General features: G+C 42.0%; 1 pseudogene; it reads left to right on the top strand.

Annotated features, from left to right (window-relative positions):
• The first annotated feature begins 23,148 nt into the window (after positions 1-23,148).
• Positions 23,149-58,074, top strand: LOC117366437 (annotated as a pseudogene).
• The last annotated feature ends 14,015 nt before the right edge of the window (positions 58,075-72,089 follow it).

The raw sequence follows: 72,089 nt of genomic DNA, 5'->3' as shown, positions 1-72,089 counted from the left end.
TTTTTCCTAGAAGTCTACTTAGGGATGGATTGCCCTAAAGGATATTCAGGCTTGCCTAATGGGCAGGCCATTGGTGATGCCATGGAGAGAAAGAAGCTCCCTTCTTTGACACAGTGACTTCCTTGATTCCAATCCATTCACTGATTGGCTGTTGAGGTACACAACATTAACAGATCACTTGCTACTATTTAGGATGTATCAGGTACTTGTGTCCTGGATTGGTTACTGTTAGAAATAGGATACTGGGTTAGATGGATCAATGATCTAACTCAGTATGGCAGTTCTCATGTTCTTATCTGTGCTGATCTCTGCCTCTTCCAAGTCTTTGACAATCAATTTGCTGCTGCCAGCTGAAACTGCATGCAAGTCCATATGTGCTGACATGGAGCACACTCTATGGCAGCAGGACTTAGCACACTTTATTTGAAACAGATACCTTTTTGAAATATTGCTTAAATGGAAAAAGTTCCAGCAGGCTTCCACAAACATAGTGCAATAGAACATTAAACTTCCTAGATACAAAGTCCTGCATCACTTGACTTGGTTACATAGCTTAAAACACATAAACATTTGCTATGTATTATCTTATTTAATTTTCCATTCTAGTCATATGTTCAGTTACTGTACATGTATATTTGATAAGGGTATGCCTTTAAATAAATTTTCAGTCCAGAGGAATTTTGTTGCACATTGGCAGATAATGTATTGTGCTCATATAGTTTTATCATATTAAATTATACTAACATATTCTTTTATATTACTATTAGTTTTACTTTTATTTCTATAGTTAGCCCTGAATAAGGCTGTTTTGTCCTGTCTACTGCTTTCAATATTTGATTGGTCAGCCTTTGCTCTTGCGGACAAGTCGACACCTTTCGGGTATAGAGTGGACAAGCTTCACCAGATGCTCGTGGGTGATAGTCCTATTCCAAGCTTCAATCAATGATACAATCAGCTCTTGCTTCATTGTTGGCTGATTTCTTAAAATATTTCCAGTGACAGCTTGCGCCACAAGATTCTCAATTGGATTGAGATCTGGTGACTGAGCAGGCCAATCAGTTAGAAAATTGGAACGCTCTTCCGGAGTCTGTCATAGGGGAAAACACCCTCTAGGGATTCAAGACAAAGTTAGACAAGTTCCTGCTGAACTGGAATGTACACAGGTTGGGCTAGTCTCAGTTAGGATGCTGGTGTTTGACCACAGAGCCACTGTGTGAGCGGACTGCTGGGCACGATGAACCACTGGTCTGACCCAGCAGCGGCAATTCTTATGTTCTTATTTTCCTTCTTTCTCATCCATTTGAGTGCAGTTTTTGCTCAATGACATGTTGCATTATAATCTTGAAAGAAGTAATTACCAGGAAACAAGTTCTCTGATGAAGGCAACATGCATTTCTGCAGGATTTCAATGTACTTCACTGCATTCACCATGCCCTCACTAATGTGAAGCTGACCAAAACCACTTTGCCGCCACAGAATAATATACAAACTTAGCTTACTCACATTTAAATCTCTTCTTTTCAAAACTCCGGCTTTTATTCATAAATTATTAATCCCTTACTCTTCTAATAGAACTTTAAGATCAGATGAACAGCATTTATTAACGATCCCCTCGCTAAAAATAATAAATACGCGCCGGCAGTATATCTTTTCAGTCACAGCGCCCCAAACCTGGAATTCTCTCCCCAGTTATCTACGAGAAGAAATCAACTTAGAAAAATTCAAAAGTAAACTGAAAACTTTCCTTTTTAACGATGCCTTCGCAATTTAACACTATTGATTTCTTTTAATAATATTTTATAAGTCTTGGAAATAACCTTTTCTTTTCTCCACAACCTTTATTCAATCATCTTTATTTTTATCCCTTCCATATGTGTTTTCCATTTTTGTCTCCCACTCTGCTATAATATATTGTCATTTCTTCCCCCACCTATCCCTTCGTTTCCAGTTCGTGTTGTAATTGTTGGTGTCCCGTTAGCCCTTATCTATTTTAAAATTTCTTTTATATTGTAATTTTAATTACATGTAAATCGCTTTGAATAATGACAAAGCGATTAATCAAATACATATTAAACTTGAAACTTGATACATCCCCATACCATGACCTTTGTAGGATGCTTAGCTGACAGGTTAAGGCACTCAGGCTTGAATTTTCCTGGATATCTGCGTACATACATTCTGCACTGATCTAGAAAGATGTGGAAAGTGCTCTCATCACTAAATAATACCTCCTACATTTCTTTTGTCCACTTGCCATATTGCACAGCCCATGCCATTCTTCATTTTCTTTGCTGCACAGTAGTGGTTTTATTCCTAGCTTTATACCCCCTCTAACCAAATTCCAGGCCTTACGCCTCACTGTGTTTGTACTAACCACGGCTGAGCACTTGTCCTGCCACACTCTCAGCAATGGAGGTGATGCCTGCTTCCTATTGCCAAGAGATATGTGTCTCAACACTCGATCTTGTCTGTAACTTGTCTTTTTTGATCGACCTGAACACTGTCTATCCTGTGTTCCTCCTGTCTCATTCTTCTGAAGCACCCTGATCACTGTACTTTGATTGCATCCCACCCTCTGTGCAATCTACCTGCTGGAATATCCCTCTTCACCAAGAACTACAATTCAACCCCAGTTTTCTGCCAAGAACTGAAATTTGGACTTCATTGTTATTGATGTCACTGGTTAATCAGTTTGAATGATATCAGTTGCAGGAATCCCGGAAATTTATACTTCCCGCCATGTAGTGAAGCTTAATGCTGATTGGCTGCAAAAATATTTCTTCTGATTTGCTGCAAATGCTACACTGATGATTGGTGAATTTCAATTCAGTTTTCACACAAACGCTTTTGTCTGTTATCAAAATCATTCTGATCAATCTGATGTAACTGAATAGTCACAGTTATCAAGGAATTACCAGAAAGTTAATGAAATTACATGAAATTATATTTTTTCAGACAAAAATTATGTTCAGTTATTAGTGTAAGGTTTGAAGGTCAGGTCCCCCACAAGGTGAGATTGGAGGGGATATGTGAGAGGCGCCCTTACACATGCCAGGTACCAGGTTCAGTTCCCTCACAGAAGATTCACCAGGAGTAGAATCAAATAAGAAACACAGCCAGAGGTGATTGCATAAAGAATATATTATAGAAATAGGCTTACAGAAAAGCAATATTCATAAGCATTACAATTAAGCATTAAAATTAATGAGAGAGCAAAGCAGTTTCCCTGCCTTACAGAGTTCAGAGGAAAAGAGAGACAGAGAGGCCTGAAGTTCCAGGGAGATCCAGAGAGAGATTGAGAAAGGGGGATGGGGTGATGTTCTAAGCTTCGGGTTGAGAGCAAGACGAACAAGAAGAAGAAGAGGAATAAGAGAGCCAAGAGAGAGAGGGGGATGTTGCGAGGGGGCTTTTATAGTTTGGAAACTTATTCTAAATATAGAATCAATAGAAGTTAAACATCCCCATCCTTAGTAAACTTGTGCTAGACAGAATAAAGAATAGGCTGCAGTCATATGTGATTTCCAGTATGTCTCTGACAATAGTTTCTGATTAACTTTAGTTATCTGTGCACCTGGACCCATTGATCTAAGCACCCTCTTAATCAGACATTAACACCTTTTAGCTAATCATGATTTAATCAGGGCTATTTAAAACTGTCTTTTAGGGCTATATGAAACCGTCTGCCTGCACTCAGGGTCTATCTGCATTCACATGCCAGAGTCAGATTGATATAATTTCCCATAGGCCTTTGTTGACATTAGTTATGCCAACTGAAAATGCTGATTGCTAGCAATAGCTATGCTGACAATTAGCTTACATTATGTTAACCGAGTCTCAAATGATTAAATACTCTAATTTCATCATAAGATGCAGGACTTTTGCGCACCACTGTACATATACTTTAATTTTGGTCCTGATATTCTGTGCTGCTTGAGCAGGTTGGAGAGGATCCTTCCTGATAAAGAAGTGTTAGCTCGGTCATAGTTTCCCAGATCGTCAACAGAACATAACTGAATAGCCTGCCATGGTGCTATCTGGTTAGTGCCGATATAGCCTGAGGGAAAGTCTGGGTAGAGCCCCACTAATATTTAGTGGTAGTCCTCAGATGATTATCCTTGTGCCAAATATTCAGTGCCAGTACCTGGAGAGGGCCGTGCACTCAATAGGAATGTGTTGAAGTTTCAAATGACATTGGAAAGATCAATACAACATATCCCATGTCATTGCATATTGTTAAATGAAAACAAGCAGAAAAAAACATATTTTTCCCTAACAATTCTATAAATGGTGCCTAAAGTTAGGCACTAAGGGGAAAAATCTATAAGAGGCATCTATAGATAAGTGCATAAATTAGCCCCACCCCATTTTCACTAAGCTGCGGTAGAGGTTTCTACTTTAGCCCGAGGCGCTAAATGCTCCAATGCTGCTCAAATGCTCATGTAATTTCTATGAGCGTCGGAGCAGCTTCAGAGCATTCAAGGGCAAATTCTTTAAGAGGCGCTCAAATGTTAGGCACCTATATAGGCACTGTTCAGCACGATTCAAGTAAAATTGGATGCTGCTTAGTGAATCATGCTGATCTGCACCTATTTTGGAGGCGCCCATTAGAAAGGCCAGCTCTAGGCACAACTAAAAGGTAGGCGCCCATGCAAGTGCTTAAGCACACTTAAGCACAGTGATTCTGTAAAAAGGTGCCTAACACCTAAAAGAGGGACCTAATTAGGAAATTAGCTTCAATTAGCTTTAACAAGCTCATAATCCCCCCCCAAAAAAAAAATTGGGTGATAGGTGCCTATATTCTTTAGAACCCTGGCCTACATTATAGACACCTAAGTTTTGTTAGGTGTGATTCTATAGTAGGCACCTATTTTTTTAGACCCCATTTACAGAATTTCCCCCTCAATGACTTTGCTCCTATGATGACAAACTGACCAAATGAAAATGATTAAAACAAAAATTCCCATGGTAAATGATGTTTGGTTTGGTGTATTTATAATCCGCCTTACACACCAACACATTCATAAACAGACATAGATAACATTTCAATTATTTTACAAAAATAAAAATTAACAACACCAAATTACATAATGTTGATATATCAACATTAATATCATCAAACAACCCTGCCATCCCAAAAGGATCAATTCAATAAGCAAACATGTAGTAGTCATAACAAAGTTGATGAAGTCGTGGAGGGGCATAATCAAAAAAACCCGTCTAAGTCCCTTTTTGGCCTGAGGCCTTAAATGTTGAAAGCAGAAGCAGGGAAAGTGTCCATAACCAAAACAAACGTCCTTGTTTTGATAATGGCCTGCCTCTACATTCAGCTGTTTAAACACCCAGACCACCACTATGTCTACACTTGTACCCAAACGATGTCTACACTTGTACCCCATAATGAACCCAAAAAACGCCTAAGCCCAAAATGTCCAACACAAGGGCTTTTAGGCTAAGGAGGAGCCAGTCCTTCGCCTAAAAGCTGGAGTCTATAACTGGTGTCTGTCAAAAACAACACCGGTTACAGAATCTACCCCAACACTCCCCCCATGACATCGGGGCATGAGGGAACCCAAGCCCTCATGCCCCGTGATCCCTAATCCCCCCCACGATTATGGTCAGGCAGGAAGGAGCCCAAGCCCTCCTGCCCCAGGCACTCGCGGCACCCTGCGACAACATTGGGACAAGAGGGAGCCCAAGCCCTCTTGCCCCGCGGCACTCCCGACCTCCCCGACGACATCGGGGCAGGAGGGAGCCCAAGCCCTCCTGCCCCACGGGCCCCCCCAATTAAAATCAGGCCAGGAGGGATCCCAGGCCCTCCTGCCCTTGACACAACCCCCTCCCCCAAAGTCCACCCCCCGAACCCCTGATCGGCCCTCCGCCGACCTGTGACCCCCTGCTGACCCCACGACTCCCCCACCCCCACCCTCTTCCCCATACCTGAAATCGTTGGCCAGACAGATGGGTGCCAAGCCCATCCGGCAGGCCAGCTGGCTCCAGAATGGGGCCGGATTGGCCCTGGTGGCTGAAACCCTGCCCACAGGTGGGGCCTGAGGCTCCTGGGCCAATCAGAATAGGCCTGGGAGCCTTAGGCTCCTCCTGTAGGTGGGGCCTTAAGCACATGGCCTTTAATCGTGTGACAGCCATGAGATGAGAAACATGGATGCTCCGTTGCAAGATTGCACCATCGAAGAACAACAGGCAGTAGAGTACTTTCTTTGGGCAGAGGGAGTGAAACCTGTGGAAATTCACCATTGGATATTGACTCAGTATGGACATAGCACTATGAATCAACAAAAGATTTATGAGTGGATAAAAAGGTTTAAAGTGGGAAGAATAGTTGTAACGGACGAAGGTCATTATGATCGCCCATCAACATCGTGCACACAAGAGAACATTGACAAGGCTTTGATTAGAGAAGACCGCCGGATAACAGTGTCTCAATTGGCTGCAAATTGGAATATCAGCTATGGATCTGCATTTGCCATAATGCATGATGACTTGGGATACAGGAAAGTCTGTGCACGATGGGTTCCCAAACAGCATACTGATCTGTACATGCAACAATGTGTGGAGCCTGCAACCCAATTCCTGAGACAGTATGAAGAAGACCTGAGCATTCTGGAGAGAATTGTTACTGGTGACAGGTGCATCACTGAGACCTGGAGAGCAGAAGACAAAGCATGATAAAGTAATGGAAGTGGTGCTCACCTGGCTTTGGGAGCAGCCCAAAAACTCTTTTGCAGGAATGCAGAAGCTTGTTGAATGATACAACAAATGTGCCGTCTTGTGCATGTGGACTGTGTGGAAAAGTGATATGTTCAATTGTTCACAGTTACTTCAATTAAAGCCGTTAAATGTATTTTGCCTTTACTTTTTGATTTACCCTCGTATTTGATTTTAGTTTGTAGATATTTATCCCATGTTTGGTTTGTGTGAAAGAGGCCAGTTATTCTGATAGCATTGAATGTCTATGTTGAGTCAATCTGTATTAATCCAGATTATTTAGCAGCTTGGAAACAAGAGTATTTCTAAAACTTAAGGGCAAATTCTATAAGAAGCTCCCAAAAGTTAGGCGCCTAATTAGCTCGATTCAAGTAAAATTGGGTGCTGTTTAATGAATCACACTGAGCGGAACCTATGTTGGAGGTGTCCAAGAAATAAGCCAGCTCTAGGCACAACTAAATGTTAGGCGCCTAGCTGAGCGCATAAGTACGCTTAAGAGCAATGATTCTGCAACAAGGTGCCTAACATGCATAGCGCCTATTTTTTTGAAGGCTGCCTAAATTTTTAGAGGCGCCTTGTTACAGAATCACACTTTCTTGATAGGCGCCTATGTTTCAATCAGTGCTTGAGCTTTGTTATTCAAAAAGCTTGAGCTTTGTTATTCAATTTAGATAGGTGTCTATCTAGTTAGGCACCTCCAAAATAGGTGCCTAACTTTAGGCGCTGGTTACAGAATTTGGGCCTTAATGCTAAACTTGAACAGTTATAGTGGTGTAGAGTATGTCATTAGAAGATGTGATGTATATCATTCAATGGAAAAAGTACAAAGAAGGATACTACATTGGTGAAAGAAGCCAGTTGCTAAAGACTAGGATCAAATTACACAGCTATCATATTAACAGATTACAACAGATTCCGAATAATTGGAAAAATTGGGATAGGCTGAATTATAGCTTTTGGTGGAACTCTGTGTCACATATTCAAAATCAAAAGGATAATTGCAATGCAGCAGGGAAATTTTAAGAAATTTCAGGTTATTTGAGAGCCATTAACAAGACTATGCCCCAGTGCATCATATGATGCACAGGATGGGGCCTAAGGCCGTGATTGGCTCTGGCGTCTCAGGCTCCTCTCTTGCATACAATAAAAATAGTGAATCAATCGCTGTTTTAAAATCGACCAGGAAAAGGGCCAACAGTGATTGACTCACTATCTTTAGTGAAACTGGGCCCATATCTTTCTGTCTCCTACCCCCCAGCCCCCTCTTTGTTTCTCACCCCTCCCTCTTCCTGTGAGACTATCACTGGAATGCTTTCATGTTTCATTTACATTTGTTGACAGGTAAACAGAAGAACACCTCACCTTGGGATAAGAACAGACAAGCAAGAAAGGCAAAGGAGGCATCTTTTCAACAAATGATCGGGTCTTTATTCAAAACAAATAATCCCACTGCTCACTTATATTTCTTAACATTTGCTTATTTCTGTTCTGAAGCTAAACATAAAATGCTAAACATAAAATGCATTAAGTTAGTCAAATAAAAAATATCACCTTATTTCCTTTATGTTTTTGTTTTATTTCAATATATTACTTATAAGATGTGAAACATTGACTTGCATGTGTAATTTAAGCATAGAAATTGGTGGTTCACAACTTACATATGTAAGTTTCACATGCATGCCTGACATTTAGCAAATCTACAATGCCTGCTTGCTTAAGTAACTTCTACATGTAAGTTGCAAAGAGCTTCTGTTTACTTTTTCAACTTGCAACTTTGTAAAATGGCTGTGTATCCTGCATGTTCAGACGAATACACATGCTCTCCTACACTGGCAGACCATTTTCTAAAATATTACCAGAATTATGCACATCCCGCCCAAGACATGTCAATACTGATTTCTAGGTTACACCTTTATATATAGAACAAAAAACAAAGCAAAAAAGTTAATACCTTTTTTTATTGGACTAACTCAATGAATTTTATAATGAGCTTTCAAAGGTAACCCTTCTTCAAATCAGAAATAAGCAAACGTTGACAAATATCAGTATATATCAGAACATAAGAATAGCCTTACAGGGTCAGACCACTGGTCCATCAAGCTCAGTAGTCCATTCTCACGGTGGCCAATCCAGGTCACTACCCAAAGAGTAGCAACATTCCATGCTACCGATCCAGAGCACGCAATGGCTTCCCCCATGACTTTCTCAATAACAGACTTTATGAACTTTTCCCTTCAGGAAATTGTCCAAACCTTTCTTAAAAACCAGCTATGCTATCCGCTCTTATCACAGCTTCGAATAGCGTAGCTGGTCTTAAGAAAGGTTTGGACAATTTCCTGGAGGAAAAGTCCATAGTCTGTTATTGAGAAAGCCATGAGGGAAGCCACTACTTGCCCTGGATTGGTAGCATGAAATATTGCTACTCCTTGGGTTTTGGCCAGGTACTAGTGATTGGCCACCATGAGAATGGGCTACTGGGCTTGATGGACTATTGGTCTGACCCAGTAAGGCCATTCTTATGTTCTTAATGTGTTCCAGACCTTAACTATTCTCTGAGTGAAAAAATATTTCCTCTTATTGGTTTTAAAAGTATTTCCATGTAATTTCATCGAGTGTCCCCTAGTCTTTGTAATTTTTGATGGAGTTAAAAATTGATCCACTTGTAGCCCACTCAGGATTTTGTAGACTTCAATCAAATCTCCCCTCAGCCGTCTCTCTTTTCCAAGATGAAGAGACCTAACCTTTTTAGTTTTTCCTCGTATGAGAGGAGTTCCATCCCCTTTATCATCTTGGTCTCTGTTCTCTGAACCTTTTCTAGAGATAGCTTTATAAGAAGAGGGTGGGGTGAGTGGGTGGGCAGGAGACAGAGAGATGACAAAGCAGTTTTAAATGTCTTTGCAAAGGGAAAGGAAGTCCTGTCTGGTAGGTGCCAAACTATTTTAATTTCAAAAGTTTTACATTCTTGGATTGTCTTAAAGTTCCCTTTTTCTTATTTAATTTTATAACCCGTCCCCCCAGGAACCCAGAATAGGTTACAAGGATACATACACAGAGTCATCAGGATCAATGACACATAAGCTACAGGATCATTTACAGGATCAATAACATACAACTTGAGATGTTTTGATGACACACATGCTATGGGGAACTGAAAAGAATGTTAGGAAAAACTAAGAACCCCCATGCTTTACTGAATCTAAGAGAATACAAGTAAATAGAGTCTCTTAATGGTATCTACATGGCTGCAGTGGATAGGAGAACCAAATTAGTATTCTTACCATAAAATCATTGGTACAGTGGACAGGTTTTCTAAAGTATTGTCTGACAGAGGTGACATCCTGGTTGGTAAAAGGAGCCCTAAATCTGATCGGTAAATTATTAATCTTTAAGGTGATTAACACATGTGTCTAATGGACTCCAGATTTCTTTAAAATTTTTGATTGTTCCTGATTGCTCTGCTAACATTCTTTCGTATCGGTAGTATAAATATAGCATTTCCCACCAAAATGTAAAATTTAGACGATCCCAGTTTTTCTAATTTCTAGTAATTAATTGTATGGCCACATCTGTCATAATAATAATAAGTCTGTCTTTATTGCTATCTATTGGACTTTTAGGTATCAACAAAGTCCCAAATAGAATCACCCCATAAGACAACAGAATAGAGACTCCTAGGACAAAATTTATTTTGCCTCAAATTGAGTTCCAGAAATTAAGCATCAGTGGACATTGAAACATTGGAGGAATGTTTTAAGAATGTGGATTGCTGGCAGGCAATGTTTATTGGACATTCCCCTTATGAAAACACCAGATGGCAATGTTGTATTGGAAATATGCTATCATTTTCCCTATTCACAAAGAAATGGACATTTCCTGCAAGAAGTACAGCTCTAAACAAATTTATTATGTTTTACTGTGTAGATCATATTAACTTAGACTGTACTGAAACACAAGTTATCTACAGCTAACTCCTCCCCCCTTTTTACAAAACCGTAGTGCGTTTTTTAGTGCCGGCTGCGGTGGTAACAGCTCCGATGCTCATAGGAATTCCATGAACGTCAGAGCTGTTGCCGCCATGGCCGGCGCTAAAAACCACGCTACAGTTTTGTGTAAGGGGGTTAGTAGCTATTTCAAATGAAATATTCCAGAAACAATAAACTACCCCCCCCCCCCCCGCTCCCCCATGAGCATAGAAACTTTTACTGCTATGGCCAGTGATAAAAAATGCTAACAGGGCTTCATAAAGTGTGGGGGAGGGGGTAAAATTAGAGATGTATGACTTGTTCTTTGTCAATAACATCATTTTAAATATTTAGTTCTGGAAGAGATAGGCTCATTTTAAAAACCACTGATATACACATGTCTCTTAACCCCAAAGAGACTTTATTTCATCATTGCTATCCCTTCTAGCTATATTCATTTATACAAAACCATCACCACAAACATTCTCTTATTTTTTTAAAGTATACTTAACTCATCAATGGAGCTCCACAAGTCAGAAATAAAATATGAAAAATGAATAAAACAAAAATTCCTATAAATGATAGAAAGGGCCTGATTCCATATGGAGAGTCCAAAAAATCAGTGCTAACAAGAACGACACTTAGCACAATTCTGAAGGTGTGCATACATTTTATAGAATCAGGCTTAGTCACTGATTCTATAAAAGACACTTATAGTTAGTGCCTAGATTGGCACACCTAGACCAGGGCTGCCCAAGTCCAGTCCTCGAGATTTACTGGCAGGTTTTCAGGATATCCACAATGAATATGCATGAGAGAGAAGAAGACAGTGCAAGCAAACCTCTCTCATGCATATTCATTGTGGATGTCTTGATGTCTTTTTTCAACATCAAGTGTATAGACCAAAGGACTCAGGCATTGCACACTGCAAATAAAATCAATATAAAAAGCTTATCCTTTCGGCTTCCTGATGTAGCGTAGCGAAACACAGACTATGTTGGAGCCGTGAACTGACCTTTTCAGATAAGTGGTCTACTGTTAAACAGCTTTTGTAGAGCCATAACATTTGCCACTCCAGTAGAAGCTAGAATTCTTGCTCCATGCAATGTGTTATGATTAAAATTCAAGCACCTTTCCAGCAACATTGTACCTCTGCTGTGGCGGCTTGCTGAAGAGCTTATGAGCACATTTAAATATTTAAAAGCCTTTAAATGTTATATGATGATATTATTTGAGAAACTTGCCCAGTATTGATGAGGTGGAGGGGATCTTTTGTGTTTTGTTCTATTTTGAAAGTATTGCCCTCTCAAGTGGACTGTAATTTAAAATCCCCGGTCTGTTTGAAAGATGGATGTATGGCAGAAAGTAAAGGAGAGAAAAACAGCAAATGGATAAGGTGGCCCTGGATATACATTTAAGAGCACAGACAGAAGGAAGTGCAGCTAGAGACTGGTAAAAAAAGGTTTGGAAACCAAAATCACAAGACAACAAAGGTAGGGGGGAATGCTTTTATTTTCAATTTAGTGATTGAATTGTCAATTTTGAGAATTTACATCTGCTGTCTATATTTTGCAATGTTTAGGAAGAAATGCATTTGTTTCTTTTTCTCTGGGGTTGTACAGCATGCAGAGTCTTGAATCTTAGGGTTTCATTTGTATATATTAGTACTTTTAGTTTTTGGTCCTGTATTTGCATAGGGGTTATCTGTGTTCCGGTGGGAATGAATATTGAGAAGCATATGGTGTGCTTTGTGTAGTTTAATTTTGTGATTAACCATTATGTGTTGTTAATAAGATTATATTGTGTGTATACAGTATATGTAAAATGAATGGAAAAAAGGATATTACAATTAGTACTATTATGGGGCGGGGTCTGGGGCGGAGATTGAACAGGGTCTGGCCCGCAACTTAGCCTGTGTTTTAGATTTCAGCCCCTTAATGTGATTGAGTTTGACACCCCTGGCCTAAAAGTTAGAGAGGTTATCTAATACTAGAGAATAGAACCGTTTGACTTATGTGGTAAGGTGCATATTGGGGAGAAGGTACATGCAGCCTTACCCCCTACCTAAACACTACCATGCTATACCATTCCATTTTGAGCCAATCAGGACCTTAGGCTCCTCCCACTGCATCCCAAGATGCATTGTTTGTTTATTTCTCACCTGCCCTTATCCAGGGCCCATCATTCTCAGCACACATCCCTGTAGGCAGGAGGGTGTGGGCTTCCTTCCTGCTTATTTTGCAGCAGAAGGTATGGGGGTGTCAGGTGATGTGTATGAGGGGTGGTTCAATGATATTGGGTGGTGTTGGGTGAAGGGTGGTGATGGGTGGTGTCGGATGATGGGGGGTCCAGGAATGTTAGGAGATATGGGTTGATGTGGGGGGTCTGAGGATGTCAGGGGGAGAGGTATAGGGCTCCAGCTGATATTGGCAGGTGGAATCTTCATCAACTGAGCCAGCAGGAATCCCCAAAACCAGCTCAGCTGATGGGGATTCCCCTGCTGCAATCAGACAAGGTAGTTGGGTAGTCTACAAAACTTGCTTTTGTGTGTTTTTCATGTGGCTGTTTTTATTTTTAAAAATGGCCAAAAAAGGTAGATGTCCTAAGAATCAAAACTTATACCTAGGTTATTTTCAAAAATAAAAGATAGACTTCAGGCAGCTTTGAAAATGGACACTTTTTCTACTGGATTGGTGGACATCCTGCCCAAAGGCCCTGATTCTGTATAGGACGCCCGGGAGAGGTGTCCTATTCAGAATCGGGCCTACACTAAACCCCGATTCTGTAACCGGCGTCCATGATACAGACGCTGGTTAGAGAATCGGGTTAGATTAGACACGGCCCGCTACACTTATCGCAGCAAGGGATCTCTCTGCCGCTATAAGTATAGTGGGCCGCGGCCCCCTGTCCGATTGCAGGCAGGAGGGTGCCCAAAACCTCATGCCGAAAGATGCTCCCCCCCGACACTACTGACCGCCCCCTCCCGACATTACCGATCTCCCTCCCACCCCGACACTACCGATCTGGCAGGAGGGTGCCCAAACCCTCCTGCCAGAAGATGCCCCCCCCCGACACTACTGATCGCTGGCAGGAGAGTGCCCAATCCCTCCTGCCTGAAGACGCACCCTCCTCCCTCCCCCACGCTAACAGCCCCCAAACCTCCACCCCACCAAACTAACCTTTTCTTTTGGCCAGACGGGTCTTGCCTGTCCAGCCGGCAGGCCCGCCTCGTCGAAATGAGGCAGGACCGCACCTTCCCGGCCCATCCCGTCAAAACCTAAGGCCTGATTGGCCCAGGCTCTAGAAGCCTGGACCAATCAGGCCTTAGGCATAGCGGGTCCGCCCATCCCCACTTAATCTAAGGCCTGATTGGCCCAGGCTCTAGGCACCTGGGCCAATCAGGCCTTAGACTTAGTGGGGATGGGCAGACCCGCTATGCCTAAGGCCTGATTGGTCCAGGCTTCTAGAGCCTGGGCCAATCAGGCCTTAGGCTTTGGTGGGATGGACCGGGAAGGGGCAGGCCCGCCTCATTTCGACGAGGCGGGCCTGCCGGCTGGACGGGCAAGACCCGTCTGGCCAAAAGAAAAGGTTAGTTTGGTGGGGTGGAGGTTTGGGGGCTGTTAGCGCCAGGGGGGGAAGGGTGCATCTTCGGGCAGGAGGGATTGGGCAACCTCCTGCCAGCGATCGATATTGTCGGGGGGGCATCTTTTGGCAGGAGGGTTTGGGCATCCTCCTGCCAGCGATCGGACAGGCGGTCGCGGCCCGCTATACTTATAGCGGCAGAGAGATCCCTTGCCGCAATAAGTATAGCGGCCGCGTCTACTTACAATGTAGACCAGCATTTTGTTGGCCTACATTGTAAGCGTCTCTTCCTCTACTAGGGAGACGCGTAGGGCCGCCTAGGTTCACCTAAGGCCCGCCTAAGGCCCTTAGGCGAGCTTAAGTGTCTTGCGGGCCTCCCTAGGCTCCCGGAGGCGCCTTCCTGGGGAGCATTTTTTTAAAAAACGTGCATCCCGATTGGCTGATTAGACAGCTGTAGGATTCCTAAAGCTGCCTAAAATCGGGACGCACTTTGTAGAATCAGGGCCAAAACGTCCAACCTCAGCCTTATACACCCTATCAAAAATGCCCCTCTTGGTTACTAAGCAGTGATATGATGATAGTATCAGTGATGTGATCAATACAAAAGCCAGATTGCCTTGAGTAAAGCGCATGGAATGATGCAGCATGACTAAGAAATTGCTGAAACCTCACTTTCTCTGCAAATTTTGATAGAAAAGGTAGTGTTGAAATGGGATGGTAACGGACCTTTATCAATATAGCTCAGACTGTAGCTATTTTCCAGGATGACGGCAGCGAACCTGTTGAAAGACTGTTACTGCTTATCTGAGGATAATCTAATTCTGATGGCTAGTAGCTCCTGCAAATGATTCAGTTCCCCTCGACCCTGAAGAAAGTTTCCAGTGAAACATGCATGTCGGGAGAGGTGGTTAGTGAAAGATAATGAAGAAATATTTTAAAAGCTCAGTAATGGCGATTGAATTTATCAAATTATGAATCAATGAACAAAAAAAATATATACATATAAAAAAAATATATAATGAATGTTAGAAATATTCAATAAAAGGTGGACCGATGGAGATAGAAAAATCAGAAGAAATCTGTGCCTGATTGTATTCTGAAGGTTCATACAATAAAAATAGATATATTAAACTAAAGATTTTTCTCACATTTTGGATATCTTTATTATAAACATTGTAGTTCTCCTCCCTCTCCTTATGTTTGGTTTTTATTTTGTAAGTCTATTTACGTCTATTTAAGTCTGCTGCAAGTATTTTAATTGTATCCCACATTTTTTTATCATTGTACAACACTTAGAAATGCTGATAAGTGTTAAAATCAAATTTTAAATAAAGTTGAAACTTGAAATTTGTTTACTGTATATTCGGTGACACAAGCCTACAGGATTCCAGTGCAGTAGCCTCATCTGTCATTGAATTACAGAGTACTAAATAATAAAGGGGCCCTTTTACTAAAAGGCATTAAGCCCTAACATGAAAATCAGGCTACTGCAAAACAGGTTAAAACATTTTTTGGTATTTTGCCTAAGCTGTGCTAGTGGCTACCGCGTGGCAACAGCCCCGAAGCCCTTTAAATCTCTATGGGCTTTAGGGCCGTTAGCGCAGCGCAGCCGCAGCCGTGAAAGAGGCTGATAATCAAAACTTTGAAACTTCCATAAATAAGCCCGAGAAAAAAAAAAAAGGATACCACTCATCTTACACAATTAATAACTAAGGTAGAGCATAGCTCCCCTATCCTATTGTATTATCCCATCTTCTCTTTCCTATAAACGATTGTAGTTCTACCCCCCCTTCCCTTATGTTTCGATTTGTCATGTAATTACCCAGTGTCCTAATGATATATAATTGAATTTTATAATTCTATTGTAATGTACACCGCTTTGACAATTTTAAGGTGGTATATCAAATTTTTAATAAACTTGGAAACTAATAGCCAGGATATCCAAGTGCCAATCAAAACTGACTTTCTGGACGTCCAGCAGCACTTCTAGGCCACTGTGCATCCAGAGCTCAAAGGGGAGTGTTGGGAGGTGTGTTAGAGGTGGACATTGGATGGGCTTAGACCTGGACATCCTGCAGCGATAATCAAAGCTTTCCCAGGACATCCTAGATGGAACTTAGACGCCAGTAGTTAGACTTGTTTTAGTTGTGTCTAAGTGCCCCAAAGCTGCCCAAACTGACCAGATGAACACTGGAGGGATTACGGCATGATCCCCCCCTTACTCCTCCAGTGGCCACCGAACCTCTCCCACCACCCAAAGATGGGAGGGGAAAAAAAAAAGAGTACATTGAGGGGCTTGTCATCAGCTGATCACAAGGGAATCTCCATCAGCTGAGCTGGTTTCAGGCATTCCTCCTGCCAGGATCAGATGAAATGCCAGGGAGATTCCTCCCTTACAGGCACTAATCCCCTCCACTACACCTCCAAACTAACCAAATAAAAAAAAGAGCCGCCAAACTCTACACCCCTCCCCCAACATTCCCTGACATTCCTGGACCCTCAATATCCCTGGACTCCCCCAACATCCCCCCATATCCCCCAACATTCCTGGACCCACCTGACATCCCCCAACACCCCGTACATTCGGATGGCAAATCGGCAGGATGGAAGCCCACTCCCTCCTGTCAATAGGGCTGCATGTTCAGAATTTTGAGCCAAATCAAGAATCAGGGCCTTAGGTCCCTCCTACTGCAAGGTGCATTGGGAAGAAGAAGGCCCATCATTCTGAGCACAGAGCGCTATAGGCAGGAAGTAGTGGGCTTCTATCCTGCTGATTTGTCAACCAAAGGTAAAGGGGTGTTGGGGGATCCAGGAATATTGAGGATGTTGGGGGACGGGGGGTTCTGGGGATATCAGGGGAAGGAGGTTTCAGGGATGTTAGGGGGTCCAGGAATTTGGGGGATGTTGGGAGGAGGGGTGTAGGGCTCTGCAGCTCTTTTTTTATTTGGTTAGTTTGGAGGTATACTGGAGAGGATCAGTGCCTGGGAGGGAGGGATAGATGGATAGAGAAATCTCCCTGCCAGTTCAGCTGATCCTGTCAGGGGGAATCCCCATTAACTGAGCTGGCAGGAATCCCCAAAACTGGCTCAGTTGATTCCCCTGCCGTGATCAGACAAGGTATTTGGGTATATCTACAAACTTGCTTTAGTGAGTTTTTTTTATGTGGACATTTTTATTTTTGAAAATGGCCAAAATCGACAGATGTACAAAGGACCAAAACATCTACATTGCACATTTTCAAAAATAAAAGGCAGACGTCTGGCTGTTTTGAAATTGGATATTTTCTTTACTGGATTTCTGGATGTTTTTTTTCCCCCAAATGTCCAAATTAGATATAGATGTCCTATCATAAATGCCCCTCCAGAGGTGTGAAAGCATTAACCAGCAAGTGTATTCACATGGGTGCTTGCTAACTGACGAATGCTAAATTAACACAGGAGCACTTAGCGGCTGATTCTATAAGTGGCGCCTGAAATGGCAAGTGCCTAGAAAAATTGCGTCTGTGGCATGTCAATCATGTTCAAGCATCACTTGGGAAATCATAGCTACTGGCGCCTAATGATGAACAGAGGTGCTGGTAATGTAGACTGGGGTTTTAAAGACTTACATTTCTGGCACCTAGGTTCATCATAGAATCGCAGCTAGTAGCACTTAGTGATGCCTAAGGCTCACTCTGCCCAGAAACATGCCTACTTAGGCATGTGGCATCACTAGATGCCCAGGTGTTAGCTGTCGGTCGCAGGAGGTGCCTAGCAGCACCTAGGTTTTTTTTTTTTTAATTGTTTTTTAATCAGCTTTTAATGGAGCAATCAATTATTGTCAGAAAGAAACAGGAGATGTTGCCTTCTCAGGATAGGAAAGCAAAAAATATATTTAAATATATTGTAAATATTATGCATAGTGTAAATATTCAACTGACAAATGTATATTTATGTTTCACTTTTCAAATTTCAAATTTTTATTTGAATATATTTTGGATTACATCAGTCACTATGTATAATATTTACATGATTTATGTCAGTTGATTATCTCCATGTTATTTTATACTTTAGGCTCCTGAGGTAGGCCCTCTGGGCCGAAACATGATTGTGTCGAGTCTTGATTGTACAATAAAGTGAATGAGCACCAGTGGTCACCTTCGCTTTTCTTTTTTTCTTTTTTCTTTACAGTCAATTATTGTTCTATTTAAAGCCGATTAAAACAAGTAAATTAGGCCTTGGCAGGCGTGATCTAGGTACCTGCTGACACCTAAATTTAGGCAGCCCTTCCAAGAACTTCACTCATAGTGCCTCTTAAATAAAAGTCAGCAAGTGCTCTCGCACTAATATTTTGCATTGAATCTGGGTTTAGAACATAGTAACATAATAGATGATGGCAGATAAAGACCCGAATATGTGGGAAACTCCCACATTTAAATATTTCAAGTCCAAATTTCTGAAGCTTTAGTACCTGAGCATACCTCTGACACATTCTTATTGAGCAGGCTCCGTAATTCACAGAATTCTTAGGATGGATTTCTGGAGTCCTGAGTTCTTATTGCACTGGTTGCCATGTTGCATATCAGTCCTCTTGCTCTGTCTATTTCATGAATGCTACATGTCAAGCTTCAGCAAATGCTGCCAGCTTTGTGCTAGAAAGTTAATCATGTTAGCCTTGTCCCCTTAGGGAAGGCCATAATGCAAATATTATTCCTTCTAGATATGTTTCTCAGCTTGTCAGCTTTACTCTTCCTCCCTTGTACTGCTAACGAGAAACATGCCACCTAATTGTAAGTTTCTGCCAACAGGGCACTTTTCTACTTTTTGACATTCCAACAGCATTTTATAATAAAAGATTTGGGGTAAAACTCGTTACTTGTTACTATCCAAAGATTTTTAAGATAAATTCCATGGAGATATTCCTTTTACAAACTGGATTGCAGGCTCATGGGTAAAAAGTATAGGCAAATTCTTCCACTTCCTCATTTTTGTTATTTCTATATGATCATAAACGTGAACAATTACATTTAGCTTGCTTCCTATATTCTGGTAAGCAATATTAGAAAACCTATCCTAGTATATATATATATATATATATATATATATATATATATATATACACTCATATATATGCTCACTTTGAGCATCAGAGCAGTGTCGGAGCATTTAGCGTTCCAGGCCACAGTTGAAACCCCTACTGCAGCTTAGTAAAAGGTGGGGGTATTTGTTTAAAAAAATTATTTTTAAGGGCACAAATACACAGAAGCACTGAAGCAGAAATGCAAGACACAGCTAGGCTTGGACTAGCTATAGCAGACTCTCAAGAGATTGAATAGCTACTCCTGCAAGCAACTGTCTCCTGACCATGGGTCTCTGGTTTAATAGGGGCTTGTCTGGTCACAGATTCAGTACTGGTGGGTGCTTCAAAAAAGCTGAAATTTAACCTCAAGAAAGAATCCTATAATTTGGGGGTTTATTTTTATCTGGATTAATATTCAGCCTGTTATGGCCACCGGCACTGAATATCCAGGGTTTATTGATCAGATCCTAACTGCTGGAGCTTATGCGGGTCCTGCAAAGGATTACCAGATGTCCGGGAAAAAACGGACATATCCTCTTTTAAAAGGACTGTCTGGGTGCCCGGACAAACTTTCCAAAACCCGGTAGTTTGTCCAGGTTTTGGAAAGCCCCCTTCCTCTAGCCAAGTCTGGAGGGTATCTGATCATGACATCACACGCATCTGCACATGCTTGGAGGCCCTACAGACAAAGCACGGAGGTCGAAGAAAGATGAGACTTTGTGGGGGTGGGTCTGGGGTAGAACAGGGCGGGGTTAAGGTAGAACAAGGCGGGGCTAGGATAGAATAGGGCGGGGCCATGTGTCTGAGTTTCTATATCAGAAAATCTGATTAACCTAATCCTGGATGAATATCAGCTGGCACCCAATATGAAGATTTTGCCCCTTACGTTTCTTCTGATGCACACTCCCCCCCTCAGCCTCCCAGAACCAAATCTGAAGCTCCCTGCTAGATTCCCCCTCTCCCCGTACCCCTCGCCCCATTAGAACAGCAAGCCCCTCTCCCCCATGTTTGTAGGCTTACCTCACTGTTTCCTTGGTGGTCCAGTGGAGAAATGCACAGAAGCAGTGCACATTTGCTCCTGCCCTTTTCAGCTGTTTCCCTCAAATGACTGTCATAATCTCTAGTGGCAGCCTTGCAGTACTAGCAAAGTTTATTAAAAAAAAAAGTTTTTTACAATTTCTTAAAAGAAAATTCTATAAATCATTATTAAGATGGACGGGGAAAATCCACAATTTTTTTTTCTGGGATAAGCAGCATAAAATCTGATTTACTCATTGGAATTTTGTCAGGCACTTGAACCTGGATTGGCCACTGCTGGAAACAGGATATTGGGCTTGATGGACCTTCAGTCTGTCCCAGTGTGGAATACTTGTGGTTCTTATGGTTAAGACTGAATATTTGTAAGACCTAGGGGTTCAAATCCCAAGATTACCACACTAGTAAACCCACTATATTAGTGTTATTATTTAGCAGATGTTATTCTACAAACCTATACAAAGTTTCTTCACTATTTTTCCCCAATCTACTATTCTTTAGGGAAAAGTCTGAGTTCGAGCTATTAACCCATTCGGGTCACAGAAAGTGACAGATTCACATAGCTCACATTTCAGTCATAAGCAAAAACCCTTGGTTACTTTTTTTTCTTTTCTTTATTTCTTTTCTTTCATTTTCTGTTATTTCTGAAAGAAATCACAATCTTGCAACCCGGGTTTGTATCTTCAATAATTTCACTCCGCTATAGTTTTTCCAAAGCCAAATAAAGATCCTATGTTGGTTTCAAATTACAGGCCTATTTCTTTGATAAATGTAGATGGAAAACTTCTGGTTAAGTTATTAGCTTTACGCTTGGCCAAGGCTCTCTCTTATATTATCGGTATGCACCAAACGGGTTCGTTGCTCAAAGGCATTCTTCAAACAACACCAGACTGGCTTTCCACATGTTAAATTTAACAAAAGCTATGGAAGATCTGGCCTTCTCTGTATCTTTGGATGCAGAGAAGGCCTTTGATTGTGTGGAGTGGACCTTCATGTATCAAGCAATGGATTGGCTTGGCATTGGTTCTGGATTTATACAAATGATTCAAACCTTGCATAGTTCCCCTTCTGCCAGATTATATATCAATACTACTTTTTCAGAGCGTTTCCGTCTGGAGAGGGGAGTTAGACAAGGGTGTCCGTTATCTCCTTTGCTTTTTGATATTGTACTGGAACCTTTGTTGTTGGCTATTCAACAGGCAAAGGAGATTCAGGGTATTCCTTATGCAGGTCTAGAATATAAAGTCTCTGTGTATGCAGATGATATTTTGCTTCATTTGAGGAATCCTGAAACTATCATCCTACATTTACTAGATTTCATTGATAGATTTGGGAAATTTTCAGGGTATAAAATAAATTGGAGTAAATCATAGGTTCTTCCGCTAAATGTACACTGTCCAAAAGGATTATTTGATTCATTCCCCTTTCTTTGGAAGGAAGAAGGTATAAAATATTTAGGCGTTTGGATTCAGAAAACGTTGGAAGAAACGATGAAAGTAAATGAAAGATCCTTATTTGCTGAAGGTCACAGAAATGTGTGAGCAGGAATTCATTACATCTGTCTTGGTGGGGGAGAATCCAGACAGTTAAAATGATGATTTTGCCTGTGGTTTGCTACCAAATGGGTATGTTGCCAGTTTATTTTCAGGGGTCATTTTATAAGAAATTAAATAGTATTCTCACCAAATTTATTTGGCTGGGTAAAACTGCTCGAATTGCTTTAATATCTTTACAAAAAACAATTGCAGCGGGTGGGGTAAATTTTCCCAACTTTTATAACTACCATCAAGCCTATATAATGCGCCAGGGTATGTATTGGATCCTCCCCGAGTTCATGGAAAATCTTCCGGATTGGCTGTACTTAGAGTGGCAAATTATGTCCCCATTACGACTGTTTCATGTGTTGAGTATCAAGTTATCCAACAAAAAATTGGTCCACAATCAATATTCATTCAAAACTAGAAAAAAGATAGAAAAGGACAGAAACTATACTTCCCAATCCTTGGGTAAAAATAGTACTGTCAAGTAAATTGGTTTATGTGTATTTATATTTCCTGACAGTAATACTTCAAAATATGTGCGTATTAAACCATTTAATATTGTTTAATTTGTTTGAATTTTGGCTGTGTGTTGATTTAATGGACATCAGTATGAGCCATGTAAACGGTGCCCAATGTAAGGCTCAGGCAGTAACCTTGCGATGACTGGCATCATCCGGATGATATCTGGATAAGGATAACTGCCTCATACATCATATTTGTCCATGGCCAAAAAACAACAAATATAAGTGACCCAACTGTCCCTTTACAATCTTAAATCCACGAGATATGGCATGTAAACTCCTAAGGATAAATTAAATGAGGTGTCTGTGACCAAAACTTACTGTGATAAAACTGCAAAAATATATAAAAGAGTGTAAAAAATTTTTTTGAAAAAAGTGATAATAACTAAAGACTGGAGTGACAAATAGCACATTTGAAAAATAAATGAAAAGGGTAGACACGCCCAAAAAAAGAAAAACAAAAAAATGATGAAAGAGAACAGAAGTCCAAGTATTCAAAGAGTCATGCTAAAAGTTCATGCAATGAGCTGAAAAATAACTAGCAGTCAATCCATAGATTAAATGAAGATCACTTGAACGATTCCAAATCACTGTATATCAAAGTCCAACTGTTTGTATGAAAAATTCACAAAGAACATACATTCTATGGGTCATAACATAAATGCCCATATGTCCCAATTTTAGAAAAGTAATAAATACTTAGCTTGCATTCACTGAATGTAGAAAATGCGAGTATTTGTAGAATCAATCACTACCCGCAGGAAATCTCCACTCAACAGAGCTCCGTTTCGTCCACCTTCGTCAGGAGCAAAGATCCTTGGTAATCAGAATCAAACGACAAGCTTCCAATAAGGCTGTCGGAAAGGCGATGGTCAGAAAATCAAAACCATCGACCTCTGTGCTGGAGCGGTCTCAAATGAAGCCACCACCTCATGAAATGAAATCAAAAAATGGCGCCTCAGGAGAATAAGACGCCGCGGGAGTTCAAACTTGGCCACGCCCCCCCATGAATACTGAGTGATGTCAGACCATTTTAAAGGGAAATGCCACAAAAATACCGATGAATCACCATGACTTATCACAAAAATTACATTACCTTTTTGGACACCAACGTCATCTTAGAAGATGGACAATTATTTACCAAGGTTCACCACAAAGCTACTGAAAGAAACAACCTGCTGTCCTTTTCAAGCTGTCATCCTAAACGGCTCAAGGCTGCCATACCTATTGGGCAGTTTTTAAGGGCTAGGCGGATATGCACCAATGATCAAGACTTCAAAAGGGAAGCTCAGATTCTACACAGCAAATTCATAGCCAGGGGGTACCCCAAGAACGTGCTGCGGAAAGCTTTTTTAAGGGCATGGCATGCCAACCGGGACCTAATGTTGGCCGGTAATAGAAGAGAGACCCCCTCCAATCACATTTGTGTGCTATCCCATTCCATTCAATCTTCCCAAATAGCAGCAAGTATCAGGGCTCACTGGCATATTTTACAGCTTCATCCAGTGTTTCACGAGCATCCCTGTATTGCTTTCACTCGGGGTAAAAATCTATCCGAGCATCTGACTTCCTCGGATTTTAAAATCCAACCCCCAGGATCTCGGGGCAAAGGGCATCATTCCCCGTGTGGGAAGTGTTCAGTATGCAGCACGTCTACTAGAGGCGACAAATGGGTTCATCCCTCAACGAAGCAATCTTACTATCTGAAATCCATGACTTCGTGTAATTCCCAGTTTGTGGTGTATGTTATCTCCTGCCCATGTGGCTTAATTTATGTGGGATGCACTACTCGCAGCATTAGAACGCGTTTAATCGAACATCGCAGTTGCCTTAACACCAAAAAGCTGACAGCTCCCATGGTTCTTCACAATGATACTTACCATCACGATTTTTCCCAACTTCGGTGGGGAATTTTGGAACAGATTTCTTCTAACTATGATGGGGATCGCAGTCAGTATCTGCTCCAACGGGAGAACTATTGGATCTTCCAATTGAAGTCTTTTCCTCCCATGGGACTCAACGAAAACGTGGATAAATGTTTTACCACGTAACCTTCCAAGTGTCTTTGGTGTTTCATCGGTATTTTTGTGGCATTTCCCTTTAAAATGGTCTGACATCACTCAGTATTCATGGGGGGGCGTGGCCAAGTTTGAACTCCCGCGGCGTCTTATTCTCCTGAGGCGCCATTTTTTGATTTCATTTCATGAGGTGGTGGCTTCATTTGAGACCGCTCCAGCACAGAGGTCGATGGTTTTGATTTTCTGACCATCGCCTTTCCGACAGCCTTATTGGAAGCTTGTCGTTTGATTCTGATTACCAAGGATCTTTGCTCCTGACGAAGGTGGACGAAACGGAGCTCTGTTGAGTGGAGATTTCCTGCGGGTAGTGATTGATTCTACAAATACTCGCATTTTCTACATTCAGTGAATGCAAGCTAAGTATTTATTACTTTTCTAAAATTGGGACATATGGGCATTTATGTTATGACCCATAGAATGTATGTTCTTTGTGAATTTTTCATACAAACAGTTGGACTTTGATATACAGTGATTTGGAATCGTTCAAGTGATCTTCATTTAATCTATGGATTGACTGCTAGTTATTTTTCAGCTCATTGCATGAACTTTTAGCATGACTCTTTGAATACTTGGACTTCTGTTCTCTTTCATCATTTTTTTGTTTTTCTTTTTTTGGGCGTGTCTACCCTTTTCATTTATTTTTCAAATGTGCTATTTGTCACTCCAGTCTTTAGTTATTATCACTTTTTTCAAAAAAATTTTTTACACTCTTTTATATATTTTTGCAGTTTTATCACAGTAAGTTTTGGTCACAGACACCTCATTTAATTTATCCTTAGGAGTTTACATGCCATATCTCGTGGATTTAAGATTGTAAAGGGACAGTTGGGTCACTTATATTTGTTGTTTTTTGGCCATGGACAAATATGATGTATGAGGCAGTTATCCTTATCCAGATATCATCCGGATGATGCCAGTCATCGCAAGGTTACTGCCTGAGCCTTACATTGGGCACCGTTTACATGGCTCATACTGATGTCCATTAAATCAACACACAGCCAAAATTCAAACAAATTAAACAATATTAAATGGTTTAATACGCACATATTTTGAAGTATTACTGTCAGGAAATATAAATACACATAAACCAATTTACTTGACAGTACTATTTTTACCCAAGGATTGGGAAGTATAGTTTCTGTCCTTTTCTATCTTTTTTCTAGTTTTGAATGAATATTGATTGTGGACCAATTTTTTGTTGGATATCAAGCGTGGACAGTATTGGTCACAGAGTCCTTAAGGGGTTTCTGCTGTTTAGCAATTTTTTGTAAGAGTATCAAGTTACCCAGGTATGTTAAGGACAATAGTATTTTATTTAATACTTGGAAAACCTTGAAATTTATTAATAAATTAACAGATATTCCAATAGAGAAATCTACTTATCAATCCTTGTGGCTAAACTCCAAGATTCAAATAGGTGAGTCTGGGATCTTCTGGAAGCATTGGATGCAGGCAGGCATTCGTACACTAGATGATGTTATGTCTAATGGAAAACTGCTTGATTTTTCACGACTGCAACAATCATTTGTTATTTCAAAATCTCAAAATTATAGATGGTTGCAGTTGAAATAGGCCATTCAGAGTGGGTTCCCTGATTGGCAAAATCTAAAAAAATCATTATAGCATGCTCCCAGGCAGATTTTTTTAGGACATCAGGCTGCCCCGTGGTATAAATTAATTTCTGAATTCTTGAATACAAAAAAAAATAATAATAATAGTCTTAGGGACATTGAGGAAGGAAGGGGAGAAAAAGAAGTCCTGTGCAGATGTGTGCAGGTAAAGAGAAGTCCTCTATGGCACTAGAGGTAAAGAAAGACCCCTTAGAATCCCCAATATAGTAGAAACAGGCCAACACAACTAAAGGCTTAAAATGGCTGCTTGAAAAGATTAAAATGGCTGAAAAACACACTCTGACTAAAAGCTGTCAAGCCCTGTGTCTCAGAGAAGAGCACACTTCTGCTTTTCTGAGTAGAGCAAAACAGAAGGCAAAACTAGAAATGACAATTTATGTGAAAAGCTACTTTCCACCCAAGTCAGCATGGACAGCTGTTAAAAGCATCATAAGAATAAGGATGTGAAACTTAAGAAAATCAACCACAAAGCTAAAAACTATTAGGCCAAGGTGTTCAAGAAGGGGATCTTGGTATATTAACAGGATATTTACGGGAAAGAAGAGTAGTTCTAGAGAAAAAGGCGTGACATACAGGATCACTCAAAAATGTTAACCAATCAATAGTTTAATAAGTATAATGACGAATGTAATTAACTAATGAAAATGTGAAATGTAACATGCACCAGCGTGGGCCAGAGCTGTCAGAAACATATAAAAAGAGCTCCCTGAACCATAGGATTAGAACCAACCTGTAAGATTTATTCTTGTAAGCTGTTGCTGATTTATTATTAAAATTATATATTATTCTAGCCAGCATTACAAGTTTCTCATGGTCTATTAGTGGAGGCCGTCAATATCCGGCTCTTCAACATTTGGAGCATTGAGATAAAGCAGTATATTTCTGCATCTCGATGGCCACGAATTTGGACGAGATGAGATGTACAGCGTCAGCATCTATGAAACAAACATGGTTTTTTTCTGTTACATAGATCTTTTTGGCCCCCTGTTAGATTATACAGGTTAGACAATTCTAAATCTAAGAGATGCTGGCACTGTCATCTAGACATTGGGACACTGGATCTCTGTTGTTCTATTGTTCTTTGATACTCAACTTTTGGAAGTCAATATGGGGACAGATTAATCTCATATTGGAATAAACAATTCCATTGACATACAAGATAGTCATATGTGGAACATTACTGCATATTACTATTTAATGTACCTCAAAAAGAAAAGAAGAGACTCCAAATAATCCAAAATACTGCCATAAAACTCATTCATAAAGCAAAAAAATTGCATTTTTAGTTTTCAAAGTATTATTATTTAACGAGCCACAATTCATATCTAGAATGATTATCCCATATCATTCATCTCGATCTCTCCGCTCTTCTAATCAAGATCTACTATCGGTCCCATCTTTAAAAATAGTGGGAACAAGGAGGAATGAAATGTTCTCTGTTTTAGCTCCCCAAACTTGGAACGTGCTGCCACTTTTTATTAGAAAAGACAAAGATCTTATCTCTTTTAAAAAACTTTTAAAAACATTTTTATTTAATGACGCTTTTACTGACTAATTCTTCATGCCAAGGCCCCTTTTTTTTCCATTTCCCCCATCTTCTTTTTTCTTTTTTTCCTTCCCCCCTCCCTTGTGTTTTTTCCCTTATATGTTTTTTTTCTACTCTGAGATATTTGTAACTTTATTCCCCTCTTCCCTTTACTTCTTGTTTGTCACTCATCCACATGTATAGAAAAATCTTTAAATTTCTAGAGTTCTTTGTTTTACTTGTGTTGTTTTAAACTGTTGTTTTTAAAAGTGTCCTAAGACTGTTGGTTCCCCCATAAGCTGTTTTTAAATTGTACATCGCTTAGAACACAGGTGTCAAAGTCGGTCCTCGAGGGCCAGAATCCAGTCGGGTTTTCAGGATTTCCCCAATGAATCTGCATAAGATCTATGTGCATGCACTGCTTTCAATGCATATTCATTGAGGAAATCCAGAAAACCCGACTGGATTCCGGCCCTCGAGGAGGGACTTTGACACCCCTGGCTTAGAATGTTTTATATAGGCGATTTATCAAATAAACTTGAACTTGAACTTATTAAGCCCCCCATGGACCGCTATAAATGTAGGCTTTTCTTAATTATGACAGGGATAGCCATGCGAATTGGAAAAATTGCAATCGCCTATATAATTCCTGGCACTTTGTATTAGTTTTGAAAAATTAAAAAAAGAAGAATTTTACTCCACTGCTAAATAAATAGCACAAAATCAACAGCAGCTGTTCTTTCGCTACTATTATTTAAAGTTATACTCCATACAGTTCAGTCATTTCCTTTCTGTAGCTAAAGTATGGAAAAGTTCAACTTATCTTTAGATGTTTTTGTTGATAAATTGCATCAGACACATCTATCACGACGGTGTCTTCAATCTTATAACATATTCCTGAGGACGCTATTAAACCACCAATGTGGCCTGCGTTTCGTGGGGTGTATTCTTCCCCACTTCGTCAGGGTATTTTTCTCAGCAGCCTGAATCCAAGGGTTTTTCGCCTATAACTGAAATGTGAGCTAGGTGAATCTGACATTTTCTGTGGCCCGAATAGGTTAATAGCTCAACTCTGAGGCTTTTCCCTAAAGAATAGTAGATTGTTTCTATTTTTCTTCACTACTTTTCCCCAATCACTTTGTATATCTGCTAAATAATAACACTAATACAGTGGGTTTACTAGTATAGTAATCTTAAGACTGAATTTCAGCATTTAATTGGTTAAGTACCAGCTGTCTACACATGCTCAGATATTCAATGAGTATCAAGTTATAAAGTCATTTTGTTGCTGCTTGGTGTGGGAATTGCAAGTAAGACTTGGCTCAAGTAAGGAATTTTTTTTTTTTTAAGTTTTTTCAAGTGTCAAATAATTTTGCTAATTTTGTGAATGTACTGACTTTGCAGTATGAATCATTGTGGTCCCTGAAGCAGATTGCTGAAGTGCATTGGACCACAGTGAACTAAATGATATATGATTGTAGACCTTGCAAAAATAAATCTTTAAGGAGAAGTTATCAAGGTGTGGATCTCAGAACTGCAGGTTTCTGAATCCAGTGGTAAAAGAATAACATTGTGAGCCATAACTGTTACTCATTCCATTTAAAAGTAATATAACTGCCCAATACTGCCTGAGATACATCATCAGGCAAGTATGAGGAAAGCTAAGAATAGCAGGTTCCAACAAACCCCATCTAGCTTAAATGTTTAATACTAAGATTGTGTCAAATGCTGCCAAAATGTTGTATACAACAAAAAGTAACATAAGCAATATTGTCACAGCCACCCTCCAGCCGCAGCTGGTCTGAGTGGCACGTGACAGGTTTTAGCATGCGCCTCTAGGGGGGGTCGCACAGGTTTTAGGAGACTACTGAGTACTGGTGTTTAACCATTAAGACACCACACACCATCTGTAACTGACATATGAACTATGCTTTATTCTAACTCAGTTCAAAAAGGTATCTAGATTTTCCCAGCCTAAAAAGAAAGTCCAAACAGAACAATTTAAAAGACAAAAATCAGAATACAGTGTCAGAATGCTCCCAATCAAAGTAAATTTCAGCATCAGTTCATACTTGCAACAATCAAAAGAAAAAATGTTTGGAAACAGTTCCTGGGTTTCTCTGTGCCTCAGAGTCTTCCCTCCAGGTCCTTATTCGGGTGTTCTTTAAGCCACATGTAGAGCAGGCAGGAAGTGCACACAGGTTAGAATCTTTGCAAAAGAGTTCTGTTCTCACCCTGAGTTCAAACTGAAAGGTCACTTGGATACACAAAGTCAGAGGCGTGAAGAAAGTACAAGAGTTTTATTCACAGCATGCCGGGACTCTAGTGTAGTTAATAGCCTGCCTACTAGAGTGTCAGAAACAGGAAATACACGGACTTTTATGCCCTTTTCGCAAACTAATATATGCAAAAACTACAATTTTCATTTGTTACTTCTATAACTTTCTACAATTATTATTGGTCCTAAGCCAGTACTTATGATAGGTTCAGGGGTACAACTTATAGCCCTATAGGAAACTAGCTCATTTCTCTGCTTATCTAAATCTTACAGGTCTAAATGCTACATGTACAGAAGGGCAGGGCACATCATGGCTCAAACTCTTATCTATTCAGCTTACAATGTGGTAAGGCAGGGACATACATTTCAGGCAGATGCAGTCAATAGATTATACACTGTTTTCAGCTATGTAGGCCAGAGCAATATTTTAAACAACAGTTAACTATTTCATGACCCTACAAAACAAATAAATCTCAGTGAGTTAGAGCAGGAAAGAAAACAAAAACAACAAAACACTTTCTTTTCAGAGCTGTGCTGGGCTAATCAGCACAGCTCTTGTGCTTCTGCACTAGCCAGTCTCTTACACAATCCCAGAGAAAAAACAAAACACAAGAAAAATAAAACTTTCAATGGTTCCTCCTAAAACCTGGGTATTACACAATACTATGTAGCAAAGAGTTCCTTATTGCAAAAGAAAAAACTCAAAGTCTCTAGCACTAATCATCAGCAAGAGGCAAAACCACTCCACTTTTAAACATGGTCAGCATTTCATAATAATCTCATTTTCCTTAGTTCAAACAACCCTCTATAGCTTGTTGGTCTGTGTTTGCTTCTCTTAGGTCCATGGCTTATGGCAAATCGCCTGTTGCCTGACACTCAGCCTTGGCTTCTCCCAGGCCATGTAGCTTGGCTACTTCCTCAGTCTGGACTACTCTCTTTTCCTGTCCTAGGACACCTCCTCCTCTCTTAGCAGTGCAGATGAAGGAGCCTAGGACTGGTTTTTCTGAGTCTTGAACTAAGTTTTCTCCTTAATAAAAATGCTGAATTATGTTTAATTGCAGACCTGACTTATCTCATGTTCTAGCCTGCCTACACTGTGTGTTGTAGCTTAGGTGTTAGCTTCTTACTGTGTATGCTGAGATAACCATATTGTATTTCGCCCTTCTGGACATGTAACAGAAAGACTGCAGGGCTTGGATAAGTGACCTGCTCCCTATAGGACTATAAGGTTAATCCCTGAACCAATAATAAGTGCGAGCTTAGGACCAATGATTGTTAAGAAAATGTAGCAAAAGTAACAAATGAGAAGTTGTATCTAGCATCTAGTTGTCCAGCCAGAAAATGCATAAATATCACCGTAATTTCCTGGTTTCGGCACTTCTGAAGCCGCCAGCTTGGGGCTCAGGAGTCCGCATATGCTGAATAAAACACCTGTGCTTTCTTCAAGTCTCTAAGTTTTGTGGCTGACCAAAGTGACCTTTCACAGCTAGCATTTAATAGGCAAGTGCCCCACCCCCAACCACCAGGTGAAGGAGTTCTATGGCACTCTGCAGCTGCCTGCTTCCTGATTACAACTATTTACTTTCAGTTCAATGTGAATTGCACTTCAGACCCATCTGCTCTTTTGCTCCCTCTGGTGCTTCTGGAGAAAACACCAGTTTCAGGATTTTCTCAAAGCTGGAATGTCTCCAACAGCCTCAACCAGCTCTGCTACTTTAGGGACACTCCTAGCAGGCATACCCTGCATACTACAATATATTAACTAGATAATAAACATCATAAATGTATATGTGTGCCATTCTGAAAACCCCACATTTCCAGTTAAATATAAAAGCTGCAATCATTTGGCACAATAGATTTTGGGAGAGAAAAACATTGGGGAAATAAAGGGATAATGTCCCCTAATTCCTCCCACAGAGCTGTACATCTGCAGAATTCAAAGACTATGCCTGAAGCAAGAAGGCTAGTCCAAAAAATAGTTTGGCGACCACTTCAAAGACGTATAAAACAATATAAAATACATGAATCAAATTTGATTTGTGTATTTTATAAATCTTTGAAGCAAGGAGGACCATTGGGCTACATCTGTTCCTTAGCTAGGGTCAAAAGATGTCCTCTTTAAAAAAATAAAACCCGACATGTGGCCCCACCCCATTTTGCCCCAGCCCCGTCTCATTTCGCCCACACACAGACCTAGTGTCTCCTTCCCCAAGCTCCGGCCCGTGTCTAGAGGGCCTTTGGATAAGCATGGACATCGATGCATTGCATGAGATGGCATTATGTCAATATCCGCACATGCCGACAAATATCTTCCTACTTGAGGCCATGACGCCAATAACACTTCACAACATTCATTCCTACCAGAACACCTGGCCTTGGTCACATATGCAGAACACAGACAAACCCTATGCAAATACAGGACCACAAACTAAAAGTCCTAATATACACAAACGAAACCGTAAATTGCCAGACTCTGCATGCAGTACAAAAACAGAGAAACAGAAATACATTTCTTCCCGAATAGTGCAAAATATAGACAGCAGATGTAAATTCTGAAAACAGACATTTCCAACCTTTGGGCCTCTTCTATCAAACTGTGCTAGCAGTTTTTAGCACAGAGAGCCGCGCTGAATAGCACGCACTGCTCCCAAAGCTCAGAGTTCCTATGAGCGTTGGGAGCAGCGCGGGCCATTCAGCGTGGCTCTCTACACTAAAAACTGCTAGTGCAATTTGATAAGAGGCCCAAAGGTTGGAAATGTCTGTTTTCAGAATTTGCTGTCGAGTGATTTTATTTTTCAACTAATCTTTTCCCAGTCTCTGATTAAACTTCCTTCTGTCAGTGCTCTTAACTATGTTTCCAAGGTCTTCTTATCCATTTGCTGTTTTCTCTCCTTCACTGTCTGCCCTACATCCATCTTTGGTATTAACTTTTAATATTCAACTTTCTTCCATTTTTCTGCTTCCTCTTCAGATTTATCTACTTTTCCATATCTTCCCTTCCCATCTATCCATGGACACTATCTCTTCCCTCTCTCTGCTCTTCCCCACCATCGATGTGTGCCATCTCCTCCCTCCTTCTTCTTCCCTATTCCCATCTAACCTTAAACAGCATTTCTTCCATCTCTCTTCTCTTCCTCATCCCTACCATCCCTGTGCACCATATCTTCCCTCTCTCTCCCCTTCCCCCTCTGTCCCTGTGTACCATGTTATCCCTCTTTCCCTCTTCTATGGTCTGTCATCTGTCTTCCCCCTTTCCCCCTCCTATGGTCTGGGATCTTTATACTCTCCTTCCCATAGTCTGTTCAAGTCCCAGCCTGTGAGGGGGAGGAATAACTACAAATAAGTGCGGGGGGAGGGGGGAGGGAAGGAGGACTCATAGGAACTCTATGAGCGTCGGGAGCAGCGTGGAGCATTCAGTACAGCTCCCGGAACTAAAAACTGCTAGCACAGTTTAGTAAAAAGGGAAATAATTTGTTTCTTTTTCTTCCTGCACTAAATACAGGAACAAGTCAAAACCCTCAGCAAATGAACAAAAGAGACCCGCAGAAAGACCTAATAAGTGCCATGAAAATTCCAGATTCTCAGCACATTAATCTTGATGACTATTATCTTTTTGTGGACACATGGAAGCAAGAATGGGAGAAGGATGTTCAAGGCCCAGCCAGTCCAGATATAATTCTGTAACCTTCTTTCTGGGTGATTGCTGAAAAAGTTAAGGAAATATTGTATTCTCAACCCAGAAATTAAATTAATTGCTCCAGTCCAGAGCCTGAAGAATATGGCTACATCAACATTTTGGAAATGGCAGAGAACACATGTCAGTATGACTTAGATGATATGGATATGTTTGGGTTACAAGAACTCAGTGATGAGCTTGCAGAAATGGGATGTGGGTGAAAATATGATGAGAAGACCATTGAGCAGGGCCGCCATCAGGGCAGTACCACCAGTCCTGCATTCAGGGGCCCGGAGCTGACAGGGGGCCCAGGCTCCCCCAGGATCCTAGGCCACAGTCTAGGGGGAGGGGCGGTCCGCCCCACATGGACAGGAGAGAGCTGGACGGGGGACCCGCGGAATTCAATACATCTTGAGCGGCGAGGCTCGTCTTCTGTTCCTGCCTGCCCTGCCGCTCAGATATAGCCGATCGCAAGTGTTCCCCGATGTCAGCGCTGACGTCGGAGGGAGGGCTTAAGCAAAGCCTGCCCTCAGACATCAGCGCTGACGTCGGAGAATACTTCTGGTCGGCTATTTGTGCGCGGCAGGCAGGCAGGAAACAGAAGACAAGCCTCGCGGCTTGAGCTTCGTTTTGCTGAGAAAGTTGCAAAGATGGGCTGTAGGCAAACGCGGAACACAAAAGGGGGGAGGGAGTGCGTTTTGGACACAAGGCATGAACTTGGGAGAGAGGAAGGGAGGGAAAGAGATGCTGAGGTGGAGGAGAGAATGGGTTTTTGGACACAGAAGGCATGGACTTGGGAGAGAGGAAGGGAGGGAAAGAGATGCTGAGGTGGAGGAGAGAATGGGTTTTTGGACACAGAAGGCATGGACTTGGGAGAGAGGAAGGGAGGGAAAGAGATGCTGAGGTGGGGGAGGGAATGGGTTTTTGGACACAGAAGGCATGGACTTGGGAGAGAGGAAGGGAGGGAAAGAGATGCTGAGGTGGGGGAGGGAATGCATTTTTGGACACAGAAGGCATGAACTTGGGAGAGAGGAAGGGAGGGAAAGAGATGGTTGTGTACACAGGGGAATAGAAGAAAGGAGAATTTTTGGTCATAGGGAGGGAGTGAGGTACAGATAGTGGCATACTAGGATGGGGGGGGCGGTCCGCCCCGCCCCTGGTTTACGTCCCAAGGGGGTGCACAGCTGGCCACCCTCCAGTGTTCTCCCTAGGCTGGCAAACTGCGGCCCTTTAGCCACTTGAGTGCCACCGCCGCCATCGGGAACAGGCTGGCGCCAAGTTCTCCCTGCTTTTCCCTGTGGGGCCGGCCAACTCTTGCCACTCGCGTCAATTCTGACGTCGGAGAGGACGTTCTGGGCCAGCCAATCGCTGCCTGGCTGGCCTAGAACGTCCTCTCCAACGTTAGAATTGACGTCAGGTGGCGAGAGTTGGTCGGCCCCGCGGGGAAGAGAAGCAGGGCGAACTCGGTGCTGGCCTGTTCCCGATGGCGGCAGTGGCAGCCTATTCCCCAGTGGCGGTGGCAGCATTTTCCCAATGGTGGTGGCATAGGGGAGGGCAGGGAGAAAGAAAGAAAGGGGTCAGGGTGAAACAAAGAAAAATGGAGCACGGAAAGAGAGAGAGAGAAAGACAGACATACAGAATGAAAGAGGGTGTGGAGAGAGAAAGAAGGGGGCAGGGTGAGAGAGAGAAAAACAGACATACAGAAAGAAAGGGGGTATGGAGAGAGAGAAAAAGAAAGAAGGGGCAGGGTGAAACAAAGAAAAAGTTTGGGGAGGGAATGAGGGCTGGAGGAGAGAAAGCATACAGGAGGCTGAAAGAAGGGAAGAAATATTGGATGCACAGTCAGAAGAATAAAGTGCAACCAGAAACTGATGAAATTACCAAAGGTAGGAAAAATGGTTTTATATTCAATTTAGTGATCAAAATGTGTCTGCTTTGAGAATTTATATATGCTGTCTATATTTTGCACTATGGCTCCCTTTTACTAAACTGCAATAGCGTTTTTTAGCGCAGGGAGCCTATGAGCGTTGAGAGCAGCGTGGGGCATTCAGCGCAGCTCCCTGCGCTAAAAACCGCTATTGCGTTTTAGTAAAAAGGGAGGGGAATATTTGTCTATTTTTGTATAGTTGTTACTGAGGTGACATTGCATAAAGTCATCTGCCTTGACCTCTTTGAAAACCCGCGGAATATAAATGATAATTAACATTTTCTCTGCATACAGCGTGCTTTGTGTTTTTAAAATTTTATTGTTGGTAGATCATTTTGACTTGGCCACAAAAGTAAGGGGGAGGGAGGGAGGGGAACTGCTGAAAGACATCTAGTAATCCTTGAAGGTTTGACTGTGCAGGGAATTATTTTTGTAAAATCATGTTTTGTTATGTGACTGGCATTATTTAGACTTTAATTTATATGAATGAATAGAATGAAAATGATATAAATTACCTGCTTGTTTTTATGTGCGTGTGCTGAAGAAAAGTGGAGAGAGAGTGGGCTGAGGACGCTGAAGGGAAATGGGGAAGAGAGAATGGGGAGAAGACGCTGATTTATAAATTGACAATTGTACAGAATATTGTTTCTTTTTTATATTCATCCATAGCTGCATGTTAATGATGGGCTCATATGCACTTATTTATCATCATAACATATACATCATCATTAACATGCAGCTATGGATGTGTAAGGACAGGCTGAGGAGGATGGATGGGAAGGAAGGAAGGTGCACATATCAACATATCGTACATTTTTAACATGCATGATGCAGCTTTAGGCAAGCAGAGGAGGATGGGATCATACAGATGTGTATGTTCAGATATGCGCTCAGATGTGTAGTTTTTTCTGATATATTTATTAAGCTTACAGTATTTATAAAAACACATTTAATACTTGTTACAAAAAATATTGTGCAATTGTGATCTACTTCTGGCCTACAAAGGTCAAAAGAAATCCTTAACTGAGATTTTACATTCAAAAGTGAATTATAGCTACTAGCACTATTATTTATTAGTTATTTATTATGCAGATGTTTGTTAGTTTGATATTAGTTCAGTATTAGACATATGTTAGTTTAGAATAGATAGGTATAGATTAGTTTAGTTTAGGTTAGGTTAGGACCCTGCTGAAAGAGTCTACCTTGACATGGTTGCAGGCTTACAAATCTTTTGGTCAAAGAGTGCGGCGACAGAGAAAAGTATGTGTGTATTCGGCCCATGGAAGAAAGGGGGGGTCAGAGGGGGGGGAAGGGGTGCGTGGGGGGCCCAATAGGATTGCTCAGTAAGGGGCCCATAAATTTCTGATGGCGGCCCTGCCATTGAGGTGTTGGAGCGGCAGTGCTATGAGAATATGAACCATGCTATAAAGACTGAGGAAGGGCTAGGTATAGAGCAGGGGTATCAAAGTCCCTCCTCGAGGGCTGCAATCCAGTTGGGTTTTCAGGATTTCCCCAATTAATATGCATGAGATCTGTTTGCATGCACTGCTTTCATTGTATGCTAATAGATCTCATGCATATTCATTGGGGAAATCCTGAAAACCCAACTGGATTGCAGCCCTCAAGGAGGGACTTTGACACCCCTGGTGTAGAGTATGATGAAGATGTGATTTGTGATGTATGCTGTTCACCTGACAGTGAGGAAGGAACCAACATGATTCAAATAATGACCAAACAACAAAAGGTAGAAAAGATAATTTTATTTTCTGCTTTGTGATTACAATATGTCAGATTTGAAATGTGTATCCTGCCAGAGCTGGTGTTAGATCACGAACTTGAGCTAGGATTTAACAGAGAGAGAGGAAAAGTCTTTTTTGTTTGTTTTACACCACAGCACCAGTGTGGGTAGGAGAGGGCAAAGGGGATGAAGAGGCTATGAAAGGAGTGAAGAGGCTATAAAATAAACCCACCAGGATTTTTGAAAAAAATCAAAAACAAAAACAAAACACCCAATTGGGCAGGAAAATTGAATTGAGTCGAAAAATCGATTCAATAGGCTGAATCAAATCAAAATTTTTTTTCCTGAATCGGGCAGCACCAATAGACAGACCCAGGCTGCACCTGCTCCAGTGTCCCAGTGTCATTCTCTTCTCCAGCTGAGCTCCTCCTGCCTGAAGGTGCTGAGCATCTACCCCAAAGAAACCTCTCTTGCATGAACAGGTTATATCAATTCTGTTGTACCCTGGGTTGATATGTTAGAAGGCAGGAGTTCACAGCCTATAAAGAAACATGTGTTTACTCTCAAGTGATTTATGCAAAAGTTGGTTATTGTATTCCGTAAGCATCCTAGCATGTCTAGTGCCTAAATCTCACATGTACATTATACTATCTGACCACTGTATTTGCTACTTGTTGTAGGAATAAAATATCATATTTTTCTACATGGCCTGGTTCATTGCGTATCAGGTATTGGTAACATCCAGGGGTCTAGGGCTTGGATCTATTTGGGAAGCATATGTAGATAATCCACAGTGCTAACCTAAAATGTATCCATGTTCCTCCTTACACTGGTTTAGGGTGACCAGAAGCAATACAAGCAGCTCTTGAGTCTCGTAATCCACTTACAGATCACTATCCAAAAGCACTTTTACAAAGCCTATACATATCCTTGAGTAAGCATTAGTCTTGATATTGATCATGGTAATCATAGATGTGTATTCCCCTTCTGAAATAAGGAATACAAGTGAATTTTTGGGTGTTACCCTAGACCCCTCAAATCCTACCCAGTCCATGCTCCCTTGCCATATTGGTGTACAGATTTCTAAAATTGGCTTTCTAAAATTGGGGTTTCAATGGTTATTCAATATGCACATGTGAATTGTGAACGTGGCTTCTAAAATACAGGCCAAAATGAAATATTTTATTTCTTATACATGCGTCTACACACATTGGGGTAAAATTGGTGAAAAAGGAAAAAAGCATTATTCTGTACAACATGCACAAAGTTAGGCGCATTTTAGGAGGAGTGCACAAATTTGCAGTGATTTTGTTTTTAGAATTAGAGGGAGTATGCAGTTTACTGGCAATACCTACTTGTATACAGATATTTATAGACTGAATAATAAACATGTACGCTGCCCATATAAACAGTGTTTTACTCAGGGCTCCTTTTACAAAGCCGCACTAGCGGTTTAATGCACGTTACTTTGAATCCCCTCTTCCCTCCCTCCATGTACTTCTACACCAGGGCCCCCCTCTCCTGAAGGTCTGCGCCCCCTGAAGGCCTGCACCTCCTCCTGAAGGCCTGCACCCCACCCCTAAATGCCTGCCTGTCCTCCCTGAAGGCCTGTGCCACCATCCCTGAAGGCCTATTTCCCTCTTGAAGGTCTGCATCCCACCCCTGAAGGCCTGCCTGTCCCCCCTGAAGGCCTGTCCTCCCCTTGAAAGCCTTTTCCCCCACTTGAAGGCCTGCATCCCACCTTGAAGGCCTGCATCCCCCCGAAGGCCTGCCTCCTGCCTGTCCCCCCTTGAGGGCCTGCATGCCCCCCAAAGGCCTGCCTGCCTATTCCCCCTGAAGGCCTACCTGCCTGTCCCCCCTGAAGGCCTGTCCCACCTCCCACCCTGAAGGACTGCTCCCCCCCTCCCCCCAGAAGGCCTGCATGTTCCCCCTGGCCTCCCACTGATGTCCGGCTTCCCCCCTGGCCTCCCTGCACCATTTACCTTTGAGGAGCAGCCTGCAGACAAGATCATGATGCTAATGATCTTTGCACTGCTTCTGAGCTGTTTCCTCTGCCACGGACCCACCCCTCCTCTGATGTCAGAGGCAGGATTGCGGCAGAGGAAACTGCTCTGAAGCAGTGCAAAGATCACGAGCATCACGATCTTGTCAGCAGGCTGATCTCAAAGGTAAACAGTGCGGGGAGGCCGGGGGGGAAGCTGAACGCCGGGGGGGGGGGGACGATGGATGCCAGGGGGGTAAGCCAGACAGCAGCACTTACCGACTGACTCTCCCCCCTTGCCCTCTAAAGCATGTGTGGCAGCGGCCGGCCAGCAAGAGCGGTGCTGCCGCTCCTGCTTTAGGGGGTAATAGGGGAGGGTCAGCCGAATCAGGAACCAATTTTTTTTGTTTTGAAAATTTGAATCGAATTGAATCAATTCACCAGAAGTGAATCAGTGAACTGATTCGAATCGTGAATCGGACAGCACTAATGTTCAGTGCTTATACCTATTTGGGGAGTAGCATCAGATAAACATTACACTATCCAGCATTTTAACAAAGTAACAAAAAAATAAATATAAAACATAACCACTTGCTGTTGATTATGAATATTGACTCATATGTGTTTGGCTCTGTAAAAACATGATTTGAATTATGAAAATTGTTGAGAGATGGCTTAAAGGAAATACACAGGTCTAAAATCACTCAGTTTTACATTTCCTACTTCCTCTTAATTAAAAGGCACCGTTCAAAATCGATAAGATTGACTCTGCTCTACGCCCCAGCCACATTAATACATATGAGAGAGAGAAATTCTTCCTAAGCTGCTATTTTGATTAGCTTCTTTTATTATGTATGATTTAATCTAAGAAGAACATTAAGCAAATCAGAACACAATATTAAAAATAATATTAACATTCACACTAAAGGGATCCGTGATGCTTTGGCGTATTGGTACAATGCTGCATAGCCTTAAGCTTCTGGGTCAGCTGTTTTAATCTAGCTCATGTCAATAGTGATGGAAAGCCATTATTATTAGTGTTAGGAAAGCAGTTTATATTGTCTAAATGTATTCAAAGTGAATCAGAGGCCTGATTCCTGTATCCAGCTGACAGGCGTCCACATCATTAAAACCACCACTGTAATTGACATGGATCAACACGGCTGCTGGCAGCTTTGGGTGAGGGGTCAGACCTTAATGGGAGCAGAAGCTGTACGGCCTGTCAGCCTTAAAGTTAGAACCTCCAGAATAGTATTTAGGCATGCGAGGAATCTAATGTTTAATACCGCTCCCAGGATGAAATACGCCTCAAAACGCCCCCTAGTCGTGCCCTTCAACTGCAAACTGCCAATCAACGCTCCTATTCTCACTTCATACCGAGCCAGTGGAATTGACTGCCCCTAGCAGATTAGATCCCTTGAAGGACTCCAACTTGAGGAAAGCAATAAAAACATACCTCTTCACCGAACTCCCCCGCCCACGACCAATAGATAACACAGAAATGTACAGTATATTGATAGAAAATCCTCAGTGTGTTTCACATTAGGATAAAAATTTGAATTGAGAAACCTTGAACTGTAACTATGGCAAATTGCAACCTGCAAACTGTATATTATGTATGTTAACCTGTAACCCGTTCTGAGCTCTTTGGGGAGGACGGAATAGAAAACAAATGAAATAAATAACAACGTATACGGTGTTTGGCTACTAACAGGGCTACTGTTTCTAGAGTTTGTCATCTGGAACAATTCACAAATATTTAAAATTGGAAATTAAAAAAAAATCTAATTTAAGAGTCCTACACTCCATCCATGATTCCATTGTTCTCTCTTTAAAGAAGTAAAGTAAGGTATGTAAACAGGCTCTGAAATAAATGAAAATATATTTCCCTCTATGTACTTATAAATGTGCATAAACATTTGAACAACGGTAGGTTAACATAACCAGAAGAGTTACTATGGGAAAAAAATGAAACAGGGCAATAAAAAAAAAGCAGGCAATACCGTTGAAAGCTATAAAAGAATGAAAGCAATAAAAGTAGGAATAATAAAAGAAAAAAAAAATGAAATTTAGAAAATTGAGACATTGATTTTCAAGAAGTCTACAAGTCATGTGGTGACAAGATAATGAAGCAAAGAAAATAAAAGAAGAAAAATCAACTTGGTAAGAGAAAACAGCATGTTAAAACTATCTATATATATATATATATATATATATATATAATACATATTCTTCTAATAAATAACACTGTAAAGTGTAATGTATTGTATCTGGGGATTACAGCAGCCAGATGTAACGCTTTGCAAGTTGTTCAAAATGCAGCAGCTCAATTGATGTTATGTTATGGTAACCAATGAAGTCATTTCAGTAAAGGTGAGATATGATCAAATCTGCTTCCTCCAAAGATCATATCTCACCTTTACTGAAATGACTTCATTGGTTACCATAACATAACATTATACCAAAACATTATACGCTATAACGCATGTTAAACCGCTGATGCGCCTTTGTAAAAGGAGCCCTAGGTCAAATCGTGTACAAAACAGACTCTCCTAATTTGGTTTGTGCATAAACTGGCACTTAAGGGGGGAATTCATGAAAGGGCATTAAGCACATTAGCATGTGCAATCATATTATGGTTTATTTAGTTATATCCTGCCCTTACTCAGGATGGGTTACAATAACCACATACAAAAATATAAATCAACACCAAATAATACAATACAATACACACTACTTACAACAAACCAGGTGGATGACCAGCTCCCCACTTTCAATACATGCTTGAAAATCATGCTCCCTATTTCATCTGACAAAAAAAGATGCCGTTTAAGTACGTACTTGCTTAAAACTCTCCAAATTCTGCTGTTAGCGTATATATAAGGGTAGCTTATTCCATTCTCTTGGGCCCATACAACAAAATATGCTATCCTAGGACACTGCCAGTCTAAGATCTTTAACAGATGGAATATGTAATTCTACCAACCCTGCAGACCATAGTTGACGAGATCGGACAAGTGGCAAAATACTCTCAATTAAATATTTTGAGGCCAAATTCTGCAACTTATAACGGATCCTATAGGACAACTTTAACCAATACAGACTCACATAGTACTTCTTAGACACATGATCCTGCCTCTCCAACTTACACAAAGTGTGCACTAAATGCTAAAGATGCCCAGTTAAAGAACTGGGTTTTAATGTGCAACACTGCTTAAAGTTAGAAGTCATGGGGTCTTCATGCCGATGATAGATCATAACCCAGTTTTGACATATAGCTTTTTCCTCCCATATTTTTAAATAACAGTGGATACTGGGATTTATGTACACAGCTTCTTTTTCTGTGGGGTTTATTTGTGTTATACACTTGGATCATGCCTAAAAGTATGCTGCAAGCTAGCGTGCAAAGGAATGAAGTTTGGGAGAGAATACCTAGAGTTGTAGTTTGTGCACATACGAGTATTTTATAAAAAGTGCAGATGTGCAAAGAGTAAATTCTATAAATGGCATCCAAATTTGAGTTATCACATTAAACCGCTCCCTCCCCCTTTTACTAAGCCACTGTAGAGGTTTCTATCTTAGCCCAGAGTGCTGACTGCTCCGACGCTCATAGAATTCCTATGAGTGTTGGAGCATTTAGCACTCCGAGCCACGGTAGAAACCTCTTTCATAGCTTAGTAGGAAAAAAAGGGAGGGAGGTAAACATTAAAAAAAAAGAACACACTATATAAATTACAAGAAACTCAAATCAAAAGTATCTAGTGAAAGAATAGCCAGGAACATCAGCAACTTCTAACATCTTGAGGCTGCATGAAGTCCCAATAGTGGAGGGGGAAAAAACCAAAAACAAACCCTCAGAGGTTAAGTTCCTTATCAGTTTTATAAGACAAAATATGTCAATTCAGAAGTTTACTACAGTCATTGATCAAAAAACCTCCACTTAAGTAGAGTACGGTACATAGATGAAAACGCATAGGACAAATAAGCGAGGACAAAGGAGCTCAGACAAATGCGCGCAGGACATCAGTGCGCCGGATTGAAAGTTAAATTTAAATTAAAAAAAAAAAAAAAGAAATGACATATCCCTTAGTTACATTTATATCTGACAATATGTCTCTGATCCATACACATCCTCACCCCTATCCTAAAATCACCCTGCCCTCCCCCCTCCCACCTTCCCCCAAAAGCATTTCAAAACTTGAAAGTCCAGTCCTTCGCCTAAAAGCTGGATTCTGTCAAAAACAACACCGGTTACAGAATCCCCATCCCCCCCCCTGTAATTATCACGGCAGGAGATCTTCCCTTCTGTGATCGTGATAGGCCCACCTCTGAACTGCCGCGACCCGCGGCAGGAGAAATGCCTAATCTCTCTTGCCATTATGGTTTGTGGCAGTTCGGGTAGAGGGGTGATCGCAATCACTGCAAGAGAGATGCCCAATTTCTCCTGCCTTGATCCTCCCCTGACCCCAATGAACTGATATGGGCAGGAGGGAGCCCAACCGCTCCTGTCCATGATGCACCCCCCACAACCACCCCCTGAAACCCCAATCAGCCCCCTGAACCCCTGATTGTCCCCCCATCCCCCATCCCCAACACTCCCTCTTACCTAAAATCAGTTGGACAGATGGACAGGTCCCAAGCCCATCCGCCTGGCAGGCTTGCCATCTGCCGAATGGTGGGCCTTAGGGCCAAGCACCTAAGGCCCCACCCACAGGAGAGGCCTTAGGTGCCTGGGCCAACCAGAATTGTAACCCCCTCTTCTATTAAACTGCTCTAGCAGTTTTTACTGCAGACAGAGAGCCGCGACGAATGGCCCGTGCTTCTCCCAATGCTCATAGGAACTCTAAGTGCACATCTCTATAGAATCCTTACTACAAAGATGCATGCATAAATTCTGATTATTGACACAAATTGGCTCGTTTAAATTCTGCATGCCAATTGGGTGTGCACCCAAATTTGCACACAGAATTTTACACTAGAAAGTGGATTTTAAAAGTGAAACACTCACTACCAGGTCTGATATCTGAACCAATAGAATATTTATAGTTCTGGTTCGTTCTAAACAAATGCATGCCATCCCAAAAAAATCTCTTCAAAATGTTTGCTGTACCTGCTGACTCCTGTGTGTTTATTTACAGATCAATCAGTAAACTTCAGGAAATCCAAAGCTGTTTCATTACTGCTGAATTAAGATTTCAATATCTAAGTTTGTCTCTTTCTGTGTAGGTGGCCAAGAAGCAAGTCTGCCAGAAGAGGTTCATGTGATCTAATGTTATCTTTAATTTGTATTTCTTTGATGGGTTTTGACCAGCTTATATTGTATGTAATATTTTGTGACCATTAATTTGTATGCTACATAGAGGCTCTTTTACAAAGCAGAGCTGAAAAAGTAACCTTAGTGTATCCTTATGTGGGTCTTTCCTGCTTGCTACGACCATTTTTAACACAGCAGTACAATGACTGATTTTTGAATTTTTGTATGGGCTGTAGAAAAGATTAGCATGTGAGCCTAATATCAAAGGTAGGCATCAGAAGTGTAGGTCTGGAAAACCCTGGCCTGCATTTCCAGCGCCTGCCTTTGCTGGAGGCGTGATTCTGTAACTGGCGCCGTTGTGTGGTTGCCACATGATCAGGAAACAATCACATCGAGTGTGCCCTCTTTCTAAAGTGTACACAGTATTTGGGAAATGGGCCCAGTCTTTTGGAAAGGGGGAACATACTTTTGGAAAGAACACGCATGCTTTTTCTGGTAGTGATTCATGCAAAAGAACGCAATGGAAGATCTATCGGGACAGAGTACGCATTATCAGCAAATGAAGAAAAAAAAAAGATTTTCCATGTTTTTCTACTCAGTTTTGGGTTTTAATGACTTGTAATGACATAAGATATTTTATTTATTTATTTCATTTTTATATCCCATCCTACCCAGGAGCTCAGAACAGGTCACAGTAGTCTATTGTCAATATTTGAGATACATGAGTAACGGTACATTCTATATTGTAGGGTAGAAACAATACAATCATAACATTTTAGAGGTACATGGTTAATGGTACATATAATGTACAGTAAACTGCTGGGAAGGGAGAGGACAGAGGGCATTTACAGTAAAAGAGTAAAGCATAGTGGTGTAGACATCAAATGTTATGAGGGGAAGGGTTGGAAGGAGTTCTCACTCTTGACTGGGGCATTAGGTTGAAGCAAGGATACCCGGGTTAGTAGTGGTGGTAGCCATGATATATAGTCCTGACTGGATTTACATCATGTCATATACTTAGTCGATAGCATCGTGGCCAGGTCCATCAGTTTGGGTCAATGGCTATAGAGAGGGAATGTCCGTATTTGGACTATTGACATGAGGAAGGCAGAAGGCATTTGTAGCGATCAATACCTTGTTAGTGGTAGTGTGCTGTTAGGTTGGAGTGCCGTTGGGGTTTATTCCCTAAGGCTTCAGTGCTGGTTTTTACTGCTTGTTGACATTTCCATTGTCATTGCAAATGAGAGCTCATCCTTAAAACAAAGGTGAATAAGTCATCTCTTGCAGGAAAGGGTGAGGATTCAATGATTTAAGAAGTTTCTGCTCAGCAGAATTAAGGACGTTTTCCGGAATATTCAGTTGGCCTGGGGTTTGCAGAAGCAATCGAGAAAGCCTGGCATGTGCTGCTAGTTGACATATAGAGCCTTTACTCACAAAGGAAAGATCTATTAGGATGTGTGATTGATTAAAAAAACTTTTAGATCAACTAGCCTATAACTCTGAAGAGTAGACAGGCCTAACACTTGCAAAATACAGCCAACCAAGAGTTATTGCCATTTAGACTTGCCCTCAAGGGAAGAGCAGGATCTAGCTTGGTTGGAAACAGCACTGCAGATAAGAGTGAAACCTTTTTTGCTTGCAGAAATTGTATATTTGCCATAAACCAACTACAGCTAAGCAAAATACAAGGACTAGGGGGCATGGAATGAAGCTACTAAGTAGTAAATTTAAAACAAATTGGAGAAATTATTTCTTCACTCATCATGTAATCAAATTCTGTAATTCATTGCTAAAGAATACGGTAAAAGCAGTTAGCTTAGCAAGGTTTAAAAATGGGTTGGACAATTTTCTAAAACAAAAGTTAGGGCTCCTTTTACTAAGGTGTGTTAGGGCCTTAATGCGCAGAATAGCGTGCGCTAAATTGCCATGCATGCTAGACCTTAACACCAGCATTGAGCTGGCGTTATTCTAGAAGCGTACCGCGTGGTTTAGCGTATGATAATTTTGTGCGTGTGCTAAAAACGCTAGCGTACCTTAGTAAAAGGAGCCCTTAGTCTATAAGCCATTATTAAGATAGACTTGGGAAAATCCACTGTTTTTTTTCTAGGATGAGCAGCATAAAATCTGTTTTACTCTTTTGGGATCTTACCAGGTACTTGTGATCTGGATTGGGCATTTTTGGAACACGATATTGGGCTCAATATGAGAGTCGAAGCTGTTACTGCTGCTAAAAACCTCACTACGGTTTTGTAACAGGGGAGGGGGTAATTAATGGAACCCCCAGAATTCATTCATCCAAAAGCTCAGTGACATTGAAGACTTTATGAATGCATAAAGGTTGACGAAGGACACTTTGAACACAAATTATGAATTAACTGAGACTTCCCCATTATACCAAGGTTTGAACAAGTTTCTGGAGGAAAAGTCCATAGTCTTTTATTGAGAAAGACATGGGGGAAGCCATTGCTTGCCCTGGATCGGTAGCATGGAATATTGCTACTCCTTGGGTTTTGGCCAGGGACTGGTGACCTGGATTGGCCACTGTGAGAATGGGCTACTGGGCTTGATGGACCATTGGTCTGACCCAGTGAGGCTATTCTTATGTTCTTGTCATACTAAATGTTTAAACAATTGCAAAGGATTTTGAAAATGTGTAGTTGTATTTTTACCCTATTTGTAAATGGCCTACCTTTCCTGCAAGTTAGGATACGTGTTGAAGGTTCTTAGTGTTTGTGCGACTGTTAAGACTTCTTGCTTTGCTTCTTGCCACTTTCCAGAGGTTGCCACTGCAGGAAACTGCCTAGTCCACCTAATGGTAAAGCCAGCCGTGCTGGGTAGTAAACATAGAAACATATAGAAACATAGAAGATGACGGCAGAAAAGGGCTACAGCCCATCAAGTCTGCCCACTCTGCTTACCCACCCCCTGTCTATGCCCTAATGACCCAATTTCCTTATCTTGACCCTTGTAGGGATCCCACATGGGTATCCCATTTATTCTTAAAGTCTGACACGCTGTCTGCCTCGATCACCTGCACTGGAAGCTTGTTCCAATGATCAACCACTCTCTCTGTGAAGAAATACTTTCTGGTGTCACCATGAAATTTTCCGCCCCTGAGTTTGAGCGGGTGCCCTCTTGTGGCCGAGGGTCCCTTGAGAAAGAAAATATCATCTTCCACTTCAACACGTCCTGTGAGGTACTTAAATGTTTTGATCATGTCTCCCCTCTCCCTACGTTCCTCGAGAGTGTAGAGCTGCAATTTGTTCAGTCTCTCTTCGTACGAGAGACCCTTGAGCCCCGAGATCATCCTGGTGGCCGTCCGCTGAACTGATTCAATTCTGCGCACATCTTTACTGTAATGTGGCCTCCAGAATTGCACACAGTACTCCAGATGAGGTCTCACCATGGCCCTGTACAACGGCATCATGACTTCAGGCTTTCGGCTGACGAAACTTCTATTGATACAACCCAATATCTGCCTTGCCTTAGATGAAGCCTTGTGCCTTGTACATTGTAATGTTAGTTATACTGAGCCCAATATTAAACAGTACTTATTTGGGTAGCAATACCTCCTACATGAATAAGTACTGCTGATCAGAGAGTACAGGAATTGCCAGCTGAATAACGGCTTGTATTTAATTCCATGACGATACTTGCACTTTTCAACACCAAGGTTAGTTTGCTGTAATATTCTGTACTGCTTTTCTCTCAGTGGTTTATGCCTGATTGGCACCCCTTCCTCCACTCCTTTATATACACCTTCAGGTTCAAATTCCTTTATCTCACAGTCATCAGTCAGGATGTTTTTGGTTTTGCATACTAGTCCTGTAAGGAGAGTTGCCTTAGTACATTTATCCAGGCTGAAAATCATCTGAAAAGTTTTTCACTGCACAGAGTTGTTCCACTAATTGTTTGTCACTGGAACATTAGAGATTTAAGTCACCTATCAACAGTAACCCCCTCTTCTATTAAATTGTGCTAGCAGTTTTTAGCGCAGAGAGCCATGATGAATGGCCCACACTGCTCCCGACGCTCAAAGGAACTCTATGTGCATCGGGAGCAGCGCAGGCCATTCAGCACGACTCCCCGCACTAGAAACTGCTAGCACAGTTTAATAGAAGAGGCCCTAAGTGTGATGTAAACCTTGGATCATTGGCATCTTCAGGGGACAAGTTATCAAGCTGTGTTAGGGCTTTAAGTCACTTTATATGCCCCTTAACCTGAATTCAAAGGCCATACTGTGGTGATATTTAGGTCACCACATGTAATTAGTCAAATAATTTGTCTTTGTTTACTGTATTCTCTTTCAGTTGAGATGGATTAATATAGTCTACTAGAATGTTCTGCACTCTGTCACTATTGTATTTGATTTTCCTAATAACCTGTAAATATTGGGTCCAACTTGGCTCTGTATTTACAGTTTTATGGTACTCATTTATTTTCTTCATTATTTCATATTTTTTAGGGGGAAGCTGAGTCAGCCAAACGTGCATGATTCAGAGCACAATATCTTCAAAAGATATTGGCAAAACGTTCTTTCAGAGGTACATCCAGAACATTTTCATTTTGTGCCATCTCCTAGAATGATTTCTCCTTAGGTCATCACAGGAGCAATGTCATTAAGAATGCACAATCTCACAATTAGAATAGCCAGGAACATCAGAAAGATTTCTTATTGATAAAGAAACCAAATGATGCATTACTGTCAGTAGATAGTACGAGGTATAATTTTCACTGCTTTCCTCATGATATTACAGGTTTGATGAGACTTTTTTAAAAATTTCCTTTAATTAATATCCCCCCCCCCCTTTTTACTAAACTGCGATGGCGGTTATTAGTACAGGGAGCCACGGTGAATGCTCCGAACGCTCATAGATTCCTAAGAGCGATGGGAGCAGTGCGGAGCATTCAGCGCGGCTCCTTGCGCTAATAACCGCTATTGCGGTTTAGTAAAATGGAGTGAGGTGTATGCTTGTTCTTCTCTCTTCTCTCTTTTTGAGTATTGTGTAGAAAAATGGTTAAATAAAAAAAATAATAATAATAAAAAAAAGAGTACACAATCTTTTGGAAAATGTGAATTATAGAAGACACAGGAAAAACTCCAAATTTCATGGGGGGTTGGGTGTTTCCTGCTCATTTTTGTCATTGGCATTTGCCGTGCCATTTCAAATGACTACCTTTCCCTATTAATATCCTGTCAGAGAAGGGGTGTTAAAAGCTAAAGCAGCTCAGGTGCAACTACAAAAAAGGACATGGATAAATGATTCTAGATTACCCACATCAACCTCTAGGCAGGTAGTGAATATAAATAAAAAACCTACTTGCCCATAAACCTAAAGTCTTACCAAGTACTACGCTTAATAGCAGAGAACACATACCACTGTTAAATTATTCTAACACACTAACCCCTCTCTTCTACAAAACTACTGAATGGACTGCACTGCTCCCAACGCTCATAGAGTTCCTATGAGCAGCGCGGGCCATTCTATGCAGTTTCGTAGAAGAGGGGGTAAGTGCATTATCTTATTTTTTCTCAATTCACTTTCCTTCCTAATGCAATGTATTTGCCAAAATTCACTCTATAAAAGTATTACATTTAGCAGCCTGTAGAGGGTATTTTTTTAGAATTCCATATGGCATCTAAATACACACCATGAAGGTGGCAACAATTAACATGTCCACAATGTTATCTGCTTGATAGCATTATACAGAGAATGATTTTGTCAGATGGTCAGCACTTTAACATGCTATCACGCCACTATCATATATGACAGCTTTCATCTCAAAAGCAAAAATATGATAAATAGACATTTCTCTATGAATTTTTTTAAAAGAAATACTTCTTTTCGCTAATTCGTTTTCTCATATTGATAGAGATAAAGGAGGGACATTTTTGAAAGAACATCCAAATTAGAGTCTCAAATGGATACATGAAATAGACATCCACGAACTGGGAATGTCTAGCATGAACATCCATTTTACAAACTGAAATGCCAAAAATTTTGATCATGAATCTCAGTATAGCAGCAGACTTAGAAAATGGCAACACAGATAGAAACGTGATGGCAGATAAAGGCCAAATGGCCCATCTAGTCTGCCCATCCGCAATAACCATTATCTCTTCCTCTCTCCCAGAGATCCTACGTGCCTACCCCATGCCTTCTTGAGTTCAGATAAAGTCTCTGTCTCCACCACTTCTGCTGGAAGACTGTTCCAGGCATTTACCACCGTTTCTGTAAAAAAGTAAGTCAATTCCCTTCAATATCTTGAATGTTTCGATCATGTCCCATCTCAGTCTCCTCTTTTCAAGGAGAAGAGGCCCAGTTTTTCTAGCCTCTCATTATATAGCAACTCCTCCAGTCCCTTAACTATTTTTGTCGCTCTTCTCTGGACCCTTTTAAGTATGTCCTTTTTCACGTACGGTGACCAGTGTTGGACGCAGTATTCCAGGTGGGGGCATACCATGGCCCGGTACAATGGCATGATAACCTTTTCAGATCTGTTTGTGATCCCCTTCTTAATCATTCCTAGCATTCTGTTTGCCCTTTTTGCCACCGTTGCGCGCATTGCGCGGACGGTTTCATTGACTTGTCTACATGTACTCCCAAGTCTCTTTCCTGGCGGCTCTCTGAGTATGGCACCGGACATCCTGTATTCGTGCATATGACTTTTGTTACCGACATGCATCACCTTGCACTTATCCACATTGAACATAATATTGACTAGAATGTACCGTTTTTAAAACACCTTTGGATGGTGGTGGTGGTGGGAGGGGTGGGGGGAGGGTCAGTGATCTTAATCCCTCCAGTCGTCATCTAGTCAGTTTGGGCACTTTTTCTAGCATTTAGACATATTTAAACAGGTCTAGCTGCAAATGTCGAAAAAAAAGCTCAGGACCTTTTGTTAAAGGTCTGATTATACCCGATGAGCATCCAAATCCTAAGCCCGCCCAAAACATGCATCTAACACCCCTCCCCCCCTTAAGATCTGGATACACCGAAGACAAAACAACCAGAAAGACGTCTAGAAAGTCTGTTTTTAGAATGCCCACTTGGACGTTTTGACTAGTAAGACATTCAAGTGATGGTTTATGTTGTGATTTGGAACTCTATTTTTTTTTTTAATGAGCCAAATAGTCTACTAAAGTGCACTAGTAAATGAGCTTAGTGCATGAAAAGGCAGGACGTTTCCATGTACTAAGCCCATTTCTAGGGTATCCAGGAAATAGGGCATTTTCAAGTACAGTCAAACCTCAGTTTGCGAGTAATGTGGTTTGCAAGTGTTTTGCAAGATGAGCAAAACATTCTCGCAAATCATGACTTGCAAACCGAGCGTTGACTCGATTTGTGAGCATCACTCCCCCCCGCTCGCCCACCCATAAATGCCTCGCCAAGAATCGGCATTGCTTTCTCCCGCTCGCAAACACCCTCCCCCACGCAAACCGGCATCCTCTGCCCGCCCAAACAGAAGCCTTAACCCATCTGGCACCAGCACGTAGCCCATAGGAAGTGTCAGTGAACGAAGATCCTTCCTGTTGCATGGGCCTTGAGCATCTGCGCATGCTCAAGGCCTTCTGGTTCTTGATCTCTCCAAGATTCTCAGAGATCTCCGAGAATCTCAGAGAGAGCAAGAGCCAAAAGGCCTTGAGCATGCGCAGATGCTCAAGGCCCAGGCAACAGGAAGGATCTTTGTTCACCGGCACCGGCACGTCCTGGGGCTGCGTGACAGTGCCAGATGGGGTAAGGCTTCTGTTTGGGCTGGCGGAGGATGCTGATTCGCTTAGGGGGAAGCAATTCCAGTTCTCGAGGGGGGGGGGGGAAGCAGCACCAGTGGCCTCGTTGGGGGGGGGAACGAAACAAGCGAGATTCCCTTACTTCCTATGGGGAAACTCACTTTGATATTTGATTTACGAGCAGGCATCTGGAACGAATTATGCTCGTAAGCCAAAGTTCCACTGTATTTCTTTTTAGGTCATGCACTAATATTCATATTAGTCCAGGTAACCTGATAAAATTGAAGCGGGAGCACTTACCTGTGTGTAGCTAAAGCTAAGAAGCCCCTTAGGTATAAAATGTATTTCTTAGCATTTAGGCCCCAATTCTAACTCCTAGGCACCGTTCATAGTAACATAGTAAATGATGGCAGATAAAGATCTGAATGGTCCATCCAGTCTGTCCAACCATATACACTCTATAAATGAATCCTAAGCATTCTTAAGCACCGCTAGGCATTAAATCCTTAGGCGCACTTCTACTTAGGCCAAACTTCATTCTGAATCTACCCTGAATCCGCCTCTAACTAAGCCTACTTGCCAGTAAGCACCTCAGAGTAGAATGATGTCTATATCAAATTGGTAGATGCCTATTAACGCGGGTGGGTGGGACAGGAAGAAAAAAAACAAAACCATATTTTAATTGGTTTTTAATGGTGCTTTCATTTATCGATTAAACCGATTAAAAAAAATTAGGTGCCTAACTAGGCTAGGCGTTCCGAACCAGGCAACTAACTTTAGGCATCTTTTATACAATCAGGGCCTTAGTGTCCATTAATTCCTGTAATGCACGTTAATACCCCAACGCTGCTTGATGAATTCCCCCCTAACTTTCAAAGGGGCCCTTTACTAAAGCTTAGCATGCTAATTTTGTTACCATATGCAAAGCTTTTGATAAAGAGCCCATGAGTTAGGTGCATAAATCTTTTGAATACTGGGCCCATAAAATTTATGTTGCCAACCTGTGGCATAGCAAGGGAGGTTAGCGCCCAGGGTGGTGGCGCCATGCAATGTCGCTCTGTGTGCCCCTTTACTCTTCCCTGCTGCTTGAGTGCCTGCACACCCTTGCTTACCACTTGAAATATTCACCGGCGCGGGGCATCTTCTACCTGCCGCTTGCACTAGCCTCGGTTCCCTTCTGACATCACGTCCTGGTCCTGGGAACCGAGGCCAGCACAAGCAGCAAATGGAAAATGCTGCTCACACCACTAAATGTTTAAGGGGGGATGCAGGAGGGGGATGGAGAGCACCGGTGCCCCCCCCCCCCATGAATACAGTGCCTGGAGGTGGTCCAACCCCCCTGCCCCCTTACTTACGCCACTGTTGCCAACTATTGCTGTATGAAGCTGCATTTCCTCTCTTTGTTAGGTAAAAAGTAGCTGCAAAATGATGTTAGTGTGATATGCAACTGCAAGCACTGAGTATGAACAATTGAAAACCAATGTTCATTATCAATTAATAGCAACCATTTCCATTTTAATGACGGTTTCATTAATTTTGCATATACTTCATGGTGATTGCTTGATTTTCAGATGGTGTGGCAGAATTGTATGCAGAGCAACATCTTGTAAATAGAATATGCTAAAGCAGGGGTGTCCAACCTGCGGCCTGAGGGCCGCATGCGGTCCAGCAAAGTATTTTGTGTGGCTCCGGTCGAGGGCGATGCAGTGTTTTCCTTTGCTGCCCCTGGGTGTTTACTGTCTTGCTGGCTCCCTCCTGTGTCTTACTGCAGCGTTTGCACGTTTGTGAAGCCAAAAGGTTGGACACCCCTGTGCTAAAGCATTGTTAGGGTGATGGGCTTATGATAATAATAACTTTATTCTTCTATACCACCACAATCTTGCGACTTCTAGGCGGCTTACAATCAAGGATGCTGAACTTTCAGCAAGTTACAGTATGCAGATGATCAGAGGAAATACAGAGTGTAGAAATTTTAAGAAAGTAAAAATATAAATATACAGTTTGCTGAGCGAGAATATAGGTTATTCAGTTTGCTAAGAAATTTCTGAATGGACCTGTTAGGAAAAGGTAAGGAATTTCAAAAAAATACAGCGAAAAATTACAATATGATAATAACAGTTTATATGAATCGCTGAACCATGAAGTTCTATGTGGACTTATGAGGGGAGAGGGAATGGATAAGAGATTGGGAGGACCTTTATTGTGGTGAGAGAGAAGTGCGGGTCAGTTGTCTAGGTATTTCAGGAACAGGTATGTTTTTAGATGCTTCCTGAAGTCCTCATAAGTGGTGGGTGAAAGCAATTGATCTAGGTCAGAAGCTGGTGCTTTAGGAACTTAAAGGCATCTATAGAGCTTAGCGGGAGTGGCGTAGGAGAAGAAAGCCGCCACTGCAGTGCCATACAGCAAATCTATGAGTGAAAATTTGACTTTTGTTCCTTTTCTTCAGTTTTAATAAGAACAATTATTCAAGCGGTTTCATTTGCAAATTGCACGGCTAAGTTTGATACCTCACATTGAAGATGGACACTGCAGTGTTGCAAAAAAAATAAAAATAAAAAACTATGGCCCCCTTTTATGAAGCTACATTAAGGTTTTTTTTTAATCGCCAGCTGCTGCGGTAAAAGCTCCGATGTTCTTAGAATTCCTGTGAGTGCCAGAGATTTAACTGCAGCGGCCGGCGATTAAAAAAAACAAACATAACGTGGCTTGATAAAGGGGGCCTATATTTATTTATTTAGTCCACTTTCTAGCCCATCCTCCCAGAAGAGCCCAATTTTACATACATAGTGAAAGTAGAACAACAAAGTTACAAATTTACACATAGCAGATATGCAGAGCAACCTATTGAAAGGATGAACGGTAACAGTGAGATTTATTCCTATGTACTGCAGGTAGCACTGAAGGGAGATGAGCACAGTAGCAAGGCTAGAGATACAATACATTCATTGCATAGAGCAAATAAAATTCTCCTTTGCACTAAATGTAAGGCACTATTGGAGAAGGTACACGTAGTGGGAAGACAGGATCTTGTGTAGTTTGGAATCAGGTGGGTGCATCATTTAAATATAAAATAAAAATGTACAAAGGGATCCTTATTGAAATTATAGGCCTCATGAAAAAAAAACTCAAGGGCTTATAAAATTTAATTCCTGGATCTAAAGAAATATCTAGATAATTTGTAGAGCTGTCATTCAATTTTTAAATAGTTCTTTGAGTAAATGTTTTATTTAAAAATTTGTTAAATCTACAGTCAGACAATAAAGTGCCACCAACATGACCCCAGATGTTTCAATGACCCCAGATGTCTCAATAAAGGAGTGTGGCACCAGTTTAGAAAAGTTGTGCATGTCGGCAAAATGCGTAGAGCCTGTGGCACAGTGGTTAAAGCTACAGCTTCAGCACCCTGAGGTTGTGGGTTCAAACCCATGCTGCTCCTTATGACCCTGGGCAAGTCACTTAATCCCTCCATTGTCCCAGGTACATTAGATAGATTGTAAGCCCACCAGGACAAACAAGGAAACATGCTTGAGTACCTGAATAAATGCATGTAAACTGTTCTGAGCTCCCTTGGGAGAACAGTATCGAAAATTGAATAAATATCTATACTAACAGAGGTGAACAGTCAGTTCTACTGCACTTACCTTACACTATAGCCTTGAAGGAGGAATATAGATATATATTTTATGGATACCTCTTAAAAGCTTGGCAAGAAATATAATAGAAGACAGAAGAAAAGATATAAATCTTGGAAAAAAAATAGTCAGTGAAGAATTTGGAGTCACCTAGGAAACTGAGGTAGCAAATGGTAGAAGCTGAGCAGCAACACATTTTAGGGTACAGCCGGTCCTGACAACAGCTGTAGGTCAGCTGGAACTGAAACAACTAATACATTCTGATTAAGAAGGAAAAGTGCCAGCAGGCAGTGAAAAAGTATGCTATAGTCGCATCCATTAAGTTCCAGGCCTGACAGTATTTTTATTTGATGCCAGAAGGGTCTGTGCAAAGCTCATGTGCTATCTCTTGCATGAGGGATAACCCAATGCCTATAAATTTTAATCATAGGTCCCAAAGAACTGTTTGTAGACAGTTCTCAAGTGCAATTTTAAAAATAGTATATATAGTTTTGTGAGAAAATAATTTCTTCAAATTTTGCTTCAAATGTTTTAGATGCAGGTAAAATAAAGTTTTATCTACAGGACTCAGATGGCTGTGCTGTATATTTCAATAACAGTCTACCACAAAAGAACTGATAAGGCTTCCCGCAGAGATGTTGGATGATAAGGAATCTTTCCTAGTGCATGAACAACTATCAGACAGGAAAAATGAAATGGAAAAACTGCCCAATATCTGAGGCGTCACGTTCTGCTCTATGCGCCAGACGCCGGGTCTGAGGGAAAAGTAACAGGTTTATGCATCTGTGAGGCTGCTTGTCGTAAAAGGGGTTAAAAATAAAAAGGGGGGGGACTAATCCTTTTCAGTGAGCACGTGCAAAGTCTAAAGAGTTTGGGGAGCAGCGCGGGGGCAGTGTTGTGGGAATAAGAGCACCGGGGTGGCGTGGTCGCATGACCCGGAACCTGAGCCACGACGTCAGGCATGCCGCTAGCATCCCACGGTTCCTGCTCGTGAGAAAGTGGCCTTGTTGGCCGGAACCAGCTGGGAGCAGTAACGGTCTAGATGTGACAAGCATCCCCGGAGAACATGGGATTCTGCGAAATCTGACAAGTTGCTGGTGTGTTCGTGACTTCAGTAAAAAAAAAAAAGAAGGAAAATGCACCTTCCACTGTTTACACCGAGTTGCCTGCTGCTGGTCTATATGCCATTATTTACAGAGTCAATGACCTCTGTAGCGAGTGGATGAAAATTGCTATTGTGAAGCCAGGGGTGCCCATGGAGATAGTAATAAACAAGAAGTCAAGAAGGAAAACGCCCACAGTTGTTGCTCTGAAGGAAAATGAACGTCTCTATGGGGACAGTGCCATTGGAATGGCTATGAAGAATCCAAAAGTAACTGCGATATTTGCAGGATCTGCTGGGAAAGCACATGGACAACCCACATGTGGATAACTATCTCATAAGGTTTCCTGAGCACAAACTGGTGAAGGATAAGCAAAGAGGAACAGCGTTGTTTGAATTGTCTGATTCACTGCAATATTCCCCAGAGGAGCTGCTTGGGATGGTGCTCAACTACTCTAAGATTCTGGCTGAGTAGTTTGCAGAACAGCCTGTGAAAGATGTTGTGATCACTGTACCAGTTTACTTTAACCAAGCGGAGAGGCGGGCTTTGATGCAAGCAGCACATTTAGCTGGCCTGAAGGTCCTACAGCTCATCAATGACAACACTGCAGTGGCTTTGAACTGTGGTGTCTTCCGGAGGAAAGACATTAATGCTACTTCTTAGAATATTATGTTTTATGACATGGGAGCCGGAAGAACCACCTGAACTATTGTGACTTACAGTACTGTAAAAACCAAGGATTCTGGGACTCAGCCTCAACTTCAGATCAGAGGAGTTGGGTTTGATCGCACGCTGGGAGGACTGGAGATTGTGACAGGGAAGCTCCTGTCCCAGCTAAAAGGATTACTAAACCCAGCAAGCACACAGCCCTGGTCCCTGGAAAACCTGGCATGGAGCCCGGACAGCCGGCTCAGCCAGGAAGGGAAGAGAAAAGGCAGGTCGTAGTACAGCCCAAGAGCCAGAAGGGGAGGACACTGAAAACCAATTATTCCCCCTATCAATCCTTTCCTCTAGACCAGAAACTGAAAGCCAACCCAGGAGGGGGTGGAGTCAGACAAATTGGGGTGTGTCAAACAAATTGCCTCAAGTAAGAAGCAAGCAGGTCAATGAGGGAAGCTCAGGTGGCTCTAATCAGGAGAGCCCAGGCACATGCCGTGACTGCAGCTTCCAGGGAGGTTCTATTCCCCAGCCTAGAACGTTACCGAGAGGCCAGACCAGCAGGAGGGAGAGTTTAATCTCTGGGAGGTACTGTCCTTAGCCCAACCAACCTTGGGAGGGGTCCCAGGAGATTTGCCTCAGAGAGGAAACGTTATCAAAGAACTGATGAGCAGGCAAGGAGGGGGATGGGAGGAACAGCCTAGGATATGGGATTGGAGAAACAGCCTGGAGTCCCTGACTAATGAATGGGAAATGAATAGTATCCCCGATGAGAGGGAGTTTGAGGAGGACATGGATATAGGAGGGAATGAAATCTGAAAGGACCTTCCTACCTTATGAGAAATCCAGTCCTGGTGAGTTTAAAACCCTGAGCTAGAGCAAGGCTCTGAATAAGGCAGAAGCAGCTCTGCCTAATTAAGTGAAGATATTTTGGGAAGTTTGTTTTGCCATACTTCTATGGAACTTACAAAAGAAAATTTATGAGTTTTGTTCCTTTTGAACTGAAGCCATAAAGGAGAAACCAGAGTGCCAGCACAAGTAGTGCCCGGCTGTAGGGGAGAAGGAACAGTGGCTGGGAAATGCCAGCAATTCCCCAGGAGGGAAATTTGGATCAGAAAATTAGCACAAGTAGTGCCCGGCTGTAGGGGAGAAGGAACAGTGGCTGGGAAATGCCAGCAATTCCCCAGGAGGGAAATTTGGATCAGAAAATTAAGGACACATTTAAATTCTTGTTTTGAGTATGCCTTTTTCTTGTTTACCAGAACTGTTTGAGTTCTGTCCCTGAAGCCCAGAGCGGGTTGCCTGGACTTGAGCAAGTGTGACTGCATTGGTGAACCTGGAGAATTAATTACTTGTTTGAACCACTTTTTCTTGTTTTCCTTTTTCCTGAAAGTACCAATAAACTTGAGTGCAGTTTTCCTGGAAATCCATTTTCCTGGTTTTTCTTTCTACCAGCCATATAAAAGGCGCTACATAAATCTACCTGTGATCCGAGCCCGGCTTCCCACCTACTCAGGAACCGGCCCGGCCACAAGATGGAGTTTCGGCTGAGGGATCACGTGGCCAAACCTCTCAAACTTTTCAATGAGCAGAAGAAGTCTAAAAAAGATGTATGAGAGAACCTTCGTGCAATGGCCAAACTTCTGAAAGAGGCAAACTATGTGAAAACTATCTTGAGTGCTAATGTGCAGACTTCTGGGATCTGAAGATAGCATCAAAGCCAAATTGACAAACATGATGTTTCAATTGTCACTGGGAGAGTTATTTGAAAAATCAAAATGCCCAGCAGAATTCACTCTTGACTCTTGTCAGTGGTGCAGTAAGGTGGGGGAGGGGGGAGGGGAGTGGTCCACCCTGGGCGCCATGTTGGTGGGGGTGCCGGCACACCCCCTCTCTTGCCTCTTCCCATTCCTCTCCTCCATGTGTGCACCCCCCCCTTCCCTTCCCCCATACCTCTAGTTGAAGTTGTTCTTCATGGCAATTGACAATATGCTCTTTCAGACCCCATCGGCTCTCCCGCTGTCACTTCTGGGTGCCACGCATAGGAAGTGATGTCAGAGGGAGAGCCGACGGGGTCACGAGGAGCATATTGTTGACTGCTGCGAGCAATAACTTCAACTAGGGGTACGGGGAAGGGAAGGGGGCACGTGCTGCAGGCAGGATCAGGGGAGGTGGGGCCAAGGGTGGGGGAGGTGCACCACCACCTCAGGCGCCTCTCACCCTTGCTACAACACTGAGTTTTGGCTTACTTTTCATTGCTATGGCTTAAAATGAAGGCTGTTATAATGGAGAAAAGAGTGGGTTCTGATGACTACTATTTTGTGTTTATTGATCATGCTTGCTATACTGCCATTTCTGAAACACAGACTTGTCTTCTCAGTGTAAGGAGAGAGAGGCAGTATAGTTGTTACAAATGATAGAAGCTTGGCTTGGCTTTGAGGGATCAAGTTTAAGTTTCAAGTTTAATGGTTATTTGATATATCGCCTATCAAAATACTAAGCGATTATACAAAATATTTAAAATCAGGGGGTACACAACAAAAATACATATTATCAGGTACAAAGACAGAACAGACTAATATGGCACAAAGGACTAAGGGTGAACTACAATAAGGTCTGGTAAAGGAGAGAAAACAAAAAGGAGGATAGAAGTTTTATTCAAACTGTTGATTATCTGCACAGAATGGAGAGAGAGGAAAGTAAGAGATTAGATCATTGTTCAAAGCCATCTTTATAAAAAAGCTTTAAGAGCTCCTTTAAATTTTTCTAGGCTTGCTTCCTCTCTAATGTAAGGGGGAAAATTTCATGGCGACACCAGAAAGTATTTCTTCACAGAGAGAGTGGTTGATCATTGGAACAAGCTTCCAGTGCAGGTGATCGAGGCAGACAGCGTGCCAGACTTTAAGAATAAATGGGATACCCATGTGGGATCCCTACGAGGGTCAAGATAAGAAAATTGGGTCATTAGGGCATAGACAGGGGGTGGGTAAGCAGAGTGGGCAGACTTGATGGGCTGTAGCCCTTTTCTGCCGTCATCTTCTATGTTTCTGTTTCTATGTTTTCTATATTTCTATGTTTCCAAGAGAGGGGAGCAGTGACGGTGAAACAGGTGACCCGGCTATGGCCAAATGTATTAAGAGTAGGCACGAAAAGTAAGTTTTGGGAAGAAGATCTGAGTGTTCTAAGTGGGGTATCAGGGATAAGTAACTTATCAATGAAGGACGGTTCTCTGGTACTCAGAGTTGTATTCCAAGGTTCCTGATTTGTGGGGAATTTTGCAGTTCCCAAAAGAGATTTTGATGTCAGGTATGTCGCCACTTGTCTTAGAGACCCATAGAAGCTTGGTTTTACTTGGGTTCCGACAAAGCTTGTTGTTTATAGCCCATCCTTGATTTGAAGTTAGGCAGGTAGTCAGTTTATTCCGGACTGTGGGTAAATCAATGGGGATGAGTAGCTGCACATCATCTGGGTTCATAGACAACGGCGCGAAAGACAAAAGCGCACGCCGACAATTGAGCGCAGCGCGCACCGCCGCGCCGCTCTAAATTACAGTTTTTAGGGGCTCCAATGGGGGGTTTTGTTGGGGAACCCCCCCAGTTTACTTAATAGACATCGCGCCAGCGTTATGGGGGGTTTGGGGGGTTGTAACCCTCCACATTTTAGTGTAAACTGAACTTTTTCCCTAAAAACAGGGAAAAGGTTCAGTTTACAGTAAAATGTGGGGGGTTAGAACCCCCCACACCCCCCACAACGCCCCCACAATGCGGCGCAATGTCTATTAAGTAAAGTGGGGGGGTTCCCCCTCCACACACCCCCGTCAGAGCACTAAAAACAGTAATTTAGAGCGGTGCGGTGGCGCGCGCTGCGCTCAATTGTCTGGGCACGCCTTTGTCCCGGCGCGCTTTTGACCTGACACCCATCATCTGTGAAGATGTAGGACCGAGTGTCCATTGACCAAATCAGCTTGGCTAGTGGCTTGAGGTAGATATTGAACAAAATAGGTGACAGTATTGTTCTGCCCTCACTTTCATGAGATATGATAAAATATGTAAACAGAGTGTGTTATTTCACTCAAGGTTCCAGCGTACAATGCTGTGGGCTAAGTAAGCTGGAGCACCCCCCCACCCACCCACCGCCAGTGTGCACTACTGCAGCCATCCTTCTTCTTCTTATGTGTGTAGAGAAAAGCAGTGTCCATATTAAATAGCACTGTTGATGTAACATTATAACATAGTAGATGACGGCAGATAAAGACCCGAATGGTCCATCCAGTCTGCCCAACCTGATTCAATTTAAATTTTTTTATTTTTTCTTCTTAGCTATTTCTGGGCAAGAATCCAAAGCTTTACCCGGTACTGTGCTTGGGTTCCAACTGCCAAAATCTCTGTTAAGACTTACTCCAGCCCATCTATACCCTCCCAGCCATTGAAGCCCTCCCTGCCCATCCTCCACCAAACGGCCATATACAGACACAGACCATGCAAGTCTGCCCAGTACTGGCCTTAATTCAATATTTAATCTTATTTTCTGATTCTAAATCTTCTGTGTTCATCCCACGCTTCTTTGAACTCAGTCACAGTTTTACTCTCCACCACCTCTCTCGGGAGCGCATTCCAGGCATCCACTACCCTCTCCGTAAAGTAGAATTTCCTAACATTGCCTTTGAATCTACCACCCCTCAACCTCAAATTATGTCCTCTGGTTTTACCATTTTCCTTTCTCTGGAAAAGATTTTGTTCTACGTTAATACCCTTCAAGTATTTGAACGTCTGAATCATATCTCCCCTGTCTCTCCTTTCCTCTAGGGTATACATATTCAGGGCTTCCAGTCTCTCCTCATATGTCTTCTGGCGCAAGCCTCCTATCATTTTTGTCGCCCTCCTCTGGACCGCCTCAAGTCTTCTTACTTCTTTCACCAGATACGGTCTCCAAAACTGAACACAATACTCCAAGTGGGGCCTGACCAATGACCTGTACATCAACACCTTCTTCCTTCTACTGACTGCGCCTCTCTTTATACAGCCCAGCATCCTTCTGGCAGCAGCCACTGCCTTGTCACACTGTTTTTTCGCCTTTAGATCTTCGGACACTATAACCCCAAGGTCCCTCTCCCCGTCCGTGCATATACGTGCTATACGTCTTTGTATGCCTCTGGGATGCCTTGATCAGAGGGCGTAGATATGTCAATTTTAGAACAGGCTTCTACATTTTGTTCTGCATTTGTCAAAAGATGGCTACATCCACAATACCAATCAGTAAAAATTCAGTCCAAACTTCAACGGCAACCTCAAGAGTCAGTCCTACCTGTAATGAAGGTAAAGTTTCCACAATTTCTATGAGCGTCTGAGCTAATACCACCATGGTCGGCGATAAAAAAAAAATATATGCATATAACTTGGCTTCATAAAAGAAAGGGGGGAGAAGTCAAAGACTTTTATTGTGCAGTTGAAATAATAATTAAAAGAAAAAATCCCCAAACTGCCCACCAGCATTCCTTAGCCCATTTTGTGAGGGACTGTCACAAGAGCAATTGTGCAGAATTTCAAATGCTAAGCCCAGTAGATATAGTGATGTGAATAAAGAAACTCAGCTAAAATCAATAACTTATTTTTTAAAAATGTAAAATATCTCTCTGCAACAATTCAGTGGTGGTTGGGTTTAAGCCAGTAATCAAGAAGTAAATAGTCTGGTATTCCAAATGAGAAAAAGAGTTCTCTGAAAAATACCTAACAATGCTTTTGTACTGAAGTGCTTACAGTATACTGAAATACTGATATTGTGTGATCCAATAATTATTTACATAAAAGATAAGAGCTATTAACTTCCTTTTCACTCCATTAACTTCAGCATACAATGTTAGCCTTGCGATAGAAACTCCAGATTGAAATACCTATATTACATCATAAACTGTACTGAATTTTCATGGTAGTTTGTAAACACACAAACCTCCAGATTCTATATAAGGTGGCAAATATTGCATGGGCAAATTTGACAATACAGCCAAATTGTGCACGCAACTTAATTGTTTAATGAGCCAATTGACACCAATAATTGACCTCTTACAAGCAATTATCAGCACTAATAAAAATTTACACATACCAATTACCAAGTATATTCTATATGTGGTGCATGTAAATTCTAATGCTTGGATCTGAAAGAGGCATGGGCAGGCCATAGGTGTTCCTATAAATTATGCACACTGTTATAGGATAAACCCATGCTGAATTTAGGCATGCACATTTACATCAGGTTTTAGTTGGCATAAATGGTCGTGCTTAAATTTTAGTTGTGGGGCTCTACCCTGAAGACTCCGCTTCTGCCGCTGCCCAATGTCATAGAGGTTACCTTCTCTCCCATACACCTCACCCAGCTGGTCATGGAGGGAGTGTTGGGTTACTACTCTTTTTTGAAGGAAAAAGATCTCTGTAATGTGTACTCTATAGTAAACTATTCTCGTAAAGTTTACAGTGCCATACAACAATTGCTCAGAGCTATGTAGCCCTACCAAGGGCTGAATCCCCCTATAGTAGAACCCACCACCCAATCATTGCAACTGTGATAACTTAAAGCAGTGGTTCTCAACCCTGTACTGGAGGACCACTAGGCCAATCGGGTTTTCAGGCTAGCCCTAATGAATATGCATGAAAGAGATTTACATCTAATGGAGGTGACAGGCATGCAAATCTGTTCTATGCATATTCATTAGGGCTATCCTGAAAACCCAACTGGCCTGGTGGTCCTCCAGGACAGGGTTGGGGACCACTGACTTAAAGGGTATTTTATGCTTATTTAAATGTGTGTGTTTTCTAAAAACTACAAAAATATATTTGAAGGAAAAAAACACTTAGCTTTACTCTCTATATCAGTAGATAACGCATCATCATCCTCCCTGTCTCGGCAGCTTGCAATCTTGGGGTCATCTTTGACTCCTCTCTCTCCTTCTCTACTCAAATCCACCAGACTACCAAAACCTGCTGCTTCTTTCTCTATAATATCGCCAAAATCTGACCCTTCCTCTCTGAGCACAACACCAAAGCCCTTATGCACACCTTTATCACCTCTCACCTATGACTTGTAACCTGCTTCTCACTGGTCTCCTGTTGAACCACCTTTCTCCCCTTTAATCCATTCAAAATGATGCTGCATGACTTATAGTCTGCCAGGGTTGCTATGCTTACATCACCCCTCTCCTCAAGTTGCTTCATTGGCTCCCTATCCATCTCCACATACAGTTCAAACTCTTCTTATTGACATACAAGTGCATTCGCTCTGTAACTCAATATCTCTCCTCCCTTATTTTTCCCTTGGGAACTCCATAAGAACATAAGAACATAAGCAGTGCCTCCGCCGGGTCAGACCATAGGTCCATCCTGCCCGGCAGTCCGCTCCCGCGGCGGCCCAAACAGGTCACGACCTGTCTGAATCACCAGAAGGGGCTCCCCTGCCTCCTTGGCTTCCCATTGAAGTCCCATCTTCCCATCGAAGTCCTAACCCTCCGGTCTTGCGCATGCACGACCTGGTTGGGTTTCTATACTTATTAGCTTTCTATACTTGTGTTACATCCCAGCTCCTCCCTCAGTATCCCACGATCCCTTTATCCCTCAGGAATTCGTCCAATCCCTGTTTGAATCCCTGTACCGTACTCTGCCTGATCACTTCCTCCGGTAGCGCATTCCAAGTGTCCACGACCCTTTGCGTGAAAAAAAACTTCCTTGCATTTGTTTTGAACCTATCTCCCTTCAGTTTCTCCGAATGCCCCCTCGTACCTGTTGTCCCCTTCAGCCTGAAGAATCTGTCCCTATCCACCCTCTCTATGCCCCTCATGATCTTGAAGGTCTCTATCATATCTCCCCTGAGCCTCCTTTTTTCCAGAGAGAAGAGTCCCAGCCTATCCAACCTCTCAGCGTATGGGCAGTGTTCCAGCCCTCTTACCAGTTTCGTTGCTCTCCTTTGGACTCTCTCAAGTACCGCCATGTCCTTCTTGAGGTACGGCGACCAATATTGAACGCAGTATTCCAGATGCGGACGCACCATCGCTCGATACAATGGCATGATGACTTCCCGCGTCCTGGTTGTTATGCCCCTCTTTATGATGCCCAGCATCCTGTTGGCTTTTTTCGAGGCTGCTGCGCACTGTGCAGATGGCTTCAGTGATTCATCCACCATCACACCCAAGTCTCTCTCAAGACTGCTGTCTCCCAACAATGCCCCCCCCAATTTGTAGTTGAACAATGGGTTCTTTTTCCCTATATGCATGACCTTGCATTTTTCCACGTTAAAAGCACTACAGGAAGAATTGGCTGACTGCTCATTTTGGCTTTTTGGAGGCTATACATCAGCTTTTTTGATTGTCTGTCCCTGCTCCTCCACCGTGAACTCCAAACTATGTCCCTTCTCTCTTGCTGTGCCATATGCCTGGAACAGACTGCTTGAGTCGATATTTCAAGCCCTGTCCCTGGCAGTATTCAAGTCCAGACTAAAAGCTCACATTTTCAATGTTGCTTTTAACTCTTAACCCCCTCATCCTAAAGCACACACTGTAGCCTCCTTCTGGCCCTGAGTAGGTCACTTGGCACTCCATTGCCCTAGATTGTGAGCCTGCTAGGGATAGAGATAGTGCCCGCATACATGGCCGCCAAAAGAGAATCCGGGCCCCGGTACAAAGGTGTGTGGGACCTTATACAAAATTCTACACACGCGTGTGTGTGTATATTTTTATTTATTTCTAACAATCGTAGATTACATTTTTACACATTTCAGTTTTCGTGATGTTTCTTGGGCTTCATTGTGCCCCCTTGAGCTTCATAGGCCCTGGAGCGATGTACCGTCTGCACCCCCCCTCTCCTCGGGCCCGCCTGCATGTAATGTGTAAAAGTGCTTTGTATACCTAGTAGCACTATAGAAATAATTAATTGTAGTAGAAGGGGCTGGCTGCTTCAAGAGCCCCTGCTACCATAATTGTAAAAAGCTTCCTTAATGGCAGTGTCATTGAATGACAAACCACGCCCTTGCTCACAGTGACATGACAAGTCAAGCCAAGCCGAGGCCTTTGCTGCAATAAATCATTCAGCTGTGTGCCATGAAAATATTCAGTATAGTTCTACACCAGTAACATCAACCCAAACCAAACCTACCAAAGGCGCACATTAAGGCCCTTTTAGAAGGCAGACATGTTAGACTTTTTATCTCACCTTGCTGCCTGTTGCTGGTAAGAATCGAAGCTGACCAGTTTTTCCTAGTTTATTTTGCCCATGACTGATTTTGGAACTGACATTTTGTAATTGCTATGTAGCATGCGGCAGTGGTATGTTTTCTATCCTAGAACTAAAAGCCTGGCATGGACTAGTCTTATGTTCTCATGCTGGACTTGACTCCCTTTATACATTTACTATATAAAAGACAGAGCAAAACATCCAACAGTAATGCCTCAAATTGTCAGGAAGCAGCACCAGAATTACACATCTGGTGGACATGCTGAAACTGGAAGGAGATTATGTTTTCTGGCATAGCTTTCATGGCACTTTTCCAGCAAATGAGCAAGGAGCACATTGGGGCTGATATTCAGAAGTTTTTATCTAGATAATGATGGTCATTAGCCAGATAAATGCCTTAGCTATTTCTGGCTGTAGATACGCATTGGCACTATCCTTATAGAGCACCTTGACACTGTCTGGATAGGGCCAGGCAGTGCATAGGTGAAGTGAAGGTGGAGCTGACAGTGATATTCATACAACTATTTAGAAAACTATTTTCATAAAGCTAGGACAGAAAAATGGATGCTCGGACTTTCTGGCTAGTTATCCAGATAGTGGCGCGAAACATCTATGAATTTAAATGGTACACAGCATCTAAAACCATTGACAACCATTGTCCCAACTCTGCTAGAGCTTTGAATATAGCCAAGAAATTGATCTCATTTTTGGCGTGGTTTATAGAATTGCGCTAAACATGTTTTTTCCTGTGCCATATATATGCCATTATTCTAAACATTTACACACATACTTAGATATACAGTATATATGGCATTTACACATGTAATTAGCAACATTTGCATGTGTAAGTACCATGCAAGCCATCTAAATTAACCTCTATAAGCTCAAGATTATTTGTGTTTAATTATGACATATGAATGGCATCTGCCTCCAACCAAAAACAGTGAATTATGATCATTTTTATATTGCACATTATAAAAACTTCTGCATGGTTTACAGTAATACATACATGAATAATTATAAACATTTTTATATTAATCCAATCATAAACATTTTAAAACCCAAACAAAAAACTAAAACCAGCTATTCATATATTAAAAACTACTAAAATCCATTAAAAACAATTAAAATCTTAATTTAAAAAAATGATTTCAGAAACCTTTGCAAAGAGAACATATCTTCCTCTAGTAGAAGATAGCTTGAAATAATATTCCACACAATAGGACTATAAAACAAAAAGGCTCTGGTTCATAAAATTTTATTTTATTTTATTTTTTTTTAAGATGGAACTATGAATTTGTCTTTGAGAAATAGAATGAGATTATATGTGGATATCATAATCACCAATAATTGGTAAAGATGCCTGAATGTGCCCTAAGTACTATTCAATTAAAAGGCATTCTACAAAGTGCTTAAGTGCCAAAACTGTGTGTGGGGGGGGGTGTATATGTAGATCATAGGTGTGTCTCCAAGTGATGTGTGTAACTTTTAGAATACTATGTTACATGTGTTACTTGGAACATGAAGGCATATCCAATATCAACATAGTGTGAATGATTGCACCTAAACTTAGGCTTGCTCATGCCAACTTATTCTAGTGTTCTATAACAACATTTTGGCACGAAGATCCAAATCCCACTTCAGTTTTATTTTTTTTATTCTTTAAACCAGTATCTTGCAAACTATTTCCAGCCACTGCACTCTAAACAGGAGGCCGTGGCTCAAGGGCGCCTGGAAGTGTGTGGACATCGATGCGATGATGTCACACGCATGCACGTCATCATCACATCAACGTCTGTACATGCGCAAAGACACTGCAGACGGGGCCTTGAGCTGGCAGTGGGGATAGGGGGCCAACAGGAGATGCGTGGAGAGGAGTAGAGGTGCCAGCATCAGCTGTTTACAGAATGTGCCTCTCTCCATGAAAGGCACATCCTGTCGGTACTCAGCTGGTGCTGGCGACTCTCCTCCTCGCTGGTGTCTTGTGGCACGCTTCGAATCTCGCCAATAACTTACAGCCGCACAAACTGAAAGAACCATCAGCATGTACTTTTGCCCATGGAACACAGTTTAATATTTAAAAGCATGATATGTCCAATCATGCATTTTTATGGAATTGCTGTAGTATGATCATGATTGTATATTACAATCTAATCAAGGAAGTCAATAGGCTAGGGACATGAAAATTAATTGAGGGGGGGGAACATAAGGCTGAAAGTTCCCTTAGGGCACCCAATACCCTTGCACTGGCCCTGTGTGTTGGTACTTCTATACTTTCAAACTTTGTAGATAAATTTCAAAGGAAAATTAAAAAAATGTTTTGTCTTTGAAAACTAGAAGAGCTTACAGACTTTATAACTCTAGTACCTATATGTGGTATAAGGGTAGCAAAATTTTTTTTGACAGCCTTAAATTATGCCCGCTTCCCAGAAATACCTCTTTATAACCCAGGTAAAAATATCCATATTCTGGAAAGTATGTGCAGATTCTGAGAGTGACAATGGGCTAGATTCACTAAGCAAACCGATCGTGTACCGATCAGTTTGCGACCCCTTTGCAACATGATTTTACTCCGGCCCGATTCACTTACCTCTCTGTCAATCCGATTCCGATCTGCGCATTCAAATGAGGGGAACGGCATGCAAAGACGGCAGGGACATGATTCACAAAACAAATTTTGCGATCCGACTGGGCTAGCTGATCAATCCAAGAAGCGACTGCTGGGAACTAGTTGCAAACATCCTTTCCGACTCTCCAGCTCCATTGCCGTCCTGCTCTCTGCCTTGCTCTCTGCACGCCCTGCTCTCTGCTGCCCTGAATCTCCCCTGCTCTACCCTGAATCTGTCCTGCCTGCTGCCCCGATGCTCTATCCCGAATCTGTCCTGCCCATTATGGCCCTGATTCTATAAACAGCACCTAAAATATAGATGCTGAGGAGTAGAGAATGACACGGTGACAAAATTCATCACCGTTCCCGTCCCCGCTGATAACCACAGGAAAACATCTTCATGTCATTCTTTAAGGAGAGAGGGAAGAATCAGGGTATAATTGGGCACAACCACTGACCCGCAAGCTTTGCTTTGAAGAATGCTGGTGTAGAAGGACTGAAGTTGAAATAGACACTAGAAAATGACATGGGATTATTTTCCGCGGTTATCTGCGGGGACGGGAACGGTGATGAATTTTGTCACCATGTCATTCTCTACCGAGGAGCACAAGTGTCAATCATAAGTTAGGCACCATTTATAGAATCACTCCTAGCAGCGCCTAAAATAGTCTTAGGTGCCGATAGGCACTAAAACAGGGGTGGGCAAACTTTTTGACTCGTGGGCCATAATGGGTTCTTAAATTTGACAGAGGGGCTGAACCAAGAGCCACTTCCACTTCCCGGGCATCATTTCTGTTTCCGGACAGCATCCCAACACATGCATGCACATGTCTCGCAGAGCTGCGGCCGGCCATGGGAGAGTTCTAGGTGTGTTTTTTCTGCTTCATGCCCTCTAAGCTCCACTGTCTGGATTACTGCAGCCGCTCGGAGCTCTTGGCCGTGGCCCACCTGGGCGGCTCCATCAAAGATCTTCAACCTGGCTGCCAAATTCGGCGGGCCGGATTAAAAAACTAAATGGGCCGGATAAGGCCCACGGGCCATAGTTTGCCCATGTCTGCACTAAAACCTTAGGTACACTCTTTATGCCAGAGTTTTCTTAGCCTAAATGAGTGTGTCGTTAGGCGCATTAAATCAAAACACACCCATAATACACCCATTTCAGGCAAAATATGTCCATGATTTGCCCCATAACCACACCTATTTTCTTTGGAGTAGATGTTTACTTGAAAGTGATAGGCGCCTACCAAGTTAGGCACCTACCATCTAATTACAATTGCAATTTTCAATTAACAGCACTGATTAAGGCTTTTTAAATCATTAAGTCAGGTGCCTAGGTCGGCTAGCCACGCCGATCTATTTTCCTAACTTTAGCCATCATTTATAGAATCGATACCTATATTCCTATTGGCTGCATTGCATTTAGCATGTGCTAAATCCATTACTATACTATAGTGAAAGGACCCCTTAATCCCTTCCCATGGCAAATGAGGTTGAATGTGGATAAGTATAAGGTGATGCATGTTGGTTACAAACATCTTATACATAAATACAGGATGTCCGGTGCAGTACTTGGAGAGATCCCCCAGGAAAGAGACTTGGGAGTACTGGTCAACAAGTCAATGAAGCCGTCCACGCAATGCACTGTGGCGGCGAAAAGAGTGAACAGAATGCTGGGAATGATTAAGAAGGGGATCACGAATAGATCAGAGAAGATTATCATGCCGGTGTACCAAGCCATGGTACGCCCTCACCTGGAATACTGCATTCAGCACTGGTTGCCGTACATGAAGAAGGACACAGTACTACTCGAAAGGATCCAGAGAAGAGCGACTAAAATGGTTAAGGGGCTAGAGGAGTTGCCGTACAGTGAGAGATTAGAGAAACTGGGCCTCTTCTCCTTTGAAAAGAGGAAACTGAGAGGGGACATGATCGAAACATTCAAGATAAAGAAGGGAATAGACTTATTAGATAAAGACAGGTTGTACACCCTTTCCAAGGTAGAGTGAACGAGAGGGCACTCTCTAAAGTTAAAAGGGGATAGATTCCGTACAAACGTAAGGAAGTTCTTCTTCACCCAGAGAGTGGTAGAAAACTGGAACGCTCTTCCAGAGGCTGTTATAGGGGAAAGCACCCTTCAGGGATTCAAGACAAAGTTAGACAAGTTCCTGCTGAACCAGAACATGCCAGAACATAGTCTCAGTTAGGGCACTCTTCTTTGACTTAAGGGCTGTTGCGTGAACGGACTGCTGGGCACGATGGACCACTGGTCTGACCCAGCAGCGGCAATTCTTATGTTCTTATGTTGATTTTTTGTGTGCAAGTACAGTAAAGACATTTTTAATATACTTACTAAGAAATGTAGTACATCAATATTAAGGGGTCCTTTTACGAAGCTGCAGTAAGCACTAATGAATGCTTGCTGCAGGTTAAAAGAAGCATTACTGCGGGACACGCACAGTGGTTTTGAGATTGATGCATGCTTCCCACACACTAAAAGTAATTTTATTTATTTTTTTTTTTTTAATATAAACTTTTTATTCACCAACATGAAGGATATACACAGAACAGAGAGAACACAATTATTTTCTCAGTACAATGCCTCAATACAGAATATCATGGTAGCACCCAACTAGAA

Source organism: Geotrypetes seraphini, chromosome 9 (genome assembly GCF_902459505.1).
Source record: "Geotrypetes seraphini chromosome 9, aGeoSer1.1, whole genome shotgun sequence".
Taxonomy (NCBI): Eukaryota; Metazoa; Chordata; class Amphibia; order Gymnophiona; family Dermophiidae; genus Geotrypetes; species Geotrypetes seraphini.
Note: the sequence above shows the minus strand (reverse complement) of the source record. Positions and strands in the feature narration are given on the sequence as shown.